The sequence below is a fragment of the Papaver somniferum genome, unplaced genomic scaffold (genome assembly GCF_003573695.1).
Source record: "Papaver somniferum cultivar HN1 unplaced genomic scaffold, ASM357369v1 unplaced-scaffold_117, whole genome shotgun sequence".
Classification (NCBI taxonomy): Eukaryota; Viridiplantae; Streptophyta; class Magnoliopsida; order Ranunculales; family Papaveraceae; genus Papaver; species Papaver somniferum.
This window is the reverse complement of record NW_020620714.1, coordinates 600,717-672,805: the sequence shown is the minus strand read 5'-3', so window position 1 is coordinate 672,805 and position 72,089 is coordinate 600,717. Positions and strand designations below refer to the sequence as shown.

Genomic DNA, 72,089 nt, shown 5'->3' with positions numbered 1-72,089 from the left:
ACTACCTTTGTTTTCCTTTTCAGTTCAGCGCAATTGATTAATCTTGTGTAAAGCTGTTCAATCCTCTTTTGATTTCCCTGCAAGAAAATTATATCGAAGAAGTTAGTTAAAACTCCATGCTCTAGAACCATCTTTTCATAAAGTTCCAACAAGCACCAGTCTTTCAACATATGTGACAGAATTAAATTCAAGAACGTGTGCTGTCCCCAAATTTTGGAGGGAAAATAAGAAAATGGTGGGAAGTGGGGAACTTTTTCCGCTTAACAAAAAGTTTCTCGGAACAGGTCGTTGGATTACAAAGCTTTGTTTTGAGGATCGTACTTGTTAATAATTACTTCACCTATTACAATAAAATAAAATTAGAATTATTCCACTCACACTTATTTGTTATATATTGTTAATTTCGTATAAATTTTGGCATAATCGGATAAATTGTACAAATTAGAGTGGAATTATAGGGAAGTTGTAGGATTATTCAAGGAAATAAGAAATGATATTTAACAAACTTGAGTAAAATTGATGACAATGAAAATTCGTAATTTTTGAACTGAGGCGATTGCATCAAATTGAAGGATTATTATCAAAAAAATTTAACTTCAATTGTAATAGGCTGAAATTATAATTAGGAAATTTTTCGAAGGAAATTCGACAAAATCTGGTTTAATTATGATGAAATTCAAAAAAAACAAATTGCATTAAGTTGAGGAGTGATATCAAGCATTTAAATCGTCGTTAAAAGGACTGACTGAATAATAATGTACTGATTTGAAGTAAAAATCGGGACCCTAAACTACTAATTTGAATCAAAATACGTATCATGAGCTATAATGCATATGTCCAATCATATGCTAAGGAAGCTAGAATTAAAAAGGTTACAACATATGTCCAATCTTATGCAACAAAAAGTCCTTTCTACTTGCATTTCTTCTAATGTTTTTAATAAAAATGATATTGCAAATCTTATGTAATACATTTGCTAGTTAATATATTCTATTTTTTTGATCAAAAAAACAAAAACAAAGAGGTACACGCCTACTCAGAACTCACTAAAGGTTGAGAACATTTGCATTTATCATACTTTTGGATGGGTTCAGGTAGATTTTGAATTTATAACTGATTATATATAAATTGATACTGTAGAAGAAACCAAATAATACATTGCATACATTGTAATAATAAAACAGATTAGTTTAAAAACAACACTTTTTAAAGCAGCTTAGAACCTAACGAAAAGTAAATTGCTTAAAGGAGTGGGCTAGTGTACTAAGAGTCCAATGAGTGTTTTCTGTAGAATTAGTCAGTTGCAGTGCAGTGGCTTTGTGAAACTGGACTGGACGTTTTATCTCTTTGGCGCATGCTCTAATTATTCAATGATTCCATCTTCTGCAACTGCAACACCAAATTGGAATGAATCATGGATTTCGACAACATAAAACAAACAGGTGACAACCAAAAATGGCAATGTTTCAAGTAATCACCATTGCGGTGAGTCCTGCATATGAGCTAAGTCGGATTCTGACAAAATAGTGGGCTCTGCTTTATCATCATCTCTGCTGCTTCATTTCTATTCATTCAACTGCACAACCAAACCAAATCAAACGTAATCCAGAGCTGAGATATGGTAATCCATATTTGCACACACCTACAGGCTGCACTAGAAGATGGCATGGGATCAAAATTCATAAATCTATATCGGCTTGCTTTTATGGCCCTCCTTAGGTATTCAATTACTTATGAGCCAAATAGGAGAAAAAAATCAAACCAAATGCTCACCGAAACTTACACAGATATATGTCATGTTCTGAACAAAAGTACTTACAGTATCTAATTGAAAAATGGATAATTAAATCAACTCGGACGCCTGTGACTGTGATGATGAAATTATCAAGCAAAACCTTGGAAGATGGACAGAAAGATAAAGTATATTTTTCATAATTGAGGAACTAAAAGAATGAATATTTATAGAGTACCTGCTATTTTTCATGCATCTTGAACGTCTTTATATCACCCAATATGCTCCATTCTGCACCATCCCGAAATGAACTCGATACCAAACTCTCAAAGTATTCATCCGATATGTCTTCAATTGATCTTCTGCTTCCCACATTACAAGAATCCAGGAATCCTTCTGCTATCCACAACTGAATCAATCTTACTCTATTTATCTCCCAACCTTTGGGGAATATACTGCAGTAGGAGAAACATTGTTTCAACTCAGACGACAAATTGTCATAGCTCAACTTTAGTATGGGTATGATTTCGCTTTGACCTTCTCTTGTATTCAAAACATCAAGTTCTTGAATTGACAACCAATCGCCTTCTTTATTTTTTAAGCGCATGAGACCTCCCAAGATTTTTGCTGCAAGCGGTACGCCACTACATTTTTTTGCTATTCCTTTTCCAATGCTTGTCATGGTTGGAGTCTTTACTGCTCCACCGGGAGAAAATGCTCTCTTCTCCATGATACACCAGCATTCATCTTCTTGTAACTTTTCCAATATGTAAGGAGGAATACTCCCCTTAACCATATCTGCAACTTGAGTTTTGCGAGTAGTGATTAGTATTTTACTCCCTTGAGCGCCAACAAGCAACGGTCTGCAGAGTCTCTCCCATTGCCCAGCATCGTCGTTCCATAAATCGTCAAATACTAGCAAATATCTCTTCCCATTTAGTTGTTCCTGAACTTTACTTACCAGTACAGCAAAGCTTGACAGGAGAATCAAACTTGTTCTTCGTGGAGGACTCCATAATTTTTGTTAAGAGCTTTTCCACATATAAAATTCTTCGGATACAATTTTAACTCAAAAAGTTTATTTACCATCTCATCATCATAGACGAGCTGAGCTAGAGTTGTCTTGCCTAGAGCTCCCATACCAACTATGGAAACCACAGAGACCTTTTCCGTATTTCTATCTGAACCAGATGGTGTTGTTGATGATGGTATGACTTTGGTTAACATGTTTACTATTTTCTCCTTTTCATCCTCCCTCCCTATAATGTTTGATTCATTAATATAGGGCGTGGTTTCTCGGCTCCGGTGCTCACTGTTTTCACCAGGAAGAGTAACAGTATTGCTAGCAGGTGTAGTTTGCAAATGAAACTTACTCATATTTTCGGTGATTTCAGCTAACCTCTGATTTATATGTTTGATTTTCCTAGACATCTCGAAACGAAAAGCAAGTGGGTTGGTGGATGAAAAGAAATCACGAGCCTTGATCCTCAAGCGATTCCCCCTTTCACACCTCCGCATGGTTTCATAGGAAACTCATCCATCACATCGTCCACATCATAGGCAACATCTTTAAGCCTCCTTAACCAAAGACGTACAGCTGCATCATTGATCTGTTTCCTCTCAGCATCAGCTATTACAAGTAGAATCATCTCTAAAGTGTCTTGAGGCTTTTTCAGATCATCTTTGACACCCCACGCCAGACTAATTTCTCGAGCAACAAGCGGAACCAATTTCTTCAAAATTTCTGTTACACCATTAGGAACAATCCCTTGAAACGCCATAGTGAGTAATTGGTATTCAGTTGAAAGTACTTGATAATGAAAAGAAGATCAAGAAATGAAGAAACTTAATTCAATAGAAGTATGATATGTTGGAATGATGTATAAGACTAAAAGGGTGTACTCTAGAATGGTTTTATCTATGGAAAGGATTGGATTGAAAATCCAATCTACATGAATTGTGTGGTTTTAGTCAATTAGTCGTCCAGTAATGATGCATAAAAATCGTTAGTCGATTATCCATCCACCCCACACACTTTGTCTTAACTATTCAATTGCCAATAATGCATACATACTTGTCAATTCTAGAAGAATTATGTGGGCCTGGACCATATAGTTGCCATTATTTACTACGCAGCAGCAATGCAAAGACAAGTTTTTGGTATCCATCTCCACTCCACTTGCACAATCTGTGGGTTTCAAATCTCAACTAGGCTATTGTCATTTTCTAATCCAAGACAATTCAATGGATGTATGTCTATGGTTAGAGATTCTTATCTTAATATCCACATAAATCTAATCTAAAAATACAAAATAATTTGGGAGATAAAATATCTAGCCTGTGCATTGAGTTCTGATTATCCACATAGCAGCCAACCTGACGTCGGCAGATGTGGAGAGACAATCACTGAATTGAGACATCATCATAAAGCAACTGCCAAAAAGAGGAAGTTTCGTTTTGATTGACGCGGGTGTTACCTGCATCACTCGGTTCGTATCTAAACCGAGTTTCACTTGGTGGTCTACGACTTGCGTTTAATCAAGAGATTTAATAGTAGTAGTAACTAGAGACTTAGAGTGCCATGTGAGATAATGAGAAATCTTCATCAATTCAGCATCTTTTTAAACCCCAACCCCATCTGCCCATTTTATCGATCGAACACTATGTTCTAATGAGATCATGTCCACTTTTGTTGATACAAAAATTGGTAGGGGGACACCATTTTGATCAGCCAGCGGTCTGGAACATCATGCGCCCGAGATGGCGTACGTGCGCAGCACTTAGTCGATGTTTCGAGTGGAGCGACGGCTGCAGTGGCATATGACTTACTTTCGTCGATTTCCGGGGTCGTCAACCTTTGGTTAACTGGAAAATGCCCTATGGAATTAGGCATGTACATTGCTAGTGCACCTTTGACTTGCCAACATAATCAACTCCACCGATATAACTGGGAGTACACTTCAAGCAAGGGAGAACTTCTAGTCACATATTCGACCCACTGCTTCAATGATTAGCGAGAAAGGCTCAAGGATGGACGACCAAGTGTCTTACTCAAGTAGGAAGATTAGTACTCATAAAAACCTCCTTAATACCTACATCAAACCACCTTATGCAAACACAATTATTCCCCATCCATATACCAGCGATTCGCAGCCAAATTTCCTCACTAAAACTCTTAGTTCTCCAAAGTCTTATTCGGGTCAATAGGAAACGAAAACTTTCATCACCATTCTATGTGCGAGCTTATACTATTTAGGCTTTCAAGTCTGTAGATGCTTTCTTTCGTTGGGAAAAATAATGAGGTTTTCCTTGACAGTTTGCTAGAATTGAAACAAGACCTTTTCACATAGAAACAATTATTATTCATGATCATAGTTTTAATTTTCTAAGTCAATTCAGGAGATAAATTATCTTCCACAAAATCATATTGAGTGCCTTTTATAAAACTCATTTCCCCACTTAAACATACAAATTTTCCTTCAGACGATCTTGATTACTTCCTATCCGTTTTCATTCTGCTATAACAATTTAGTTGGCATCTCACTTTCTGTTCAAAAATATGTACATAAGTAGGATACATGTATATCCTCGTTTAATTGGGGGCTCTAGAATTAATTAGGTGTCCTGGATTCTTATTTCCACTCATGGGAAATGAATAAGTGGTGTCTAGATATAATGAAAAGATTAGATTATCATAATCCTTAGAATGTGACACGTGTCATTCTATTAATATTTATTTATTTTTAAATTTATTATTATTATTTAAAATTTTTGAATTAGAAATTTTCGTCGAGATCTTATTTTACTTTCCTATTTATTTATTTTTCAAAAGTGCAGGAGGTATAATCTCCATTTCGTTTTTGAAAGACAACCTTAATTTTATGGAAAAGAAAATCCCGCAATAAAGAGTCGTTATTTTCTTTAATTTTTTTAAAGAACGACTCTTTAGGTTCGTCATTGTTTTGATGACGACTTTAAAAGTCTTTATTCTCTCAATAAGGACCCTAAAGAGTCGTTATTCTCTCAATAACGACCTTAAAGAGTCGTCATTGTCTCAATGACGACTCTAAAGTGTCGTTATTGTAGATCGTCATTGAAACTATAACGACTCTGTAGGGTTGTCATTGAAACAATAACATTGTGACACGTGTCACCCTATTAATATTTATTTTTAATTTTTAAAATTTTAATTTCAATTTTAATTTTTTTATTATAATAAGTTCGTATAATAACATAAGAAGGTGATTAAATAAAAGAATTACAAACAATTGGTGGACAACCTAGCAACAAGCTGGGCTCCAAAACCTTTTTAAATAACAATACCTAGTATATGAAAAATAAAACTACCAAAACCTCTACTAATGTCCTTGCTAACCAAACAATACTTAAGACGCTTGAAAAAACATAAAGTATCATCACCAAGTTCCCCTAAAGTAAAGAAAGCTAAAACACCCAAATCGTAGCCATGAGATATACACTTGTCCAAGTACTTAGAGCGTTTTCGCGAAACAACACTAAAAATAGCTTTGCCTGGAACAAAAGAGCGAGTGACTTCGCATGTGAAAAGAGTAACCCCTGTAACATCCATGCAAACATCTTGACCATTTTTCCAGTTAGAAAAAAAAATATCAACAGGTCGTAAGTCTTTGCCATCATCCGACAGAAACCCGAGGGAAACTTCCTTACGCGCGGTTACACCATCCTTATAACAAATCTCAGCGATTACATCACGTACAAAGTTATGTCGAAATTTAGGTCCAACATCCTTAAAACAATGAAGCGCGTGATTTCCAAAAATATCCATAGGGCTATTGCAACTTGAGCACAAACTATTCTCAACTAAAGAGTCGTTGTCGTCTCAATGATGAAAGTTTCGTTATACAATAACACTTCAATATCATGACGACTCTTCATGTAAATTTGGGCAAAAAAAAATTGCAACCAAAAATTTGAAAGAAAATGGGATTTAACTTTAATTAAGTAAGATTAACATTAACTAAATGAGATTATTACTAATTAGGTAAAAGTAGATTAGCCATTATCTAAACTATCCGGTTAAAAGGTTCCTGAAATTATACTTGGATGATCATTTCTTGTCCTTTAGCGAAGGCCCCCAATTAATTCTTGAGGCCCCGATTAAACTAGGATGTACATCTAATGAATGAATACTCACTAGTTGTGGTCAATATCTGTAAATACAGTGGAAACATCATAAAAGTTCAGTCAATAATTTATTCACAAGCAGAGAATACCCTCCATGTTTCTGTCTTCGAAACTTTAATCAGTTACATTCGTCAGCATATCCTTGCCCAAGATATTTTGTACGCTTGTCTTTCTTTGCCATCATCAAATAGCTGGACTTTTAATTTCACATACTTAAAGTAGAAACCATTGTTGATCCATGCTTTTGTCTGTCTATTATCAGTATTCAGCTGAACAGAACCCCCACTATATTTTCTTTCAAACGTTTATCAGTGACAAAGGACGGAGCCACATGAGGTTGCCTCTTGACATCTTTCACACTTATCCGTCGATCTTTCCCTGGAGCTTCCCACATGTCTTGATCTCATGGGATGAGTAGATATCTCGAAGGCGGAGGAAAATGCTATCGCAGACCTATCTAGTGTATCTCACGAATATGGATCTCATATATTTATGCCTTGCTATGCAAACACGTGCCGATGAGATTTTCAGGAACCCCCTTTGATTCCGCCTTTAGAGCGTACACAATGGACGAGTAAAAAGTGGAGTAAAACCATATTTGACCGAAAAACCAATCACAATGGGCGAGACATCGAATTTTCACAAGTTTCGGAGTAAATTTGAGCTCGACTAAAACTAAATATAGCGGGACGGTAGTTAAAAATTCATCTGGTGACAGGTGGATATGGAAGTTTTGTTTGTAGGGGGCGTAGATAGAAAGTACGCTTCAATGGAATTGAAAGTTCACCGGATGGGGTACAACTTCTATTACCGCCCCACAACTTCTATCAACGCCCCCACACAGGCGTAAATACTATGTTTGTCTATTGGGCGGACTATCAAACCACGTGCGCCTATCCGGCGGACACCAGCACGTACGTTTCCTCTCAGATATAATATATATATTCGTTCCATATCAGGCGCAGGCTTATTTTACGCCACATCAGGCGTTTAATTAGGTGTTCGTTGATGGTATTTCAAAAGTGATTGTAGTTGTAGTGGTAAACAGGGTCTTTTCAGATTTGTGAAGAAAACAGTTTTTAGATTTAAATTTAAACAGACAAATAAATTTTGTTTGAAAACTTTAGGGAAAAACACCAAGACTTGGATTCCACCATTGACCCATTATTTGATAAATTCTAATAATTAATATCCATGCAATTTTTCTTTTAGAGTGATTCTAATATTATGCCTTTTGTAGATTTTTGAAGTAATAATTGTAATCACAAAGTATAAAATATCAAAAGTTTTTAAAACCCAGCTTGCTTCATCAAAATGATTCACAACTATTCAATAAAAACTAATATTTCAAATTCAATTCCATGCAAATAATCAAATAATAATATTGCAAATAAATAATAAAGTTAGAATTATACCATAAATAAGGACCAATGGCTTCCTCCGTTGCCTTGGCTAAGGGGTTTAGCTCCTCATATCAAAAACTTGCTCAAAATTGCTTAATAGGTGTTTTTATTGATGAATATGGTGATAAAGAGAAGTTTGCAACGCTGTATAAACGTTACAGTGTCACTGTTACAAAGATGAGTACTGCCGTTTATAAACGATACATATCTAGCGATGTTGAACTACGACACTCGTTTCTGGTTTTAAGACTGTTGAAGAACGACTGCCTTAGCAGGTCTATTCTTCCTCTTCTTCTTCCTCCTCGAACAGCAGCAGCAGCACTGTAACTCTCTGTAATCGCTTCTCCTCGGCTCTCCTCGACTCTAAACTCTCTCCTAAGGTTTTCCAACCCTTTTTATGACTTGAAACCACTCTTATATATCCCACAGACCCCAAATATCTCGTATAAATTCAAGATTTCTTCTTCGTGCAGTTAAGAGAATATCTCTCTTCAATCCTCCCTGTACGCGTCTTCTGACCTCTTCTGAGTTATCTAAACTCTCCAAACTCAAACTAATACTTGAACATGACCAGGTACATCCATATCCTGGCGTCAAAGTCCTCCAGAAATCTCTCAAAAATCTTCTAAACTCGAAACGGAACACGTCTCTCTGTTGAGACTTTGAAAACCTCTCTCGGCCATTCCAGCGCAATTGGTTGGGTCCAATCGATTGTAACAGACCTGTTGAGTCTTGTAGAGTCCATACGTACCAAATACAGCCATTGAATCTCCTAAAATCACGTAGAAATTCGATCTCCAAATCTGCTCCTCGCTGCATGCATTTTCCCGCCAAAAATGCATTTTTGAAAACGTGAAGAAATGTGACCTTCCCCTATCCAGTCCCGGTCTCCCTTTAGCAGATGCCTGGAAATGGGTCACCCCTTAGTAATTAGGTTACCCCTTATCCAAAGTGAGAGTCTGTATAGTAATTTTCTCCCACGAGCGCAAAAACCACTTTTTTAGCCAATTTCTCCGCAAAAGCTTATTTCTCCAGAAATACCTACAGGGACATAAAAAGCCATAATAAGTACAAAAATGGGTACTAACACAATATACAATTGGGTTATATTAGACACATAAATGCGTCTATCATTCGTGTGTCGGGGGATGGAGATTAAATGTTCCGCTCAGCTTCAGGCGAAAATTAAAATTGTGCCCGACTATAATTTTACTCCTCACCATTGTGTGCAAACCCCCCAAATCCGAATATTTTTAGTATTTGGACGCTCTTAGTGGATTTGGTATGACTTGACTTGTGGATAAGAATGATTTTTCTCTAGTCTTCCTAATAGACTTATAGAGCCAAACAACCTCATATAGGTATATCCTTGAATATTGTGGTTGGGTTATCGCATCGTGGATTAATTGGAGCCTAAAAACCAATTAGGGGTCCTAGATTTTTGTTTCCACCCATGGAAGGTGGATAAGTGGTGTCTGGATATAAAAAAAAAACTAGATTATCCTAACCCTTAAAATGGTGACACGTGTCAATCCTATTAATATTTTTATTTTTTAAATAAATTTTTCTTTTAACTTTTTATGTTTTATATATATTTTAACATTTTTTAATCTTTTTTAAAATAACAATACTTCAGAGTCGTCATTGTCTCAATGATGACTCTAAAGTATCGTTATTGTAGGGTCGTCATTAAAACAATAAGGTTTCTAAAAATAACGACACTACAATGCAACACTTTAGAGTCGTCATTGTCATTGAAGTGCTATTGTAGAGCCGTTATTGTTTCAACGACGATTCTAAAGTGTCGTTATTATAGAGTCGTCATTCAAGCAATAACGACTCTATAATATAATGACGATTTTTCATATAAATCTGAGCAAAAAAGAAAAATTGAAATCAAGATTTTTGAAAAAAACTATTAAACTCTAATTAAGTAATATTAACACTAATTAAATAAAATTATCTCTAATTAAATAAAGGTATATTAGTCATTACCTAAAATATTTGGATAAGGGTTATTGAAATTAGGTTGAGGTAAACTTTTTTGTCCTCTAGTATAAGGCCCCTAATTGTTTTATGGGGCCCAATTAATCGACGTAACGCAAAGACATTTTGATTTTCAAGAAAAGAAAAATGATCATCATAAACAAAAAGATCAAAAATGGTTCTACCTTCTTAATCTACTTATTTATTTTTTGTCAATTATTTATCACCTTACAATGCACCACTCTGTCTAAGATGTGGTCGTTTTGTGTGTGGTTCATCTTTATTTTTTATTATATATTTTTAACTTAAAGACCTGCTAATTCTAAATCTCGTTAAATAATTTATTTTTAGAGAAAAAGTAGAAAGTTAACAAAAAAAATATATTTTATAAGACGTGTTAATATATAAAGATAAGCCACATACGGATAATGCTCAGTTGTACAACAACTGCATGATTTTTACCATTTATCTGTAGGAGATAATTACATTAATGGTAGTGTATTCCAAGGTAATCAATATATTTTGAAGGTAGGCGGTGCGCCCACTTATATATGTTTGAATCTCTTTTAATCCTATTAAACTGAGTTTAGGAATCTACCTTTTACGTATTGAAATTTCCTTACTAAATTGAGTTTAGGAATTCATAGTAATAAATGAATTTGGATTTCCGTAGAATTCTAAACACGATAAGTTATATTTTTCGTTTTTTAGTATTTATATCTTTTTTTCCAATTCGTTCTATTTTCTAGACTAGTTATACACAACCAGATTTATTCACTAAAACTCGTATTTCTCCAAAGTCTTATTTGGGTACTGGGAAGTGAAGGTTTCATCACCATTTGATATGAGAGCTTATATTGTCCAGGCTTTCAAGTCTGTAGATGTTTTCTTTTGTTAGGAAAAATATTGAGGTTTTCCTTGATATTTTGCTAGAACTGAAACAAGATCTTTTCACATAGAAACAATTATTATTCATGATCATAGTTTTAGTTATTTAAATCAATTCAGGAGATAAATTATCTTCCACAAAACCATATTAACTACATTTTTAAAATATCACTCCCCAGTTAAGCATACAAATTAATTTTCCTTCAGACGATTTTGATTACTTCCTTTCCGTTTTCATTCTGCTATAACAATTTAGTTGGCATCTCTCTTTGTGTTCAGAAATATTTACATAAAATATGATACATGTATATCCTCGTTTAATTGGGGGACCCCAAGAATTAATTAGGTGCTCTAGATTCTTATCCCCGCCCATGAGAGATGAATAAGGGGTGTCTTGATATAATGAAAAGACTAAATTACCCTAATCCTTAGGATTGAGACACGTGTCACCCTGTTAATATTTATTTATTTATCTTATTTATTTATTTATTTTTAAATTAATTGTTATTTTTTAAAAAATTTCTTTTAATCGATTGAGTCTCAGTTTGATAATTTGAATTAGAAATTTCCTTCAACATCTCATTTTAATTTCCCATTTTATTTTTCAAAAGTGCGGGAGGTATAGTCTCCATTTCGTTTTTATCCTCTCTCAGGTTTATAAATTTCAATATTCTTAAATTACATCAACGTAATAGGAAAACGCGCAAGAAGCTGTGCCGCAAGCCCTTTTTAAATTTCAAATTCTATCCTCTTAAAGAAAAATTCTTTCGAGCCGGGACTTATGACATTACTCTTTCCCATTGATTTTTTTTTTAATCATACGAGGAAAAATTACAAGAATTAGATGGGAGTATGCCAACAAGCTGAGCCCGAATTCTTTTTTGAATGACAACCCCAATCATATGGAAAAGAAAATCCCCCACTAAAGAGTCGTTATTTTTTTCAATTTTTTTTAAATAACGACTCTTTAGGTTCGTCATTTTTTTAATGACGACTCTAAAGAGTCATTATTCTCTCAATGACGACCCTAAAGAGCCGGCATTCTCTTAGTGACGACCTTAAAGAGTCGTCATTCTAGATTCTTCATTGAAACTATAACGACTCTATAGAGTCGTCATTGAAACAATAGCGATTGTGATACGTGTCACCCTATTAATATTTATTTTTATAACTGTTTAATTTAATTTTTTTTAATTATTTTATTTATTTTTAAAAGAAAAAAGAGAATAATGATTTTTTAGAGTCGTCATTAAGATAATGACGACCCTAAAGAGTCGTTGTTGTCTCAATGATGACTCTAAAGTTTCGTTATTGAAAAGTCATCATTGAAACAATAATGACTATTGTTTTAGAGTCGTCATTAAAACAATAACGATTCTACAATAACACTTCAATACCATGACTACTTTTCATTCAAATTTGGGCAAGAAAAAAGGGAAAAAAAAATTGCAACCAAAAGTTTGGAAAAAACAGGATTTAACTTTAATTAAATAAAATTGATATTAACTAAATGAGATTATTATTAATTAGGTAAGAGTAGATTAGTCATTACCTAAACTATCCGGTTAAAAGGTTCCTGAAATTATACTTGGGTGATCATTTCTTGTCCTTTAGTGAAGGCCCCCAACTAATTCTTGAGGCCCCGATTAAACTAGGATGTACATCTAATGAATGAATACTCACTAGTCGTGGTCATTATCTGTAAATACAGTGGAAACATCATAAAAGATCAGTCAATAATTCATTCACATGTAGAGAATACCCACCATGTTTCTGTCTTCGAAACTTTAATCAGTTACATTCGTCAGCATATCCTTGCCCAGGATATTTTGTACGCTGTCTTTCTCACTGTACTAAGTTCACATTTGATGGAAAAAATTCTTGAAGGGACAAGTTGTTGCCTAGTGGTAAAAAAGTAAATGCAGCTTCTAACAATCAGTACTAGTGCAAAGGTCATAGTATGTTGGTGCTGAAGATGGTTGAAGAAAGTAAATCAAGAATTGACCCTTACTGATATCTCTCTTTATTTTCCACGATCCATCAGTTCATTTATGATTCTTCTTCTCAACCACACAATGGGTAGGGATTCAGGTAGTACTCTGGTCTCAGTTGGGTGAAATATTATTGTTCAAAGGAGGAGTAACTATATACTAGTATCTTTACTTACCAGAATCATGAGCTTCAATAGTAGTAATAACAGGGCCCCGACAAAATATGAGCATCTGAAACCCCAATCCCCTTACTTTAGTTCTGCTGGGCACCGTATGAGACATGTAGATGGACTTGTATAGGTGGGAGCAAAATACCGCACAGCTAATAGTAACGCGATAAGGATCATTCTAGTAGCAGGCGATTACATCGCGCTCGGCTAATCTATATGACGGGTGCGATGACGTCACTCAACCAAACCCAACACGTGAAAATCAACGCCATAATAACACGAAGAATGTCAACAGGGGCTATTGTATCGCCTCTTACATCCCGGAAATAGGGATTAGTTGTCGTCTACTAAGTAACCCGTATAAAAGGGATCATAGACCATTGTAAAGGGAGAGATCTAATTTCAGAGAGTTGTGATATTGTAGAGAGAGAAAGTAATCTTACCAAGTTAGGGTTTTCCCCTCTTAAATTTTGTACTCTATTTTAAATCTAATAAAATCATTCCGCGTAATTCTTATAACATATATGTGAGTTCTTCACTAATCATTAAGGGCGTATGTTATGGTATTTTCTGCAACTACATTTTGACGCATAGAAACAGCCGAATCAGACGGAAAGAGACATTTCTTATTTCATTTATCAAAATTTGGTTTCACAAATTAGAAAGTAGATCTATCAATAAAATCCTTTTTGAGTATTACCATAAGATCTAACAGGAGGATATCGTCATAAAAAACACTTATTAAACCCACATTTCAGTTGGTGGATTTTGCTACTATTTCAGGATACCAAAGAGAAAATCGGAAAAGGAAATCAGAGGACTATCAGAAGAAGGAGGAGCGGTAACAGATGGAAAAAGAACTATGCATGAGATAAGAAAGCTGGAGGAAGCAAATGGAATTATGCAAAGCAACACAGATTATCGAGGCGAAAGAAGGAAACCGTTAGATACAAGATAACATAGTTACTAACACAGATGTGGGTATTTTGACTTTCATACAGGCATCATAGGGTGTATTCACAAACGCGACTATGAAGGGAAGAAAAATCATGTCGGAGGATAAAATCTTACTTTTGAAGGAATGGAAAATGCAGAAGATAACCTTCGAAGTGGAGGATGTACCAGAAGGGAGTTTAAGGCGAACAAATCCATTAGTTGTTACTTTAGCTATACAGAAAACGACAGATGGTCAAACAAAAGGGGTGGAAAATTCAGAAGAATGGACTCTGATAGATACAGGAAGCTTGGTGGATATACTTTTCTATCGCACATTCAAAAGCATGGGGTACAAGGACGCCGAATTAACTCAAACCAAGTACAACATACACGGTTTAAACAGGGCGATCATAAAACCTAAAGGCAAAATAATCATGAGGATAATATTAGGTGGGGTAGGAACGCAGGTAACATTCAGTGTAGTAGACATTGGGTCTTCCTACAACATGATCATGGGACAACAATCGGTACATCAAATACAAGGAGTGGCGCATTTCATCAATGCTTATGCTTCCCAATGCCAAGCGCGATAAGAGAAGTCACGGGATATACTGAAAGCGCGAAAAAGTGCATTCAAATAGATGTGTGGAATCATGAGGAACGGACAAAGAGGAGAAAGGAACGATGGAGGAAAGCGAAATAAATAAGAAAAGATAAAGAATTAAGAATTTATATGATTAAAGAGAGAGAAGGAACAGGAATACCAAATGAGATCCCAGAAAAGGAAGCAGAAACAACGCGTGAAATTAAAGAACCCTCTTCAGTAGGTGAACCAAAAACAAACTTCGCAGCAGCTGAACCAACAAAAGAGATAAACATAGAAGCAGAGGAGGAGCCAAGAATGTTGAAAATTGGAACCAAGATGGGATAGGAGGAAGAAGAAAAGCTAATAAATGCATTATGCAAATATTGTGATGTCTTGGCATGGAGCATGGAAGAGATGCCAGGTATAGACCCCTCAATTGCATGTCATAGGTTAGACATCAATCCAAATATGAGACCATTCAAACAAAGAATAAGGTAGATAACAACTACATATCATCCACAAATAGAGGAAGAGTTGCAGAAAATGTTAGACGCGGGAATAATCAGACCAGCAAAATATCCAGTATGAATAGAAAATATGGTGGTAGTGCCAAAGAAGAATAAGGGAGTACGAATTTGCATCGACTTCAGAGACTTAAACAAAGCGTGCCCAAAGGAAAACTTTTCGCTTCCAGACATACCGCAGATGGCGGAAGCGGCAACATGAAGTGAAAGATTATCATTAATGGATGGGTATTCAGGATACAATCAGATCATGTTGGGAGAAGAAGATCAAGAGCACACAACATTATTCGCACCGCGAGGCTTATATTGTTATACTAGGATGCCATTCGTATTATATAATGCAGGGGAGACGTATCAGCAAGTGGTAGAAAAAATATTCTCAAAATGAGTACATAAAACATTAGAAGTCAATGTGGATGACATGTTGGTGAAAAACAAAAAGGCGGCGGATCATCTTGACAACTTAAGGGAAATATATGAACAAATCCGAAAATTTAAAATGAAGATAAATCCAATAAAATGCATCTTTGAAGTATCGTCAGGAAAGTTTCTCGGCTACATTGTGTCAAACAATGAGATAGAAGTATACCCAGAAAAGGTGCAAGCAGTTCGATACATGCCATCACCTGCAACAATAAAGGATGTACATAAGTTGAATGGACTGCTCGCATCACTAGGGCGATTTATCTCGTGTTCTTCGGATAAGTGCAAGCATTCTTTCAATATATTAAAGAAATGAACCAAATTGAAATGGACAGAGGAATGCGAGCAAGCATTGCAAAGTATAAAAGATTATTTGACAAATTTAAGCATTTTGCAGAAAGCGGAACCATGAGAGCAAGCATTACAAACCAAGGTTGATAAAGAGAAACCATCAAAAATATTTGTTTGCGGAGACCAATTGAAAAGGGTGCGCTTGACTTCTATAATTAGTTGCTTGCTATTTTTGTACTTGTTAGAAAAGTATCAGTTGCTACATACGCTCTTGTAAAATAATCCACCAAATTGCAAAAGGCAACATAGGACAAATCTTGTTCTTCCTAGACTTAGAATTTGCAGACCCCCAATTCCAAATAGAATCTCTCACATATTCGGGAAAAACCCAGTCTATACCAAAACTATCAAAGAAATAATTCCATATTTTAGAAGTAAAGTTGCAATGAAGGAAGAGATGTGAATTGGTTTCTTGATCAGTTCCACAGAAAAAGCAAACTGGAGAGTTCACTTTACCAGCTATGTATAATATATCTCTAATTGGACCCCCCTTGTAACAAAGAGACCACACCAAAAATGAAACCTTCATAGGATCCAATAATTCCACACCTGTCTATGGAGAAAACATAAAAATCCATGCGTTTCAATGGATTCATAGGCATTGGAAACTGCAAAAGGTTTTTATTAGAACCAAGACCTTGTATCATCACCTTCAGAGATATGATCACTTGGCACACTGATGTGATTGTAGATTGTGGTAAATAGAGTATCATTCAAACTCGAACTTGTGAAGGATGTTTTTAGATTTAAATTCAAAACTAAATAGAAACTCAAAAGAATACGATAACAATAATAAAATAACATTGAGGCTAAGATTCCACTATTTTCCAAGTTCAAAGCGATTAAATCCAAAACTTATATTATGCAATTTTTCCGTTTAATTCGATTCTCAACTATTGCAACAAGTAGATTTCCAAAATAACAACTGTAAATCCAGATCATAAAGCATCAAAACCTAATCTAAGCATGCTATATCAAAAGAAATCACAATCGCTTAACGAAAATCATTCAAACACTTATCATTCAAGGCAAAATAATCATATCAATATTTGCAATAAATAAGATAAATAGAAAATACCACTCTTTATTGGAAAAATAGCTTCCTCTATCGCCTCAGCAATGGGGCTTAGCTCCTCATATTAATAACTTGCTCAAGATACATGATTATAGCCAAAAAGTTGATTAAAAGATGAAGAAGTACTAAAACAGAAAGTTTAAGACTCACAGAAAGCGTCACAGATAAACCATACAAAGAAACTGCTTATGTCTCCGTTTTCTAAGACCGTTCTTCCACTGTCGTTGATACTGTTTAGGAACGACTGCCTTTAGGTGTCTGTTCTTCGTGTTCTTCAAGCTTCTTCAATGGCGGCAGCAGCAGCAGAAGAGGTTTCTGGATGTTGATTGTTTACACTTTTCTGAGGCTCTAAACTTCTCCCTAGGGTTTATTTTTCTATGACTTGCGGAAACGTCTTTTATACACAACAGGACCACGAAATCTTCACGAAATATTTTGGTTTATATCTTTTTTTTCTTTGGCAGCAGGTCACGATAATTTCTTCCCAAGTCTTCTTACGCGGCTTCTGTGAGTTCCCAACTTATCCCAAACTCTTAGTTAGATATAATAGAATCTATATGAATGTATATCTGCACTCTAGTCACGCTGGAACTCCAAATTCGACTCAAACATGACCCAATATCCGACTTCTTCCCTGTTTAGCTCTCTTCCCCTTTCACGGCTTATCCAGCCAATTCTGGCCCTTCAAATCACCTCTACCAGCCCTGTTATGAAGTAACAAGTCCAGCCCAACGAAAAACAGAGGTTGAATCTCCATAAAACGCGTCCAAAAATCTAGTTGAAAATCTGCCAGTGATAGCATGCATGAAACCAGTTTCCCGCCAAAATTCTGTTTTGAATTTGTGAAGGAAACTGACCTCCCCCTATCCAGTCTCGGTGTCCCTTTAGCACATGCCTAGAAATGGATTTCCCCTTATCCAAAGCGAGAGTCCGAATAGCAAATGTCCTCTCAGGTGCCTTTAACAACTTTTCGAGCCAATTTCGCCGCAAAAGCTTATTTCTCCAAAATACCTATAAAAACATAAAATAACCAAAATAAGTACAAAATCGAGCACTAAAAATATATACAATTGAGATACATTAGACACATAAATGCGTCTATCACACACCAGTTAGTTGAAGTAATGAATGTTATCACCAAGTTCAGATTCGCTCAAATTTCTTTTGAAGTTCAGATTCCAAGCATCTATAATTGTGACTATCTCCACAATTTCTGGGTACTTACTTCTAGATAACTTGAAAAGATAAGGAAAAAGAAGTTACAACGAAGAATTACCAACCCGAACATCTTTCCAAAGAAGAATGCTCGCCCAATTATTAACAAACATATTTGTATTTCTAACAACCAAATCTTTTGAATTCAGAATACCTTCCAATAAGCTTGTAGCAACTGGTTTAGAAGAAACATTAAGAAAGAAAGAGTTCTTGTTAGCACCAAATTTCAGATGAACAATTCTTCTCAATATAGCCTTATTTTCAGAGACATATCTCCAGATCCATTTAGAGTGCAATGCAGAGTTCATCAACTTAAGTTTCTTGATGCTAATACCTCCTCTAGTTTTAGGCAACACAACCTTTGACCAACAAACCCAACTTTTTTTCTTGATAGAAGTAGGAGAACTCTAAAGGAAATTTCTTATAATTTTCTAAAGTTCCTTAATTACATCAGTAGGAATTTGAAACATAGAGAGGTAGTAAATTGGGAAACTATAAAGTACACTCTGAATCATAATAACTCTACCACCTTTATACAAGTAAAAATTCTTTCAATTGGAAAGATTTTGCTGAAATCTTTGAATAATGTTATCCCAGACAGACTTACACTTGGATTTACTGCCTAAGGGAATAACCAAGTAGATGACAGTGAAATTGAAAACATGGGAGGTGATAGACACATTTTTGTGTCTAATTTGTCCTCAATGTCTGTATTGTTGGAACTCTATTTTTGTACTAATATTGTGTTTTTATGTATTTTTAGGAAATAAACATTTTTGAAAAATCAGCTCGAAAAGTTGCCCGGGGCACCCTTGAATGACATTTGTTATTCGGACTCTCATTTTGGTCAAGGGGCAACCAAATTACTAAAGGGCACCTCAGTTGGGCATTTGCTATTTGCACCTCCATTCTGGATAGGGGGACACCATCTTCTTCCTTTGAATTCTGTTTTTGGGCGGGAAAATGGATCACTAAACTGGCAGCGCTTAGATTCACGAATTGGACGTGATTTCATGAGATTTAATGGCTGATTTTTGGTAGGAAGTTGTGATATGGCCTATCAAACATGTTGGGGGCTTTTGGTTCGATCGAAATTGGCTAGAATCGTCTAGGAAATTCACGAGTTGGGAACAGCGCAGTTCATGTCTGTCACGGGTTTGAGAGAATTTTTGGAGGAATTCGAACGTGTTATGATGATGCATGGAGGAATCTAACACACTTTTGGACCGTTTAGAAGACAATTAAGGTGAGTTTCCATGAAATTAACAGCTGCAGATACGTAATCGAAATAAAAAAGGAAAAAATATATATTATGAACTGTCCGAGTAATGGAAGATTTTTAAGAGTTATTGCAAAGGATTTCGTCTACATGTTGAGTATAAAAAGACTTCTGGGGTAGAGTATAAGGTTTTGGCAAGTCATTGGGAGAGAGTTAGAGCCGAGAGAATCAAAAGAAGAGGTCGACAGGCGAAGAAGTTCTGCTGCTGCTCAGCCAAGAACACGGAAAACATTGTACAGTCCAGGAGAGTCGTTGAAAAGTGTCGCTTAATTGCGACAATTTCCAATTCCTTTCTCGCGACTTAGGAATAGCGCTTACAACACTTCAGTTGTGTCGTTCTTCCGTGACGCTTCCTGCGTGTCGCAAAGGACGGTCTTACATCGATTTTCCTATTATTTCATCATTTGTAATCAACTTTTGAGCATTAATAAAATCTTTTGAGATGTATTACACAATGATGAGATAAACCCAATCCCAGGGGTGACTGAGGAAGCCATTCACACAATATTTATGTGGTAATTGTTATTTATTTAATTTTTGCAATATTTTTATATGATTAATTGCATTGAAAAAAAATGATTTAAATGGTTTTTATTAATGAATTGTATTTTCTATTGATAATGCATGCTTAGTTTTATACTCTTGATGCATTATGCTTGCGACTAACATTTGATATTTTGGAAATCTGCTTTTGGCAATTATTAAGAATCAAATCAATTGTTTAATTTGCATAATTAAAAATTAAATAACATTACATAAATATTGTTGAATGGTGGAATCTTCACCTCTATTTTTCTCCATAAAAATTCACATCACTTTGTTTAATTTTGTTACATTTCTAAGTTTTCTAAAAAAATCTATCTTCACAAGTCTGAAAAGAACCCTGTTTTAAAACCACTATCTACAACAACTTTTGAAAATACATCAAGAGGGAAATTGGAAACATTACATCAAAAGCAACAACACAACTTCCAGCATCATGATGGTCACCAAAACCCACAATAACACTCTTCGTGAAGTTAACTTTAAGCCCATCAATAGTTATGAGATTTTTACAAATATAGGCCTGTGTTTTTTATGGTTTACAAAACTAAGCCACTTTTTTTATTTCTTACAAAACTAGGCTAGTTTTTGTAGATGGAAAGTTAGCTGCAGTTATCTGCCACCTATCCATATTTTCTCAGAGACGATTTAATCCTTCATCTAATTTTCAATCATTCATCTCATCCATTCCTGCACCCTCTTAGCACTGTCAAAACCATTTCATCTTTGTATCCTCCATCCAATTAATCAACTATAATATATCCATCCACGACTACATTTATACATACACAAGCTCAGAATAGTAGCACAAAACTCCCTAACTACATTTCATCTCCTCATTGTCATAGCCATCAATGAGCATCCACCATCTTCCTGTAAACCTTTATATTCATCTAATCGTAGTTGCACAAAGCAATTATGACCACCACTCACCAGACTTGCAAGACTGCAATGTTCTTCTAAACTGCTATAAACCAATGAAACAACGTCGCCAAACCATAGGAGCACCAGTTGTTCTAGTTCACACAATCCAGACAAAGCTCCTCCTCAGTTCAGCTCATTCCTAAATATCATAATCCCTGCATCTCACACAGCCTCCTTCCAAAACTCAAACACCACCCGCAACTCTCATCTTAGATTGAGCTTAACTACTAAATCAACCTACATTTAACTACAATTCCTTGTAAACACAGATTCATTCATCACCAGTATACTGCAACCAACACAATTTTCTCTGCGTCAGCTGAACACTAGTTCACTGCATTACAAACCCTTGTTCTTCTCATGTCTGAACATCAATTGACAAACCAAATCCCATTCAAGATCAAATCGACAACAACAACAAAAATTTCCTAATTGTTTCAACAAATTACACAAACCCTTGATTTCTCTAAAGCAGCAACAACATATAATATTTTCAATTGTATCAACTCCTAAAACCCTTTTTTAATCTTCATCAATTATTCGACTGACTTTTCTTATTCCTTATTTAATCGATCTCCCATCAACACGATCCCAGATTCACAATATCCCTTCACCAGATCAATCGATTCTTCACCATCTTACAAAATCATCCATTTTCGTTGACCGAAACTAAAATCGAAACTGAAGTCTTTTCCAGTAGAAAGTACCGGGTCGACTAGAAAAAAATCTCATAAATATGGGACATAGGTTTTACGCCGTCCTGTCCGCTCCTTGCACAACCCACGCTATGGTGGGAAAATAAATTGATGCCAAAACCCCCAAATTTTATTTGCTTTAGTCGAGATCATTGAATTAATACAGTAATCATCACTGGAATTACCCATTCTAACCACCAATACATGTAACCAACATAAATCACTATCATAGCATAGACATTCATCAAAACACTATCAACTGCATCTGAGAATCGATCGACATCACAATCAAACCCTTGAATCTCCTCTACCAACTCTCAATTAGCAAACCCATCACCAAAACGTTTAATTTCTCATCAATTTCATCTTAAATGTAGATAACCACACAATCCTAATTTCATTGTAACATATCCAACTAGAGTTAGATTGCAAATTCGACCTAAACCCAACTCAAATCCATTATCAACTGCTTGAATTTCATCATCATCTCTCATATCAACTTCAAATCATCCCTTTCTCAGCTCACAACCACAATCAAAACCCCTTTCTCATCTTGCCTTCAACATTCGCCACCATTTTTACAGCTACCACTATCTTTCTATGAAATCATCTCAAACCCTACCTTCTCTACGTTAACAATCCATCAAAAAATTGATTTAGATGAACCGCAGAGAACCGGAGAAAAGAATGAAGAAGAAAATGAGAACTGGTCTCTCTCCCTTCTGCTATTAGATGGCATCTAAGCATCTAGGACGTTCATTTTCTCTGATATCTGGATATCTCATATTACTGGTTCTGAGACAGACACGTGTAGATTTAATTCCTTTGGACGTCCATCGTAGCCGTTCAATTACCTTTAAGATTTCATCGATCTTAGATTAGGCTTTTCGGTCGACACACGTGGGCGAGATTCACTATGCTACTAACACACGTACAAAAAGGGCAGTTTAATAATCTTAACACCTTCAGGAAATCTCTCAATACGAGATTTTTGTGAGATATTGACTAGTCAACATGAGAAATTGACTGAGATAACGGATTTGGAAGGAATCCGTTTGATTGGCCTAGATTTGTAAGAAATATAAAAAGTGGCCTACATTTGAAAACGAGGTACTAAAACAAACCTAGATTTGTATATAATCCTAGTTTCAAAAGCAAAGAGAATATATTTCAGATTAGTTACCTGTTGCACCGAATTATCAAGAAATACAATCAAATCATCTGCAAGTTGCGGATGATTAATAACAGTACCATGTTGAGTAACCTTAAAACCTGAAATTAGATTCTCAGATGTTGCTTTTTTGAGCATTAAATAAAGAACTTCAGCCACCAGAATGAAAAGAAAAGGAGAGATCGCATCGCTTTGTCTAATCCCTTATTAGCCTCTAAATAATTTAGTAGCTTCACCGTTTAGAATAGCAGAAAATCTAGCATTTGACATGCACCACTTGATCCAACATCTCCAGATATTGCCAAAACCAAATCTAGCTAAAGTATCAATGCAATTCCAGTGGACATTATCAAAATCGACTTTACAAACAATGCCAAATATGTCCTCCCTTATTCTGGAATCAATAAGTTCATCAGTAATGAGGACAAAAGCTCCTTGAAAATAGGAAATAATAGAAGGCATGACACTCTTCATCCTTTCTGTAAGAAGCTTATAAATAATTTTGTAGCAACCACCAATTAAGCTTATTGGTCTGAAGTTCTATAAAAAAGTAGCACCACTGCATTTAGGTATCAAGGAAAGATTATTGCATTTAACCCTCCAATATAGAGAACTTGACGATTCAAATTCCTTAATAACTCCCGTCATATCATACCTAATAATATCCCAAGCACTTTAAGGAAATCCATAGTAAATTCATCTGGCCCAGGAGACTTATTTGCGCCAAAATGAAAAACTATACTCTTCACTTCCTCCTCAGTAAAAGGCTTTTCAAGAGAAATGCTATCCATAACAAAAATAGCAGGAACTTCCAGATTACTAAAAGTAGGTCTAGAAAGAAATTGCTCTTCAAATAATGAAGTATAAAAGTTTGTAGCCTCATCAGCAATCTTCTCTTTGTCATAGCATAAAAAAGTTATCAATTCTTATGCAGTTAATGCTATTTAGTTTATACCTGAAAGAAGCAATGTGATGAAGATATCTAGAGTTTTTCTCACCCTCTTTTGACCATTCCTCTTTAGCTCTTAATGCAAGATTTATAGCCATAGCAAGTGAGACTTTAGCATGCTTGACTTTGGCAGATTCTCGAGATAAGATATCAGCATCAGTAAGTATAGGAAACTCCTCCATGCTATCAATTACTTCAAATTTCAGCTTCAAGAGAATTATTTTTTTCTTGCAAACTACCAAAAGTACTTCTTTTCCAAGATTTAATGACGAATTTCAAAGCTTGTAGTTTTTTTGCAAAAACAAAACTAGGCTTGCCTGAAAAATATTTAAGTTTTGCCAGCAAATTTCCAAGTTTCCAAGAAAGTATGGATGAAACAAAATATGATTATCCAAATGAAAAGGAGACTTAAATTTATCACATGAATTTCATCAGAGTATGTTGAGAAATAAACCTACCCAGTCTACTTTGAAGGATCACAGGACAATGCTCCTCCCAATCAGAAGTAAATAAGAACCTATACAATCTTTCAAGCAAAGGTGGATACCGAGAGTTTGTCCAAGTGAGTTTACCTCCAGAGAGCGGCAAGTCAATCAAACGGAATTTGTTAACAAAAAATCTGAAAAGACTTTCTATTAAAAGTACAACCTCCAGGTAAATTTCTATCATCTTGGGAGAGTAAAGCATTAAAATCACAACCCAATAACCCTGGATGATCAAATATAAGCCTTAAATTTTTTTTACTGTTGCCAGAATTGATTGTAATCACCTTGATCACAAGCATCATAAACAGATGTGAAAATCCGTTCAAAGTTATCGGCAACGTTACGGAATTTTATTGAGACAGAAAAAGCACCAATCAGTGGATCAATCATATCCAAAATACCATCTTTCCACATAACAATTATCCCACCTAAAGCACCAATCGAAGGCAGAAAAATATGTCTACAATTGATACTACCCCATAAGGATCTAATGAGAGAATCATCTACCACTTCTCTTTTAGATTCTTGAATAGTGCAGATAGTAGGGTTATTCCTCCAAATTGTATTTCTAACCGCAATAATTCTAAAATCTTAACCCAGACATTAAATATTCCACCTGAGGGTTTTATGATCCAGTCCCCAAACTTCTCTGTTTTTTGTTGTACACTTTTTGAAATGTGTGAAGTTGAGCTCACTTTTAATGAATATTACAGGTTCCCAGCATATTTTAAACACACAACCGCCTAAAACTGATGAAATGTTGGGGTTCAAATGCTGCTATACATGGAAAGGGGCATGGGGTTAGGGTTGAGGAGATCCACCTACACAAATCTTACTATTTATGGTATTAGATCTAATGATTTTGTAACCCGAGATCTTCCAACAAGAAGCTCACTGTTTACATCAGGATATTACTAGTACAACCATTGCCATGGTGGGAAGGCCGATCGAAGTAGAATCATAAGATGGGGTTTATCTGCGACTACTTTCGCCCCGTTTCAGAAAAAATGATACTTCGCTCCGTTTCAGGAAAAGTGATATTTTCGCTCCGTTTTAGAAAAAGTGATACTTTTGTCCCGTTTCAAAAACTGGGCGAAAATATCACTTTTCTTGGAACGGAGTAAATGTATCACTTTTGCTAAAACGAAATGTGAAAGTATCATTTTCCTAGAAACGGAAAATTAGGCGATCCATAAACCGAAATATGATTATATGATTGCATAATGACTTTGTATTCAATTTTCGAAAATTTTGTCCAAAGTGAAAGTATCAATTTTCTTTAAACGGAGGGAGTACATCGTTGTATTAATTACAACGGAAAATTAATTGATGCATAAACCAAAATATAGCTACATGAAATATTAATCCTTTGCCGTGGTTTGTATAATGGATATACACATTTAATTTTCTAGAATTGTGACTAAAATGATGAAAACGTCCGAATTTTTCGTAAAAATTTTAAATTTGATATTGTTGTTTGTACTCATTGGATAAATTATTTTATAATCTTTCTAACGAGATAAAATTTGTAAAATTTCCCACTCGTCCAGTGCCGTTGACTGTTGGATGGGCCGACAATTTAATCAGAAATTATCATTCAGATGGCGTTTACATTATTTAATCTAGCTTCCGGCATGGAACTTCTTTTTTCTTGATCAAACTCAATAATCTTTTTTTTTTCAATGTTTGGTAGTGGTGTAATTGTTTCCTTACCATGAAAGACTGATTCGGAGAGGATCGTGCATTTGGTGAAGGGTCTGGACGGTAAAATCAAAAACATTCTGTAAATTGCATATACATTATTGCAGAAGTATTACGGTGAGAATTAAATCTTCTATTCTTGAATGATGGATGGTTAAAATTCAAATATTGCCAAGAGAAAGGAAGAGAAATAGAGTGCCAATCAACATAAAAAAAAACTATGAAAATGTAGTAGTAGTTTACCGTCATCAGCGAGGGCGTATTTCTGTAACTGAAACTTCATTCAAGCTACACGTCGCTGCTTCACTGTTTGTTTCGTTCTTTGAGAATCCTCGTTCTTCACTGTTGCCAGGATATAAAGTTGGATGGGGCTTTATATGTCTCGTACTATCAGCCAAAAATGCAGGTGCTGAAGGTAAATAAGGATTAAGCTCGGAGTAGTTGTTCAGCATTAGGACAACTGTCGGCATTGACGGCCTATCTGCAAAATTTTCTTGAACACATAACAGTGCAACATGGATGCATCTAACTGCCTCATTTATACAGCATGTGTCTTTCATAGCTGGATCCAATATTTCTATAGCAGATCCATTTTTCCAGTGTTTCCATGCCTGCAACAGTATCTCCTCTGTTTTTATTATTTATCGCATAAAAAGTAGATTGGACGCAGAACAGATATTATTGATACTCACATAGCTTAAAAGGTTCCAAGCAACATCTGTTTTATGAAAATCGCTGTTCCTTTCACCACAAAGTATCTCTAAAACTAAGACACCAAAACTGAAAACATCTGATTTTATAGAGAATTCACCATGCATTATATACTCCGGGGCCATGTAGCCACTGCAAGTCCCCACACCAAAATAAAATAGGAATATCACAATTTGTCTTGATACCATAAAAAAATAGATGTTCATTCATAGTTTATACTTACTGCGTTCCAACTATTCTGGTTGTGCTAGCCTGAGTCTGGTCAAGCACAAAAAGCCTAGCCATGCCGAAATCTGCAATTTTAGGATTCATGTCTATATCTAATAGTATATTGCTAGCTTTGAGATCCCGATGGATGATTTTAAGCCGAGACTCCTCATGGAGATATTGAAGTCCTCTTGCTACCCCACCTATTATCCTGCATCGTCTTTCCCAATCAAGCTGTGTACGTTTAACTGGATCTACACATTCATTCGGCCAAAAAACGCAAACTTTGAGCACCGTTTTAATCTTAAGTAAACGTCTACCTATATCCAATGATGCTGATAGAACAAAAGTAAAACAGACATAGAATAGAGGCCAACCGAATAGGAATTTATCAAGGCTTCCATTTGGCATGAATTCATAGATGAGCAGTTTTTCTTCACCAGTTAGACTGAAACCTATAAGCTTCACAAGATTTCTTTGTTGAAGTTTAGCTACTAAAGTAACTTCATTCTTGAACTCTTGCCCACCTTGTCTGGAAGTTCTGGATAGCCTCTTCACCGCAATTTCTTGACTGTCTGAAAGTGTACCCTGAAGACATCAAACAAAATCAAATAGTAAAAGTTATGAGCAATCTAAATGGTTTACACCTATTATAAATTCAATTACATGCATTTAGATATTTTTAGTACCTTATAAACAGATCCAAACCCACCTTCTCCGAGTTTATTAGCTTCAGCAAAATTATCTGTTGCAGCACTTACTATACTATAGTTGAATTGGAAGGATTCCGTGCTTTGCATCTCATCATTGAAACCTTCATGGGTAAAAATACCAATAAGCAAGATTTTCAATTTCGGGAAAGATAGCAAACCATATGAAGGATAGCTAACTCACCGTCAAAATACTTTGTCGTTTTTTTTCCATGGTAACAGAAGAACCAAAAGACAATCACTGAAATTATTACGATAACTGAAGGAACGACGATGCTAATAGCAAGTATGGGTGATTTCTTCCCATTTGCTGCACGAATATGAACATTTTTCAATTAGGAGCAGAGGGAAAGTATGGGTGGATTTGATAATTTTATGAGAAGCCACATTCCTAGTTACCAGCATAAATTGTAAGAATGACATCTTGGTTGTCTTACAAACCTTTAAGATGCTACGCATCTGAAAATCATAGTGATAAACAAGGAGTTATGAACAAATAGAAAGAAGGAGTTCAATACACTCTTTCGGCTCAACTATCATTGCCAAAATGAAATGAAAAGGAAACCGCATTGTTCAAAGCATAATTTCTTGTACAGGATAACAAAGGACAAGATTATTACTTACAGTTTGATGTAGTTGTATTTGTTGGAGATGGCGGTGGAGGCAATGATGCAAGAGGAGGAGGCGGTGATAGGATAGGAGCAGGAGATGATGCTAATGGTGGTGAAGGAGCATTAATATCCAGCAGGAAGGGATATAACTCATATCTAAAATTACAACTAGGTCTAATGATTCTTCCACCACTTTTTCCATCACAACAATTTGGTAATTCAGATATAGCTCCACGAAGACATGGACTACAATCACTTGAAGATATATCTGCAGTACACTGTACGAAGGCATACACTTTTGTATTATCAGTAACATTTGTTTTTCCATCAGCAAAATTACGACGGTAACTAGACACAGTTTCTCCGACTAATTTTTTCAATAAATCACCTAAAATAGGGGTAAGCTGATCAGGAATAGAAACATTATTAACATTATTCCATAGATAAACTCCCGGTTTGTCCTGCATAATACCAAAGTAATATTGATTTGAATACCTACACATACACTCAGCATACCAGATAATTGCTTGTTTAGAATTCGGGCATCTACCTGTGATCTCTTGAGTAGCCATTTTAACACAACTTGGGCAGGCAGATGTATCTACGTCAGGTCTACACTGGTAAGATCCATAAACGGTATCCGGGCTTTGCCCAACTGAGTAGTTGAAGAATGCATCGTCAATGATTGTAGACTCGTCTATGGACGAAAATATAGGAAGAAGACTATTGAGATTATCTTGAAATGTACTGTTAGCAGTGTAATTATCTCCTAAACAAAAATGATAAACATATTGTTGTGCAGTTGTGTATTGTATGGTGATCAATAAATTAGAAACACAAAACAAGTAGGCGAAGAAGATAAATCCAAAATTAAAACAACCCATCATGTTTATGTTTCAGATGATGAATTCGTTTGTTCTTCTATTGTTGTTTCCTAATAAGCGCCAGCCATTCTTGATGGGTTTTGCAGTCAAGTCTATGAAGGATAGAGAATCATTCTTATCCACAAGTTTCTGGGTGTGCAAAGACTAATGAGTCAAGCAGACATACCTACAGAGACAGATTTGTATGTAAATTGAAAAGACTGTGAAAGGCAGGCTCAATCAAGGGGGTCCCAAATTAATAAAAATCTGTCGCGATTAAAGAAAATTCATAGGAAGAAGAACAATCCAAACTCGTAGGTTTTCGAATCAAGCAATAAATTAGAGATTTATCCACAATAGACATTACAAATTAATAATAAAATAAGTGTTTATGAAATAAAGAAAATCTTTTGTTACCGCAATCGGTGTTCAGTTTCAAAGATCAATCAATGAAATTCATCATCATCACCTTCCATTCCACATGGGTATAGAACCCCTTCATCCAATTCCTTCCTCAATTTTCTTGTACAATCCTAAAATCAATGGGAGCAGCAGGAGAACATTTCCGCCAGATATTCAGACTACTACCCTACTACCGAAGTTGTTTTGTACTACCCCGGGCCCGAAAAACATTTGCCCACTTGGTCAATACCCGTTGACTGTTAAATGGTGATGTACAGTGTCCCGGGAAGACAGTCTGAAGCGGGGTAAACCGGCGTCTTTTTTCCTTTTTTGCGTTTAGTTCATCGGAAATCATTCTCTTCGGGTTTTAGGACGTTAGTTTTCTTTTGGTTGGTTCGTTTATTTTTAAGAACTTGGCTGGTTGGTCCACGAAACCCGATCCGGCTTATCCTATAATCCAGTGCAAAAAATGATTCAACCGGAGATCCAAAAAAGGTTTTAAAAACACAATTTTTACCGCTTTGCCCATCATAAAACGTGTGGTTCACAAAACCACGTCTTCAAACCCTTGTTTATCACAATTTACACTCTCATCTTCTTTATTTCATCCCAACTTAAAACTGCAGAACCTTTTTAGTTTTTTTCTTCAGTTTTCTTTCTCTCTTCTCAATCAAACTCATCAGAAATCGCTGAAGTTACGGAAACATTGAAATCAAAAAATCGAAAATCATCAGTTACAGAAATCGAAATCAAAAAAACATTTGTTTCTGACCTAATTTTCACTACATTCAATCAAAGAGAAAAAATGGTTACGAGTAGAACAATTAAGCGGACAATTAGAGAAGAAATTGTAGAAGAAACCCCTTCACCCGCAAAAAGAAGAAAAAAAAATTGTTGATGATTCACCAACAGAAACATCCCCTGCTGCTAAATCACTGACAAAAAGAAGTATGGGTAAAGTTGTTATTCCGTCACCAACAAAGAAAGCAAATGTTCCTCAGAAAGAAGGTAAGCAGATCATAATAAAGCCTAATTGTAATTGATTTTCGATTTTTATGTTGAATGAAAAAAGGTAAAGCATCTGTACATGTCCATATGTGTTTCATATTGACATGCAATATTATAAAACCTAAAATAAGCACCGCTACATACCAATATGTAGTGTTGTTCAACTAATACATCTGAAATTTAAAAATACTTACATATCAACTAAGAAAGTGTGTACTACATATTAGTATGTTTTCTGACACTTCTATGATCTAACACTACATGTTTAGAATAAATATCTGTAAGACACTATTGAATAAGCATCACTATCAATATGTAGTGTTTTTAGTGTTAAAAAATACTTACATATCAACTACATGTTTCCATGCACTGTGTGAAACCTGCTTTGAGATTGAATAAGCATTAATAATATTATGTAGTGTTATAACCAAAAAAGAAAGCAGCAGCAGCTAAATCACCAACATTTAAAAGGACAAGAAAAGTTATTCCTTCTTCACCAATAGTTAGAAATTCTTAATAACAAAGGGATGCTGCCCCCTCGACCCCCGTAAATGGCGATACATATGGCATTGTTGTGTTTGTTTATGAATATGTAGTGATGCATTGTTTTGTTTCTTTATGAATATGTAGTGATGTATTGATATTGTTTATGGATATTTGTTTTGATACTGTTTTTGGTTTACAACAGCAAAAACAACCAAAAGAAAAGCAGCAGCGGCTACTATTAAAGCAAAAGCAAAAAAGCGACAAAGGCTACTACTCCTTCACCATAAGCAAAGGAGAAGAAAGAACTTTTCCTGAGAGCTGCTACCCTTTCACCAAAAGCAAAGGGGGAGAAAGAAAATGTACCTCTGAAAGAAGGTATGTAGTATAACTACATATTACAACTGCATATTACCGCATAATAATATGTAGTAGATATTATAAGTATCATTTAACGTTCAAATATTGATATGTGGTTATAATACCAGTATGCAGTGGTATCTGATATGTACCACTACATATTGATGTTATAACTACATATAAATATGGTGTATCGATATGTTATGTAATGATTTTAGATTCTTGTTATTATGTAGGTGGTAAAAAGCGCAAGAAAGCAACTGGAAAACCACGAAGTTTATACCGAGACGGTTTCAGGGGCTTTTATGGGCTTGTGAAGAAGATTAGGACAACAGAAAAACTTAAGTTAAGTAACTTGCAGCTGCAGCTGATCACTGAACCATCATATGGTAACCTGTTCCTAATTTTCTGGCACTTAAGTTTTGATTTAGAACATTGGTTGAAGATTGAAGATGCAATCACCAAAATGTGACGCATTTACAAGAGAGGTCCAGAACCAAACAAGATTACATTTTGCTTTGTAAGGCACGACACACCATATGAGTTGGTATCCACACCATAAGAAATGGCACTCGTTTATGGGATGCCAAGAAGGTCAAATAGGGAATATCAAGATTTAAGTCTTACATTTAAAAGTGGATGGCATGAAACTGCACTCTTCAAAAGGACTTTTCTTGATGCATTGCAAAGTGGTGATAAAGTGACTAGGCCAATGATTGTGAAGGCAATCTTGAAAATCCTTAAAAGAACACCAATTAATGAAAAATCTGATAAAGATTCTCTGCAAAGCGTGGGTGATCAATCACATGAAGATTCTCAAAAATCTGAGGAAAACGAGGAAGATGACGAAGATCTTGTGAGGCTTATCTTCCAATTTATGTGCACTTCATTATTTTTCACAATAAAGGATGAAAACTCTTTGACTGAAAAGTACATTGGTTTCGTTCTTGATCTTGAGAATGTCAAGAATATTTCTTGGCCTGACCTTATTCATTCTTATTTAGAGCGAGAGCTGAATGAAAACGAGAAAACCGTAGAACACACTAATGGTTGTGTTGTTTATTTGTTGGTGAGATTTTCGTTACTTTAAACTCTTCTGTTTTGTGTTTTTTCTACATTTTGATAGTATATCTAATATTGCACATCAATACTTACATCCTTGGTTTGCGGAGCATACCCATTTAGTGGAGCCAGAGCCTATATATAGTGATAGAACCTGAAGGAATGTATGTGCCAAAAGTCGCTAGATGGAATAATACAAAGATATGTACTGAGTTCCTAAAGGATATTGATCTTTCTGAGTATGAGGTAAACTTGTAGTACATATTTTGTCGAAAAAAAATACATATTGATAAGTACATAAAAATAATATTGTAGTTATACATATTCATAGGCAGTGATATTTGCATCGTGTTACTTTGTTGTGTCAATATGTAGTTATTAGCATTGAATATGTGGTGATACATATCAAATATATAGGGATAGATACATAAAACAAAGACGGGTATCTAATATGTAGTTGTGATAGAGAAGAAAGATATTTCTGTTGTTAATATCTAATATGTATTTTCTTTTAACATTCTTGATTTGTACAGTTCCATGATGAATTCAAAGAAGAGTACACAAACCATGAAAAATAAATTATAAATTGTATCTCAAGAAGGATTCAAGAGGAAGAAGATGCTTAAGCTTCCATTGAAGAAGATGACAAATCTGAATCGGAAGAAGAGAAATAAGAAGAAAATGGAAGTCCAACAGAAAAAGATAAAGAAGAAGATGACTCAGTATTTGGGGGAGAGTATTGGAAAATAAAATACGATGATTTGAGGAGTATATTATCTTCTAAATGGAGAAAAGTGAACATAATGCAAAAAGAGGGAGCAAAGGTTGACACTTCAAATCTTGTGTTGATGATGCATGAAATTTACTTGAAAGCTTTCCCTTTGCATGGAGAAGCCATCCATGAAGATTGTGTTAGCTTGGGATGTACACCTACTCAAAGAAAAACCAATGAAGATTTGAATGTACACCCAAAAGTTGAAGTTGAAATGCAAGTTTCTCCGAAAGATCAAAAAGAAGTTAATGTCACCTCTGAAGTTGGTTTGTCAACACCGAAAGATCAAACAAATGTTAATTCCACCTCTGAAGTTGGTTTTTCAGCAACACCTGCAGTATTGAAGTTACTTGATGTTGAAGTTCAGCGTTCTGAGGTTAGAAGATGGGCTAAATCTAATTTGGAGCAAAAAGTCAAAGAGCTACAAGCGAAAAATAGCAAAGAAAATACACAAGTAAGAAACATATCACTATGTAGTCTAATTATGATTCTATGTTCACTTTTTACTGTATCAAATTATGTTGTTGCCTTTACATATCAATATGTAGTGGTAGATACTTAAATTCTTGTAGTGGTATCTACCATTACATAGGTTTACCTGCCGTCAATTAGTTAATGTGAGAGATTCCAGATTAAACATCAAAATGATTTAAGATCATTTCCGATAAGAATGTTTATTTGAATGGTATAGGTTAAACATGTAGAATCCTTCACTAAATATAGGTTGTCTATATCTGTCTGGTAAATGCCATCTATATGAAGTAAATAGGGTTACTATCTTATACTAACTTCATTAATTGAGGCCATGGATTATTTTTGCATATAATATTATCCTATTCTCTGTCTACCATTACATATTGCTATATACTATTACATATCAATATGTAGTGGTAGATACTTACATTCTTGTAGTGGTATCTACCACTACATATTGCTATGTAATGTTACATAGCATGTTACACAGCAATACATATGTAAGTAGATTTATGTTGACAATTTCAATTGCTTTTCGCAGACTGATCCACTTGAAGTTAAGTAGGTAGTAGTAAAGGAGTTGCTTACCACTATACAACAAATCAGGATATAGTTGAAGTTATGTCCCAGAAATATGAAGACTATAACACTGCATCGGAGGCGGAAAGTTTTTATCTCATGGATGTACCTTTGTTTACTGAGATGTCGAGTTTGGAACACATAGAACATTACTCTATCAGAGATTATTTGGACATGGCAAACTCCAGCTTTGGATTTTACGTCGAAGAGTATGCAAACCTTCTTCCAGATAGTGGTACTAATCAATCTTTTTGGTATTGACATACGACAATAATTTGATAATTTATTTGGAAGAGATTTGCAACCTGTAGAATTTCCACAAGATACAACTGAGCAACAAGAACGCAGTGAACCAAAATATGCAGGTGAAGTTACAACTAAGCAACAAGAAAACATCTCATCGAAAGGTTCACAGGATACTTTGGATATTTCATCACAAGATGTTTTGGAGGTTCCATCACAAGATGTTTTGGATGTTCCATAACAAAATGTTTTGGAGGTTCCATCACAAGTGAATGATATGTATTGAATATTAATTTGTGCATACTTCGTGTATTGAATGTTAATCAGCAGCTATGTTGTGTTTTTACATTACATATTTTTTTATGTTGATAAGAAAATGCAGGAACCAATTACCCCAATCCAGAAACAACAAAGGGTAGCACTGTACAAAAAGACCGTCACAGAGCCCGCAATGCAACAGTGCACACCTACCAGACCCGTTACTCGTGCCCATCCTAAAAAAAAGAAAGATGATATTTACGAAAGTGGAAGTAAGTTCTCTGCATCATATAAAGAACCTAAGAAGCCGAAAGCTGGAGTACCAGAAGAAATACCACTAAAGAAGAACAAAAAGCTTAAATTGCGCCGCAAGGTGTTCCTGAAACTGAATAAATCGCCATTCTATAATTACTTGAAGGATGATCAAAAGATTATCGCTTCCACATTCTTCGATAATGTAGACTTGATTAGGTGAGTTCTTAATTGACACTATTATTTGGAACATCTGCATAGACAAAAATTGATACATAGAGTAGTAATATTCGTAGAAAGAAATACATACTTCAGGAACATAACCAAATCTACTACATATTGATATGTACATTTTCATATCCCTAATATTGATATTGACATCAAAAAAATAATTGATATCCAAATCTACTACATATTGATATTTACTTTTAATATCCATACATATTGGTATATTATGCTTGGGAACATATCAATATTTCTGTTACAAAAGAATACTAACCTTTACGTCGTTATTGTCCATCTAAATTGCTTGGAAAACGGGAGAAGGTGGTCTTTGTGTTAGTGCATCTACAGTTGAGGAATTGGTACATAACGATGCTTTAGAACAAGATCTTCTCAACTATGCACAATACAAGCTTAAAAACAAGTTTTAGAAAGACCGGACGATGCACAAAATAGACAAAGAATACTTACCTGTATTGCATTTGGATCCGTTTGCTTGGGTAAGTTGTTATCTTACAGTGGATATCTACACAGTACATATTCATATTAAAGTATGTAGGAATAAGTACTTGCAATGATGTTGTGTTTTATGTTGGAATAGATACACTACATATCTATATTGCATAAAACATAATTAGATATAACTATTCAGGTACATCTCAGTACAATGTCCAGTTTCCGGATAAGCTCAAAGGAGGAGCAGAAAATTCTGTTTACCAACCAATATTCGCGATGGATAAAAGTATCAAGAAGATTCTTGTATCAATGTGCCATTGCAATCTTCATTGGACGCTACTTGAGTATGACTGCGGAAAAATGGTGTTCAACCACAACAATTCTTGTAAGAAAGAATGGGGAGGAATATGTTATCCACTACAATTCTTGTAAGAAAAGAGAAATCAAAACACTACTAACTTAAAAAATACATTGTACCGTATCATCCTACCCTAAGACATATCTTTGATATGTACTACTTGAAACACATACCTATCACAAATCATTCTTCAGAAATTTCTTACTGACGGATAAGAGTGCATGTTGCCTTGTTGTGATGAGTTTTCAAATTACAGTTTGAACACTTAACATATTTTCTAGTATTCTCCCATGTACTTTTAATACACTTTCTATTTTTCGTGCCTGGTGGAGCCCTAATTACAGTTGGTGGGTGAACAATATCGTCTACACGATACTCATCAGGCTTGTGAGAAAAATACAGAATCGTAACTACACAATAATATGTACACAATATATTGTTCCTTAAAAAAAATTTCAAAATGTAATGTTTAAAGACACATACCTGTCGTGGTTAGGAACAAGTCTAATATCTATTGAATATAACTCACAATAACATGTAACTTTGAAGTAATCTTCGACGTAATCAAGTATCCTTCCTCCATATCTAGTAATAGCTGCAGTAGCGTGTGAGCATGGAAAACCATACACCCGCCATCGTTGGAAAGTACAAGTTTTGTTTTCTATATCTACCATATGAGACCTGCACACACAAAATACACTATATAATCTAGCAAATATTTACACAGTACATATTCATATGTTATCTGCAGTACACCTAAGATACTAGTTTGGTGGATATCACATCACAGAGCATGCTGCTTAAAAAGAAAAGAAAAAATAACTAAAATTCAGATGATTAGGGGGTAAATTCTAACCTTGGATAATGTACCTCAAAGAGGAAAGCATCTGAATGACTAATATTCTAGGGACGGATAATTTGAATGTGTAGTTCAAGCAAGGCTTGATACACAATAGTTAGGAGTTCTGGGTTCATCAAGACACTCCCTTCGCGACGTTCTGACATCAACTCCATAATACGTAGCCTACACGTCAAGGAAACAACAAGTCTATTATACAACATTATACGTAGATTAACAGAACATACATCCTTGCATTGTTACAAAAGAAACTAATAAACTCTTAACACTACATATAAGCTTGTACTGTTCTAAGGGAACTGATGCAAACCTTATCTTGTCAATGAACGCACATGTAGATAAATTTTTCTTGCGGTTAATCCAATTATTGAATGATTCGGCAACGCTGGATGAAGTCTGACCATACCTACACCCCTTGAAGAACGCACTGGACCACTTTTCCCTTGGAATTTGACGGCAGTAGTCAGCAACCCAAGGAATTCCCAAATTTACCATTTCTTGAAGATCTTCCTCGTATCTTGCAGGAGAAAGCGCATATGTTGCCTTTCAGAAAGAATCAGTCAATTCTTTATACTTTTCGTCAGACTTTGCGATATGTAAGTTTTTGTCCAAGTGAAAATAACAATAGCTTTGATGATAATTAGGGAACACTTTGGGAATATAATTTAACCAACCCTTCACCTCGGTCAGTCATAAAAGTGATAGGGAGATCATCATCCAAAGCTTCCTTCAGATTCTTGAAAAAACATTCTCAATTGTCATTAGTTTCACCCGAAACTAATGCATATTCGAGGGGATAAAAACCTGCAAAAGGAATTATTAGTTATGTTAAGCAAATTCTAAAAGGAAAACAACCAGTACATATCAGCAGGTTGATATGTAGTTTTTTTTCTGCTAAAAGGAAAATAATAACCAACTGCTTGACTAAGTGGAAAGCTAACACTATATATTGACCTTGCTTAGTATGAGGTAAATCATACTCATCAAGGTCACTATGTAGAAGTATAATCATTGTCATTTTTGTAGTAAATGAGTAATATAACTACCAGACACTACTTATCAACATGCAGTCCTTGTTCTATACTAGTATTTTAGGAAGTATTAGCTTGCCAAGACATGTTGTACTAATTATATGTCCTTGTATAGACAATACTAGTTGTACTAGTTATATGTCCTTGTATTATTAATTAAAAAAAAAAACATATGAAAAATAAACAAAACTAGTTACCTTGATTGTCGTTAAGATATGTTGTCGCCATGAGACCTCCTCTAAAAGTCCCAGTAAGAAATGTACAATCACAGAAAATCATCGGAGGATAGAGTTTACATCCCTCTCTACAAGCTCCAAAGAAAACAAAAAGTCTATTGAATCTCGTTATAGCATCACTGAAGTCGAAATCAATATATGACCCGAGGTTTGTTTCCCAAACTACATTAATCCACCAAGAAAGATCAGTGTAATGTTTAAATACACATACCTATCATCGTTAGGAACATGTCTAATATCTATTGAATATAACTCACAATAACATTTAACTTTGAAGTAATCTTCGACGTAATCAAGTATCCTTTCTCCAGATCTAGTAATAACTGCAGTAGTGTGTGAGCATGAAAAACCATAGATGCGCCATCATTGGAAAGTACAAGTTTTTTTCTAGATCTACCATATGAGACCTGCACACACAAAATACATTATATTATCTTCCAAATATCTACACAGTACATATTCATATGTTATCTGCAGTACACCTAAGATACTAGTTTGGTGGATATCACATCACAGAGCATGCTGCTTAAAAAGAAAATAAAAAGTAACTAAAATTCAGATGATTAGGTGGTAAATGCTAACCTTGGAGAATGTACCAAAATAGGTTAGCATCTCAATGGCTAACTTTCCAGGGACGCACAATTTGAATGTGTAGTTCAAGCAAGGCTTGATACACAGTGGTTAGCAGTTCTAGGTTCATCAAGACACTCTCTTCGCGACGTTCTGACATCAACTCCATAATACGTAGCCCAAACGTCAAGGAAACAACAAGTATATTATACAACATTATATGTAGATTAACAGAACATACATGCTTGTATTGTTACAAAAAGAAACTAATAAAATCTTAACACTACATATAAGCTTGTACTGTTCTAAGGGAACTGATCCAAACCTGATCTTGTCAACGAATGCATATGTAGGTAACTTCTTCTTTCGGTTAATCCAATTATAGAATGATTCGGCAACGCTAGATGAAGTATGATCATACCTACAGCCCTTGAAGAACGCACTGGACCACTTTTCCCTTGGAATTTTGCGGCAGTAGTCAGCAACCCAAGGCATTCCCAAATTTACCATTTTTTGAAGAGCTTCCTCGTATCTTGCAGGAGAAAGCGCATATGTTGCCTTCCAGAAAGAATCAATCACTTCTTTATACTTTTCGTCAGACTTTGCGATATGTAAGTTTTTTTCCAAGTGAAAATAAAAATAGCTTTGATGAGAATTAGGGAACACTTTGGGAATATATTGAACCAACCCTTCACCTCGGTCAGTCATAAAAGTGATAGGGAGATCATCATCCAAAGCTTCCTTCAGATTCTTGAAATAACATTCCCAATTGTCATTAGTTTCAACCGAAACTAATGCATATGCGAGGGGATAAAAACCTACAAAAGGAATTATTAGTTATGTTCAGCAACTTTTAAAAGGAAAACAACTAGTACGTATCAACATATTGATATGTAGTCTTTTTTCTGTTAGAAGGAAAATAATAACCAACTACTTGACTAAGTGGAATGCTAACACTACATATTGACCTTGCTGAGTATGAGGTAAATAGTACTCAGCAAGGTCACTATGTAGAAGTATACTCATTGTCAGTATTGTAGTAAATGAGTAATATAACTACCAGACACTACTTATCAACATGTAGTCCTTGTTCTATACTAGTATTGTAGGAAGTATTAGGTTGCCAAGACATGTTGTACTAGTTATATGTCCTTGTATAGACAATACTAGTGGTACTAGTTATATGTCCTTGTAATATTAATGAAAAAAAAACATATGAAAAATAAACAAAACTAGTTACCTTGATTGTCGTTAAGATATGTTGTCGCCATGAGACCTCCTCTAAAGGTCCCAGTAAGAAATGTACAATCACAGAAAATTATCGGATGATAGAGTTACATCCCTCTCTACAAGCTCCAAAGCACACAAAAATTCTATTGAATCTCGTTGTATCATCACTGAAGTCGAAATCAATATATGACCCGGGGTTTGTTTCCCTAACTACATTAACCCACCAAGCAAGATCAGTGTAATGTTTAAAGACACATACCTATCGTGGTTAGGAACGGGTCTAATATCTATTGAATATAACTCACGATAACAAGTCACTTTGAAGTAATCTTCGACGTAATCAAGTATCCTTTCTCCAGATCTAGTAATAACTGTAGTAGTGTGTGAGCATGGAAAACCATACACGCACCATCGTTGGCAAGTACATGTTTTGTTTTCTAGATCTACCATATGAGACCTGCACACACAAAATACACTATATTATCTACCAAATATCTATACAGTACATATTCATATGTTATCTGCAGTACACCTAATTAAGATACTAGTTTGGTGGATATCACATCACAGAGCATGCTGCTTAAAAAGAAAAGAAAAAATAACTAAAATTCAGATGATTAGGTGGTAAATGCTAAGCTTGGAGAATGTACTAAAAGAGGTTAGCATCTCAATGGCTAACTTTCCAGGGACGGACAATTTGAATGTGTAGTTCAAGCAAGGCTTGATACACATTGGTTAGCAGTTCTGGGTTCATCAAGACACTCTCTTCGCGACGTTCTGACATCAACTCCATAATATGTAGCCCAAACGTCAAGGAAACAACAAGTCTATTATGCAACATTATATGTAGCTTAACAGAACATACATGCTTGTATTGCTACAAAATAAACTAATAAAATCTTAACACTACATATAAGCTTGTATTGTTCTAAGGGAACTGATCCAAACCTGATCTTGTCAACGAACGCATATGTAGGTAACTTCTTATTTCGGTGAATCCAATTATTGAATGATTCGGAAACGCTAGATGAAGTCTGATCATACCTACAGCCCTTGAAGAACGCACTGGACCACTTTTCCCTTGGAATTTTGCGGCAGTAGTCAGCAACCCAAGGCATTCCCAAATTTACCATTTCTTGAAAAGCTTCCTCGTATCTTGCAGGAGAAAGCGCATATGTTGCCTTTCAGAAAGAATCAATCACTTCTTTATAATTTTCGTCAGACTTTGCGATATGTAAGTTTTTGTCCAAGTGAAAATAACAATAGCTTTGATGAGAATTAGGGAACACTTTGGGAATATATTCAACCAACCCTTCACCTCGGTCAGTCATAAAAGTGATAGGGAGATCATCATCCAAAGCTTCCTTCAGATTCTTGAAATAACATTCCCATTTGTCATTAGTTTCAAAACTAATGCATATGCGAGGGGATAAAAACCTACAAAAGGAATTATTAGTTATGTTAAGCAACTTTTAAAAGGAAAACAACTAGTACGTATCAACATCTTGATATGTAGTCTTTTTTCTATTAGAAGGAAAATAATAACCAACTGCTTGACTAAGTGGAAACCTAACACTACATATTGACCTTGCTGAGTATGAGGTAAATCATAATCAGCAAGGTCACTATGTAGATGTATACTCATTTTCAGTATTGTAGTAAATGAGTAATATAACTACCAGACACTACTTATCAACATGTAGTCCTTGTTCTATACTAGTATTGTAGGAAGTATTAGGTTGCCAAGACATGTTGTACTAGTTATATGTCCTTGTATAGACAGTACTAGTGGTACTAGTTATATGTCCTTGTATTATTAATGAAAAAAAAACCATATGAAAAATAAACAAAACTAGTTACCTTGATTGTCGTTAAGATATGTTGTCGCTATGAGACCTCCTCTAAAGGTCCCAGTAAGAAATGTACAATCACAGAAAATTATCGGATGATAGAGTTACATCCCTCTCTCCAATCTCCAAAGCAAACAAAAATTCTATTGAATCTCGTTGTAGCATCACTGAAGTCGAAATCAATATATGACCCGGGGTTTGTTTCCCTAACTACATTAACCCACCAAGCAAGATCAGTGTAATTTTTAAAGACACATACCTATCGTGGTTAGGAACAGGTCTAATAGCTATTGAATATAACTCACGATAACAAGTCACTTTGAAGTAATCTTCGATGTAATCAAGTATCCTTTCTCCAGATCTAGTAATAACTGCAGTAGTGTGTGAGCATGGAAAACCATACACCCACCATCGTTGGCAAGTACAAGTTTTGTTTTCTGGATCTACCATATGAGACCTGCACACACACAATACACTATATTATCTACCAAATATCTACACAGTACATATTGATATGTTATCTGCAGTACACCTAAAAGAAAAGAAAAAATAACTAAAATTCAGATGATTAGGGGGTAAATCCTGACCTTGGAGAATGTACCAAAAGAGGTTAGCATCTGAATGGCTAACTTTCCAGGGCTGGACAATTTGAATGTGTAGTTCAAGCAAGGCTTGATACACAATAGTTAGGAGTTCTGGGTTCATCAAGACACTCCCTTCGCGACGTTCTGACATCAACTCCATAATACGTAGCCCAAACGTCAAGGAAACAACAAGTATATTATACAACATTATATGTAGATTAACAGAACATACATGCTTGTACTGTTACAAAAGAAACAAATAAAATCTTAATACTACATATAAGCTTGTACTGTACTAAGGGAACTGATGCAAACCTGATCTTGTCAACGAACGCACATGTAGGTAACTTCTTATTGCGGTTAATCCAATTATTGAATGATTCGGCAACACTGGATGAAGTCTAACCATAACTACAACCCTTGAAGAACGCACTGGACCACTTTTGTCTTGGAATTTTGCGGCAGTAGTCAGCAACCCAAGGCATTCCCAAATTTACCATTTCTTGAAGAGCTTCCTCGTATCTTGCAGGAGAAAGCGCATATGTTTCCATTCAGAAATAATCAGTTACTTATTTATACTTTTCGTCAGACTTTGCGATATATAAGTTTTTGTCCAAGTGAAAATATCAATAGCTTTGATGAGAATTAGGGAACACTTTGGGAATATATTTAACCCACCCTTCACCTCGGTCAGTTATAAAAGTGATAGGGAGATCATCATACAAAGATTCCTTCAGATTCTTGAAAAAACATTTCCAATTGTCATTAGTTTCACCCTAAATTAATTCATATGCAAGGGGATAAAAACCTACAAAAGGAATTATTAATTATGTTAAGGAACTGCTAAAAGGAAAAAAAAAACAGTACATATCAGCATGTTGATATGTAGTCTTTTTTTGCTAAAAGAAAAATAATAACCAACTGCTTGACTAAGTGGAAAGCTAACACTACATATTGACCTTGTTGAGTATGAGGTAAATCATACTCAGCAAGATCACTATGTAAAAGTATACTCATTGTGTAGTAAATTAGTAATATAACTACCATACACTACTTATCAACATGTAGTCCTTGTTCTATACTAGTATTGTAGGAATTATTAGCTTTCCCAGACATGATGTACTAGTTATATATCCTTATATAGACAGTACTAGTTGCACTCGTTATATGTCCTTGTATTATTAATGGAAAAAAAACATATGAAAAATAAAGAAAACTAGTTACCTTGATTGTCGTTAAAACATGTTGTCTCCATGAGACCTCCTCTAAAAGTCCCAGTAAGAAATGTGCAATCACAGAAAATCATCGGAAGATAGAGTTTACATCCCTCTCTACAAGCTCCAAAACAAACAAAAATTATATTGAATCTCGTTGTAGCATCACTGAAGTTGAAATCAATATATGATCCGGGGTTTGTTTCCGTAACTATATTAACCCACCAAGCAAGATCAGTGTAAAACTTGACATCATCACCAAAAATCTGTTTATGCGACAACTCAAGTGCATGATATGCGTGGTGATACTTGTTGTTGATCTCGCAACTAACTTTAACATAATCTACAATATCTTCTAGCTTTATGAGAGGGTTGTGCCTGACACGCTCATGATTTAAATTGTTCATTAGCTTTCTCGACACTTTTGGATTCTTCGACATATAACCACCACCACAGGTGTGCCTCCCTATATATTCCTTTATCTTAAAAACATCAATAGAACTACCAATGACAGTTGCATGAATCCTCCATGAATAACCTTTCACGCTCTATACGGCGGTGAATCTCTCAAGATAATTCTTCAACTTTCTTACCTCATATCAAGTTCTCATGCAGTATTTTTGGCAAGCTATACGTACAACATCAACACCACTATAGAATAATTATTTTGTATCCTCAAAGATGTCCCCCCAACCATCTGAAAAAAACATTTGGAACCTCTTCACCACCTTTCAAATAACTGTTTTTTGCACTGAAAACTAAGTCTGCATATTGTCAACTTCCATACGCCTAGTAGAGATGCGCCAGATGACATAACATCCACATGAAAATCAAAGAAAGCCGATTTCTTTGCATAATGTAATGAAGCGAGGCTCTGGAGCATTACGTCGGCAAGAATATGAACTAGGACTTCATTCTGGACATAGTTAACAACAATAGTCGATGGAGTCAACCAGTTCCACGTATTACAAATGGCAAATTTGAAATCCTCTAAAGTCGAAGACGATGTAACTAAATATCCAAAGTGATATTGTTTGTGGTATACATGAGTGTAGCAAGCAAAATCTGAATCATGAGCAACGTCAGACATGTTGACCCTGTAAAAAATGATCCAAAAATTAACATATACTCAGTTCATATGTTGTGTTAAAAAATACTTACATATCAGCTATCAAGTGTGTACTACATATGAATATCTTGTCTGATACTTCTTTGATAATGATACAACTTATTAGTGTGTAAGTATTTTTGGTGTACTACATATTTCATATCAATACGTACTGACATGTACTGAGTATCTGAATGGATATGCAGTACGTATTGATATGTTTTTCAATTAGGTTTATCTCGTATTGGTATGTAATGTAGGATAAACATGGTAATACATATTTGTATGTTGTATGCTATGTTCTCGTATTGAAAATACTAATCATACTAGTTATATGTATTCCAAAGATTAAGATAAATTTGTTATAACTACATATTACGTATGAAGATAAATCAGTTTACGACGATTTGATTGCCAATTACTACACGATCTGTCTAATAAAAAACAAATCTCAAAAATACAAAAAACAGATTACAAAATTTACTTAAAAAATGAAAGAAAACTGAATTGAACAATGTAAATCATCATAAACTGAATTGATAGAGAAATTTAACAATGTACATCATAGAAAATTATTTAACCTAATTGTTCATCATGATTTCAACAAGAAGAAAAACAACGCAGCAACAAAGAGAGATGGTTTATAGTCGATACCTTGTTCGAATCTGAGATAAACCTAGTTCGAATCTGAGAAAAACCTAATTGAAAGACACTAGTAACAGCAGAGAGCGAGAGAACGCAGCAGCAGAGTAGCGAGAGATTTGGATCTGAGATGAAGAAAAAAACAGGAAAGAAAGCTCGAATTTGATTTTCTGCTTGTATACAGTTGCAGAAGGGTACGTTGGGTATATACAAATTACGGGTTCAAACGACTTGCACGTGTGCTGGACGAGAGCATAAAAACTCTGGTCCAAAAACATGTTTTTGGACTAGTGATGAATTTTTTTTTTGTGTTGGACCACACATTAACAAGTTTCCTATTACTGGATTAACCAGTAATTCCTAGTTTATTTTTTTTTATCATAGACAGATATCCGAGAGTCGATGGTATCATCACCTGGATGTGTAAATTAGGACGGGCCATCATGTTTATGGCACGACACAACACGTTAAAATTCGAGCACAACACGGCACTAGATGTAACCGACCCAACATGTTTGTTTAATGTGATGTGATGTGCAAGGAAAATAGGCACATCAGCACAAAACAACACGCGACACAACACATCACAGGATGCGAAGAAAGCACGCCACATCATGCGTAAAATACTACACTTACATCACATTTGATGCATATTTCACAAAAAATTCATTGTTTTAGTCGATCTCTGACATTTCATTTTCGTTATGCTAATTTATTTATGTAATAATACATGAACTAACTAAAATATCTCAAAAATATTTATTTTGGAAAACATAAAATAAGTGTATTAGCACAGCACAACACGTCTGAATATGTGGTGCATCCCAACATAGCACGCAGCACACTAAGCACGTGACTTTGTGGGCTGGGTTGTGCCGGGCCGGGACGTTTTTGTTGGAAAACAATTAATAAAACATGTTTTTTAAAGTTTTAATAAAAATTATAATTTATCGTTTTCTTTTGTGAATGAAAACTTATTAGTCCCACACCGTGGAGTTTCCACTTTTAGGTTGTTTTAAGAGACTATATAAGATTTTTAGTCCCACATCGGGGAGTTGCTCTTCTTAAGTTGTATTTGTCAATTATATAAAAAAATTCACTACTTTTGTAAAATCAATGGGAAAGGGGTTGCTCTATATTTTAGAGGGACCCCTAAGGGAAAATATTTTATAGCGTTTCTTAAGCGTTCGCGATTTTCCTTAACGGTTTTTTTCGGAGTTGCCAAGCTCAAGTTGAGCATCTACTACATATGCTAGTAGTAGGTGTAGTAGGGTGTTTTATCCTGGAGATATCCATCCTGTGAGAGCTATAGCATCACTCTTGACTGTATCCGGGCGCTAATGTCTTAAGGGCAACGTGTTGAATACGTGACACACTCTGTTTTTCCAAAGTTTTTCCTTGTTGCTGTTGTGGAGATATGGGAAGCTCGTTCGTTTCGTCAATCAATCACTTCCATTATAAAGGAGCTAAGTATCAATAACTTTTGCTTATTTGATTTTTTCTTTATTTTGATTATTGAACCCAACAATCTTAAGACATTAGCGTTTGTAATAATCATGGATGTTAATTGTGGAGTGAAAAATAAAATAAAAAAAACGAATTTTTGGTCAGCTATTTAATTTCGAAGTTATCTCTTAATCTATAAGGAATTTCGACGAACCCTTTGGGCATAATGTAGTAGACACCTTGATATTTACCCACGAAAACTTTCAGAATTTTTGGAGTTTTAAAAGTATTTGTTTTGATATTTTACAAAACAGAGAAACGTTCCTGAAAAATTCTGACGAGCAGAAATTTGTTGTTAACTAAAGTAGTTTTTATGGGGTAACCATGAGTTTTTTGATACGGTGATTCACATGAAGTTTGTAGATCTAGATGTTATCTTCAAAACTCATATTTTATTTTCCGATTCGGAACTAAGGTTTGTGAGATGTGGTGTATTATGTGATTGGGAAATTGTCGTGTCTGTGATCAAAGTATGAACGGATATTATGACATGAAATTGGAAAGGGACATGGATACCAGGAGCCTATGGATGAACACAAGTCTTCCAAAGCTGACAAAGGCGAGAACATCAAACAATTCTAAGCATACTCTTCAGAAGAAAGGTATGTTTCGTAAAACTGAATCCGACATTACTTTACTTAAGGGTGATTGTTATGTTTGTAAAATTCCTGGCCACGCGGCAGTAAATTGTAGACAACATAAAAACCTTAATAAGTAGAAATTTAATGCTAATTTAGTTGAAACAAACTAGAACGAGTTTAGTGGCATGATGTCGGAAGTTATTTTAATAACCAATGTGAGAGACCAGTAGGTGGACTCTGGAGCCACCAAGAATGTTTGTTGAAACAGAGACCTGTTCACCTCCTATCATAGGATAGAGGATGTCGAGAAACTCTTATTGAGTAACTCATCTGCAATAGAGGTTGCATAAAAGGAAAAGGTCGAGCAGAAGCTCATATCTGTAATATTCTCACATTGAATGAATTGTTCATGTTCCGAGCATATGCGAAAATCTTGTATCTTGTTCTGTTGTATATGGAAAAAGATTTAAGATCTTAATTGAATCTGGAAAACTTGTTGTAACTAGGCAGTGATTTTTTAAGCAAGAGTTATAGGACTTTGGGTCTAATAAGCTTAACGGAAAAACTGATGATGTGAACATAGTTGATTCTTGTGCTTTCATTGTGTGATTGATTGTTTTACGTGGTAGACTTGGAACCGTAAACTTATAAGTCAATGCTTAACTAGCTAGCATAGGCTGCGTACCCAAATTTAGTTTGGATTTTGAACACAAAGGTGAAATCTGTGAAGCATCAAAATATGCTATAAAATCTTTTAGCACAAATGTTTAGAGTAATTCTAAGCCTTTAGAATTAATTCAATTAGGCCTAGTTGACATGAGTTCAACCCAAAACCACTGTGGTAAAAGATGGTTTATAACTTTCGTAGATGATTGTACGAGGTACTATCTTGTATACTTGCTTAGGGATAAGGATGACGCCTTAGAAGCCTTAAGATGTATAAACTTGAAGTTGGAAACCAATTAGAAGCCTTGAACATAACAACCGTATCCTTAAGGAGATGATAATTGCCATGTTGATTAGTTCAGGATTACCTGCGGCCTTGTGGGGGAGGCAGTCCTCTTAACTAGTATATCCTGAATAAGTACCCTTTTAAGGATCAGATGAAACTCCATATGATTTATGGAAAGGTAGATGACCTTCTTATGAATGCGTCAAAGTGTGGGGGTGTTTGACTAAGATTGTAATTCCTCTTCCTAAAAGAACTAGATTGAAACCAAAAATGTTGATTGTGTCTTCATATAGGGTATGCTGAGTATACTTCTACATATAGATTTTGGTTTGTGTTCTGATTTTTTCTGACTTTGTGTGAATATTATTACGGAATCTAGGGATGCTGAGTTCTTTGAACATGTTTATTCTAAACCTGTACCTCATTAGAGATGTGTTGTTGATCCCCTAGATTTATTTTCAAATAGTCAGAACTTATTTAAAGGAAGATGAAGTTAAGGTTGAGCCTAAGAGAAGTAAAAAATTAGACTTGAGACTTCTTATGAAACCGACTTCATAACATGCCTAGCTTAGTCTGAGCCCAGACTTGTAAAGAAGCCTTGATATCTACTGAAACCCCATTCTGGTAAGAAGCTTCATTTAGTGAAATGGACTCAGTCCGTCGGAACCAGACTTGGGAGCTTGCTAGTTTACCTCCAGGAGTAAGACCATGGATGTAAATGAGTCTTTAAGAGGAAACATAGGTAGATGGAACTGTGGAAAAATATTAGCTAAGTTGGTAGCTAAAGGCTATAAACTAAAAGAAGGTGTATATTTCCTTGATTCTTATTCATGTGACGAATTACTTCTGTTGAGATGCTAATTGATATTGCTCATAAACAACTTGGAGATACATCAGATGGATGTTAAGACAGCTTTTCTAAAACCGTGAATTAGATAAAGAAATTTACATAGACCAACCTGATGACTTTGTAGTGAAAGGTTATGAAGACAAAGTTAGTAAATTGAACGAATATTTGTATGGTTTTCAAATAAGCACGTAAACAATGACATGGAAAATTTGATCATGTGATAATGTGTAGTGGATTTAAGTTAATGAATCTTACAAGTGTATTTACAAGTAACTTGTTAAGGATGCTTGTGTGACTGTATGCTTGTATGTTGATGATATGCTTATACTTGATATAAACATAAATGTGATTAATTCCACTAAAATCATGCACTGAATGAGAACGTTGACTTGAAAGACTTAGGCCCTTTTGATGTAATCTTAGGGATGAGGATTAGTCTTAGTCATTCTCGTTATGTTGAATTTGTGCTTATGAGATACAATCAGCCCGATTGTAAGCCTGCGTGCACTCCATACGATTCTTATTGTAGACTCGAGAAAAATAAGGGTAATGGAGTATCTTCACTTGAATACTCAAGAGTTATAGGATGTCTGATGAATTTAATGAACTGTAAGAGTCCAGACATTGCCTATATTATGAGTGAGTTAAGTAGATATAGTTATAGTCCAGAGAAAGAGCATTTGGATGCACTTAGTAGAGTATTATGGTACCTAAAATACTCTATCACCTTTTGTTTGATTTATGAAAGGTATCTTATTATCCTTGAGGGACCTTGTGATGAAAACTGGATAGTTGACTCAGAGGATTCTAAGTCTACGAGTGGATATGTTTTCACTCTAGCAGGAGAGTTTATTTTTGGAATATTTCCAAACATACTTATATTGCTCAATTCATTATGGAATCTGAGAGTATTGCATTAGATAAAGCACGAGATGGGGCCGAGTGCCTAAAATGCTTTTTAGAAGACATTTCTCTATGGCATAGGCCTGTGCCAGCTATATCTATATATTGTGTTAGCCAAGCTATAATAGCTAAAGCTAAAAATAACTAATTTCAATCGGCGTTATTTCCATAGATTGGATAAAGTCCAAGGAGAATATCGCACAACCTTTGACGAAAGGTTTATTCAAAGAGATAGTTAAAAATGCATCGAGGGGGATGGGGATTTAAGCTCATAAATTAAACTTGCCATGAAGGATACTCAACCTTGCTGACTGGAGATCCCAAGATCAAGGTTTCGAATGAGATAACTAATTTGTGGTGGGTAAAGGTAAAAACTATAATAGAATTTCATTCTCCTTCCCTTCCATATGGTGTAGACGTGATAGTGTGACTGCATGTGAAGGATGACTTTTAAGAAGTCTTAATGAGTTATATAGTTTCAATTTAAGATTGAAATGGGGTGTAGCAGTAAACACTATTGATTGAACTCACCTATCTGAATGAGGAAGTGGGCCTCTTCCTATGAGAATATGAGCTTTAATTCTCTAGAGCATTCTGAGAAACAGGATATGTCCAGGGCCAAATTGGACAAAACGACACGAGCTTGGCAGCAACATTGGAGATATCATCCGTGGTATTTATCGCAAATTACATCAAACGCTAGCAGTTCAAGACATAGTTCACTGTCTCTAGCAAGTAATTCCGGTAATATCTCACTAAGCAAAGGTTCAAGACCTCATGGACACCTCAGCCTAAAATGGTATTTCCTGCGTTTTTTTGTGATTTTCATTTTGATGGTTTTGGTATTATTGGAACTTAGGACCTAAGGGTCACTAAGGGTTCACTAGTTCATGCTTTTTCACTTTGGTGAAAGAAAACTTTAGTCTCACTTGTAAGGAACTAAAGATGAAAGCTCTCTATACTATATGATCTTTGCAATCCATAGTATGACCCTGGGTCAACACATTGTTGTGTGAGGGAGATGACGTTGGAATGGCTAGTATAACTTCAACATGCACGATCTGTCTGTCTATACAGTCAGTTCGGGTCGTGAGATTGAGTTGTTGATTTACCAAGATCTATCTGTGTTTTCGTGTTTTATTGAGTTTTCATTCATGTGGGGGATTGTTGGAAAAAAATTAATAAAACATGTTTTTTAAAGTTTTAATAAAAATTATAATTTATTGTTTTCTTTTGTGAATGAAAAACTTATTAGTCCCACACCGTGAAGTTTCCACTTTTAGGTTGTTTTAAGAGACTATATAAGATTTTTAGTCCCACATCGGGGAGTTGCTCTTCTTATGTTGTATTTGTCAATTATATAAACAAATTCACTAGTTTTGTAAAATCAATGGGAAAGGGGTTGGTCTATATTTTAGAGGGACCCCTAAGGGAAAATATTTTATAGCGTTTCTTAAGCGTTCACGATTTTCCTTAACGGTTTTTTCGGAGTTGACAAGCTCAAGTTGAGCATCTACTACATATGCTAGTAGTAGGTGTAGTAGGGTGTTTTATCCTGAAGATATCCGTCCTGTGAGGGCTATATCATCACTCTTGAGTGTAGCCGGGCGCTAATGTCTTAAGGGCAACGTGTTGAACACGTGACTCACTCTGTTTTTTCAAAGTTTTTCCTTGTTGCTGTTGTGGAGATATGGGAAGCTCGTTCGTTTCGTCAATCAATCACTTCCATTATAAAGGAGCTAAGTATCAATAATTTTTGCTTATTTGATTTTTTTTTATTTTGATTATTGCACCCAACAGTTTTACACCTCATCACCCAACAATTTATCATTGTTTTACAATGGCACTGCATTTTAATAACAGATGAAGGGTATTTTTTTTTTTTGCATTGGCATGTCAATATCAGTAGGTGAGTTTTTTCTATTGTGCCTCATCTCCGGCCTTTTTGAGCCATTTAACTCGGTAGTTGCGTCAACTGCGCTTCACGAGTACTAACCTGTTGGGTTTGGGGTAGGGCATTATTGCCGATCTTAGCCAATAATTTTTGGAACTTGACTCGAAATTCCTAAATGGTCGGTGCCGATCTTGCTTCTACAATTCTCCTAAGAAATCCAAGTACGGTTGCGGCCACGCCTTGCATACAAGTCCTCTTTTTGTTGAAATTGGAATATTTTTACAACCTTAAATAAAGAAGACATAGTGAATATTGAAAGAAACGACGTAAAAAGGATAGAAATTTGTTCCATTTCAGATTTCAAATAATATATTTGTTTTTGAAAAGTAGGCTTAGGATAGAAATCTATTCCATTCCAGATTTCAAATAATATATTTGTTTTTGAAAAGTAGGCTTGTGTGATTTTACACAAGAAATAAGAAGATCATTTGAAGAAAAAAAAATCATGTTATTTCCTACTTTAACCTTGAAAATAAAATGGTCTTCGTGATATTTTTATAAATAGTCTTCTACTATTGGACAAATAGTCTCCTACTCTTCTTGATATTTAAAAAGAAAAATAAATAGGAGAGACAAATGGTCCCCACTTCATTAAAAGAGAGAGTCCTTAAAAGAGTGAATTCTATGTAGAATTCACTTTTAGACCTTCATTCCTTGGGGTTTCCAAATATGAGTCTAATTAAGACCCTTTTCTTAAAACTCATCTCCCAAAGTAAATGTTGTGTTATGCATTTTAAATCTGGATAAGCATAAAAATATGTTTTTTTAGCATTATTTTATATTAAAAATAAATGAATAAAATTGATGACATGAAATTAGTTAGGGGTCATTTTGAAAGAGAGTTTAGACTTTCTTTAACACCTTCTTATTTAATATTTCATTCCTCATAATTTGTAGGACCTAACTATTGGAGATGTATTTATACTAAATGGGAGTCTAAAACCTAACGTGTCATTCAAAAAAAAATATTCACACCCTTCATTGGAGAAAAACCATTCTTCTTATGATTTTATCGTATATTATTTATACTTGTATTTGTTTTACTAAGGGAATCCTTCTCTTTCTCTTGTCGTATTTTTCGGTATTGTACCTTTATGGTGTGTTCTTGTTACTTTATATTCTCTTATTTTCGATCTTAAACTCATTGTAGCCTCGAATTTCCCTTAATGATAAGGTTCCTTGTTTAGCAAAAAAAAAAAAAAAAAAAAAGATATATTTGACTTTGCATTTAAGGTTCCTTGTTTAGCTACCCTATTTTATTTTATTTTTTGACTTTCCATTTTTTGAGGAAACTACAGCAAAAAAAAATCGGGAAATATTGGGGTATACCTAGATTAATTGGGGTATATCTAATAAGACAAAATATGATCATTAGGAAGTAAAACCCAAAACCCCTTATCCACATATATTGAAAAAATGACTAATTTACCCTTATTTAATTAACACTAATAAATCTGTTTAGGTTAATTAATTTAGTTATTTAGTTAAATTATGTTTTATTTAGATTGAACTCATGCATTATATGGGATGATTTTTGAGAAAAAAATGTTTTGAGATTTTTTTTTGTAATGGAAATGAAACCACACTAGCCAAACTCTTCTAAAAAGGGGACTGCAAAGCTTCTTAGTGGTATCGTTCTCCAAATTATAGAAGAAATCAACACTTTCAGAAATCACGGTATGAAAAATCGGCATGCTCGACCAAACTACAAGATAACGACCTTCTCTAGCCGACAAGGTATTAATTCCATAACCTGTCGACTAATCTTTAGTTGTCAAGGTCGAGAATGCTAAACACTGACGACTAAAAATCTTATACACAGAGAAGGAATTTTAGTTATAATTGGTCGTTATGGTCGAAATTTCTTAACGTGGCGACCAACACTAAGCCGTCAAGGCAGTTTTCCCAACCATGTCGATTAATCAAAAAATTACACAGAGAAAATGTTTTATGGTACATGTTGGTCGGCAAGGTTAAAATTTTCAAAACAGGACGACCGTAATTACTACATATTAGTGGACAAAGTATAAGGATGAATATCTTGACGACTCTGTGGATATATTTTCAGAGATGAAAAGTCGTCACGGTATTCATCCAAGGAAAATGACGACCAAAATAAAACTTCAAAAGTCGTCAAGGTCGATGAAGAAATACCCTGATGACTATATAACTGCAAATCAACAATTTCAGTTTTTTCGCCATATTTTGACCGTCAAACAACAAAATAAAGTATTGGTTGTTAGATTGGGAAGAAGAATGAATTCATTTGAGCATGAAAAAAACAAGGGGCTACTTTTTAATCGACAAATTATTCTTGAGACGAAATGATAGAGAAGAAGAAGAAAACGATGGAAGATTAGAAGTAATGGTTGTTAGTAGGGCTGTCAATGGATCCGGACCCTTCCAAATACCATTAGACCCGGAACCTACTCAAAAAAGTTGGGTCTGGTTCCATAATAAGTGGATCCAGAATTGGACCCGTTAAAAACCCTGGGTACCCGTCGGTTCCGGGTACCCGTTGGGTATTAATTAAATTATAAAGAAAATCTTAAAAAACTTAATATCTTGCTCTTTTTGGCTTGAATCTAAATTATTTTTTATAAAAATTAATTATTATTTCCTTATTAATGTACTAAATAAAGATTTAATGTTATCAAAAATGACAAATGAAAAAAATCAAAGCCAAAACTAACAAATTGCTTATGATTTAGTTAAAGAGATAAATAAAAAAATAAATAACCGGGTACTTGATATCCGTGGGAACTCAACGGGTATTACCCGTTTGGACTCGTTAAGATTCGGGTCTAAACGCATAACTACCCGTCAGGTCCCAAGGTGTTAATGGGTCCAACTTTAAGACCCAGAACGGGATCCAATTCCACCGAGTCCAGTTCTGGTTCCGAGTAATGAGTACCCATTGACAGCCCTACTTGTTAGGTTGGGAAGGGAGTTGATTGGTTTGAGATTGGGAAGAAAAAATATTTGGTAAGGGTATTAAGATAAATTTATCCTATTTGGACACCTCTAACCCTATAATAGAATTCACTTAAAATCGAGTATACCCCAATTAATCCGGATAATATCCTGATCCGGCGGGTAAGAAAAAAGAAAACACGAGAGTAAGAAATAACAGGAAATCGACTCAGCATTGCGCAATTCTAGGTGCAGTACTACTAACACGTCCCCTCCTTATTCAAAGCATTACTGACAACAACACCAAACTTCTTCTAAAATAAAAGAAGAACAACTGAACAAGATTGTATCATCGAGGGTGGACTTCAGAAACTGTAAGTTCATTCACGCTCCATGTCCCTGCTTCAATGTTTGACTCGTCCTTCGCGCTTCTTTGTTCTCCACTGTTGCTGCCTAGATTTGGATGTCTCGTACTATCAGCAAAAAATGCAGGTTCTGAAGGTAAGTCGGTATTGATGTCCGAATAGGTGTTGAGCATTTGGACAACTGTGGGCATTGTGGGTCTATCTGCAACATTTTCTTGAACACATAGCAATGCGACATGGATGCATCTCACCGCTTCATTTCTAGAATATGTGTCTTTCAAAGTTGGATCTAATATTTCAATAGCAGATCCATCATTCCAATGTCTCCATACCTGCATCAATTTCACCTCCGATTTATTATGCATTGCGTAAACAAAAGTAGCTGAACGCAAAAAGGTACTCCCTCCATTTTTAGGTCAAATTAAAAAAGTGACAGTAATACTTTTTTTCCAGAAACCTAGATAGTATTATTAATTGGTACTCACGTAGCTTAGAAGGTCCCGAGCAATTTCTGATTTATGAAAACCGTTGTTCCTCCGTCCACTAAGAATCTCTAAAACTAAAACACCAAAACTAAACACGTCTGATTTCACAGAAAATTTTCCATGCATTACATACTCAGGAGCCATGTAGCCACTGAAATCCAACCACCAAAACCAAATAGGAACATCAGAACAAGTTTTTAATACAGTTATAATCAGTCATATGTTCAACGATTCAAAGTTTATATATGCTTGCTGGGTTCCGACTATTCTTTTTGTACTTGCTTGAGTTTGATCAAGCACAAAAAGCCTAGCCATGCCGAAGTCTGCAATTTTTGGATTCATGTCTTTATCCAGTAATATGTTGCTGGCTTTGAGATCCCGGTGGACAATCTTAAGTCGAGACTCCTCATGAAGATAGACAAGTCCTGCTGCTACCCCTTTAATAATCTTGTACCGTCTTTCCCAATCCAGTTGTGCACATTTTATTGGGTCTACACATTCATACGACCCAAAAAAAACAAAACTTTGAGACAACATTTTAATCTAAAAAAGTATCTACGGATCGAACAACAACGATACACAGAAATAGAGTGAGAGGCAAACCGAATAGGAATTTGTCAAGGCTTGCATTAGGCATGAATTCATAGATGAGTAGCTTTTCTTCACCGGATAGACTGAAACCAACAAGCTTCACAAGATTTCTGTGCTGAAGTTTAGCTACTAATGTAACTTCATTTTTGAACTCTCGGTCACCTTGTCCTGAATGTTCGGATAGCCTCTTCACCGCTATATGTTGCTCGTTTGATAGTGTACCCTGAGGACATCAAACGAAACCAAAAAGTAAAAGTTCTAATTAAACAATCTGAAAAGCAATAAAACAATCACCTATATATGGGGAATTTATAGCTTTCTTTTGCATGCGTTTTATATGTTTCTTACCTTGTATACAGGGCCAAACCCACCTTCTCCGAGTTTATTAGCTTCAGAGAAATTATTTGTTGCAGCACTTATTGTGCTGAAGTTGAATTGCAAAGATTCTGTACTTTGAATCTCCTCATCGACATCTTCATCAGCAAAACAACAGTAAGTATTGTGGGAGCGCAAATTAGTAAGATGTTCTAATTTGGTAAAGTTATCAAACCATGTGAAGAAGCATATACTATATATATATATATCCCTAAGAATCATGTGTTGAGGCTGCTGCGCGCTTACCGTCAAAAAACTCTGTCCGTCTTTTCTTTTTCCTCTGGAAACAGAAGAACCAAATGGAAATGGCACAAAATGCTACAATTACTGCAGGAACAACTATACAAACAACAAGTATGGATGACTTGATACCATTTGCTGCACGAATATAAACATTTTTTAATTAGCTAGGCTCAGACTGAAAGTATGAATACAGTCTGGTTGAATATATTATCACATAACAAAGAAGTGCTACTTACCGTCCGGTGTGGTTGTGTTGGTTGAAGAAGGCGGGGATACGAGAGGCAGTGGTGCAGGAGATGGTGAGGGAGTAGTTATAGATGGAAATAAAGGATATATTTCAAATCTCACATTAAAACTAGGTTTGAGAATTTGTCCACCCCGTGACGCCTCAGTCAAATTCCGTAACTGAGATAGTGATAAAAGAAGACCCTGATTACAATCACTTAATGATATATCTTCAGTACACTGTACATATCCATATATTTTAATCATATCTGTAAAAGGTGTATCACCAGTAGCAAATTTGGTAGAGCCATTAATATTGGACGCAACTTTTCCTGATAAACCATCCATGAAATCACTTAAAATTTGTCTAAACTGATCTGGATTAGAAATATTTCTAGTATTCGCTAAATAAACCGCTGGTCTATCCTGCCTAATATTAAAGTAAGATTGATTCGAATACCTTAACATACATATATCATACCAAAGAATTGCTTGTTTAGAATTTGGACATCTATAATTTTCTTTTATCTCTTTAGTACCGATTTTGATACAACCTTGACACACATCTAGTGGAACATCACCTCTACACTGGAACGATCCATAAACAGTATCCAGATTTCGGCCAACGGTGGCATTATAGTATCCATTTTTTATGCTTGAATTGCCGGCTAAGGACATTGAAGGATGAAGAAGGTTGAGATTTTTTTTGAAATGTACCGTTAGTAGTGTAATTATCACCAGAACAAGAATGGTATCGATATTGGTATGCTTGTGCAGTTGGGTATTGTATGATCAGTAAACTAGAAAGAGAGAACAATAAGTAGATGAGAATGATAAATACATGATTGGAAGTAGAGTGACCCATTTTTTAGTTTCTGATGCTCAATTTATTTTTTATTTTTCGTATTATATTAATAGCCAAGCAGTATCTTCATGAAACGCAGGGGCCGGTTTGGCTTATAAATTCTATGAAAGCTAAAAAATCATTTCTAACCACAAGTTTGAACGTATGATTTAAGTTTAGGAGGCATATTTTTGCAAAAGACTGAGTCAAGCAATTAATTTGGCCATATTCCTAGTACACTGCCCTACCATCTTGAATAAGAGTGCCTCATCATTATTAGTACAGTAACACAAGTAAAGAAAATTCGAAGAGGAAATTTTCAAGGATGAGAATGGAGATTTCTCCGGGCACTTAAATGTTCTTCAAAATTTTAATGCTTTCTATGGCAATTATGCGAAAGGTATATGTGATCATCCAGTTTGGAATTATGCAAATAGGGATTTGAAGACTTGTGTGGACGTGTCCTTTGGGTGTGCTTCTGTTTGGCCAGTATGGAAACAGATTAGGCCGGGATTTGAGTTGGCCTGGTCTGCAGATCAATGTGAAACCCTTTTCCCCCAGTTAATTGTGCTCTTATGAGTATACCATTGGTGGTTTAAGTTGGCAGAATATGTGTCCATTTGTTCTTAAGAATATCTGGATTTAAAGAAACAAGTGTATCTTGGTTTTTCTTTTTTCTTTTTTGATTCGTAAAGAATTATGCCGAAGAGATTCAAACTCAAATTAGGTCATCAAATGAGTATCAAGTAAATTCTAGTCGGGCCAGTTTGGCTTAAATTCTATGATAGTACGAAAACTCAGAAATTTCTAACCACAAGTTTGAACGTATGATTTAAGTTTCAGTGGATCAGTTGTATTTGTGCAAAAGACTCCCAAGTCAAGTAATTAATTTGGACATATTCCTAGTTTTAATTTGTTTGATCAGACAGCTAAGGTCTTGGAGACACGGCTCGCTTTCATGTTCACGTTGCAAGCAGTACGAGAGGGTCCTAAACAAAGGAAATTCGAAGGAATCACGACTCATGAAAAGAGACGCCAGTTATTTCTTATTCTGTTCTTTTCTCTTAGCGTGTACTTTCTCTTCGATCACCTTCCACTACTGCCCTTCCTCTTTCCGGTTCGAGTCCAATTCTGTGCACACCCTTTTAAAGAGTGTGCACATGACAAATACTATATAGTGACAATTCAATTTCATTTAAATCTAATTACGACAATAATATCTAATAGTTTCCTAAATTATAGTATATTCAATATTTACCTTTTTTTTTGCATCTCTGCAATCTGCTAACCAAACCAATGGCAATTATGCTATGAATTAGTGATTCAGTTCCCATAATAGTTCACCACCTAAGCAAATAATGTCTAAATATTAGATGACCTGGCAATGAATTATACATAATTTAAGTAGGAAATAACATTTAGTCTCTGAAGAGGTTGGTACAGTTAACTCAATCAACTGTCTGTTTGGTCCATTTTGAAAATATATATTATAGTTTGGTCCTATGATGACGTCATGTATGATGTAATTATCATTTGGTAGGGACAGAAATACAATTTTGGGACCATATATATAGAAAAAAACCTAGAAAATATCTTATTTTTCAGAGTCACTTTTCTCTCTTCTTTAGTTTCAGATCTAGTTTCTCTTCTTTTCTCTCTTTTTTCCATTTTTTTCTGCTAGTAATGAAGAAGATAATGATGAACCTTTATCTCTTCTCTCCATTTTTTCTCTACTAGTGATGAAGAAGATGAGTGATGATGAATACGATGTAGTTTTGTGTTTTTTTTATGTTTGCTGATGTTTTGATGATGAAGACGGTGATGTTGAAGATTTCTACCGCTATTTATGATGATGAGGATGAACCTTTATCATCTTCACATGCTTGGGTAAGTTTCGGATCTACAAAAGAACCTTGAAATCCTTTGATTTTTTCATCATCACTTTGGATCTTCTGTTCTTGATTTTTGGATCTGCTATTATTGTTGTCCGTGTTGTTGTTGAAGATGAAGACGAAGATGAACTTTGTTGTTGTTTGTGTTGCTTTAAAGATGAAGATGAAACTCTGTTGCTGCTCGTGTTGAAGATGAAGATGAACTTTTGTTGTTGTTGCTGTTGAAGATGAAATAGAACTCTATTGAAGATGAAGAATGATGAAGACGATGAATTTCATCAAACAGAATGAATTCGTGTTTGATGAAGATGAACTTTGATTTTTATGGATTTTTTTTGTGTGTTCATGTAAAGAATGAACTCGGTTTTCATATAGGTTTTATTAGGAGTTCATTTGAAAGAATGAACTAGAGTTTCATATAGGTTTTATTAGGAGTTCATTTGAAAGAATGAACTACAATATGAGTTCATTTTACAAACGAAGTGTTATACGAGTTCATTTTACAAAATGAACTGCTAGAAAATTAACTAGGTTCAATCTACAAACGAAGTGCTATACGAGTTCATTTTACAAAATGAACTGCTAGAAAATAAACTATGTTCATTCTACAAAATGAACTACAATACGAGTTTATTTCTACAAACGAAGAGTTATACGAGTTTATTTCATGAAAAATGAACTAGATTCATTCTACAAAATGAACTGATATATAATTATGGGAATATAACATATACGAAAATTAATGAGAAAACAGTATAGAAAGGTATTTTTGTCCACTTGATATTTTTAAATAATTATGGACCAAACATGAAACGACTTTTCCTGCTTGACCAAATAGACTTGGGACCACCTAAAAAAGGACCAAACGATTATTTTCCCTGAATTTAAAATATATAATTTAACTTTGATTTAAAGAAAAGTTGGAGTTTATTTCGATTTTTGGGAAGAAGTAGAATTTAAATGGATTGCTAGTAGATAATTAGCTTGTTTGGTTTCATTTTTGACTTAAACTTTCTAGGCTACAGATAATAATGCATAGGGTACATATAAAACAAACCAAGATATGTTCTAGCCAAATGGTTTGTAAAATTGTTTTTTCATCTATAATTTGTAATGATCTTTCCCATGCCTTGGTTATTATGATATAATTAACTCTGCTCAATGGCCTTCTTCAGCTCAATAGCCTTCTTCAGGAACGCAAGGGCCAGTTTAGTATTAAATTCTATCATGACATGAAAATAATTCTTATCTACAATTGAAGATTGTGGGTGCATTATGATCGGCTCTCAGTGGACTAGGTCATAGTTGTGGAAGACTCACGAGTCAATTGATTTGGACATATTACTAGGTTACTTCCCTACCATGTTAAATAAGAGGATGTCATTAATGGCAATACAGATTAGACCCAAATAAAAATGTAGGTCTTAAATCATTATTCATTTTGACTTCACGTTGCAAGCACCAAGCAGTAATCAACCGGGACAGAGGGTCGCAATAATTAGATCCCACGAAATAAAGCTCAAAGAAGAAAATCTGTACAATGAGAATGCAGTAATCAACGGGGACAGAGGGTCGCAATAAATAGATCCCATGAAACAAAGCTCAAAGAAGAAAATCTGTACAATGAGAATACAACAAAACTATTTTAACATAATATCAGATAATATAACATTTTCGCTAAAATAATAGAATTTTCCGGTCTCAGCGGGATCTTAATGTTAAAATAATAAATCCGATAAATCTAGAATTCATAGCTTAGTTTGGCTGACTCAGCCTGTCTAAGTGGTGGTAAGAATTTTTCCTTGGAAAAGATAAATGCACAATCGTAGTTTGTTCAACTTAAATGTTATTATTTGTATTTTATTATTTGGTCTCTCATTAATTGCTCATGATGGATGATTTATTAAAATTTTATTCCCCTTAATTAATCTAATAAACACATAATTTCATTAATAACTAATGTTACTAAACTTATATCAATATAAACTATTAATGGTTGTTTCTCACAAGTGATGATTGTGATTGGGATTATAAATACATTTAACGTACAAAATACTTACATATCACTAGTGTCCCATTATTGGTGCCCCACTTAGACAAAAAAAAAAACAAGTAGGAAATACCATATAGTCCTAAATATAACATATTAGACAGGATCTAGTCCAGTTGACTCAGTCAACTGTCTGTTTAGTCCTTTTTTGAAAAATATATTATCGTTTGGTCTTATAAATTATAGTTTGGTCCTAGGATGGATAATATCCACGCGGAATGACGTCATGGATGATGTAATTTTCGTTTTGTAGTGGCAGAAATACCCTTCCGTATATATATAGTTAATTGGTAAGAGAGAAGAAATCATTTCTCAAATCTAATTTCTCTCTGCTGTGTGATTTTTTCTAGGATTTTTTTTTCCTTTGCTGCTTCAATTAAATGACGAAGATGAAGATGTCGTCGGTTAATTTGGAGAGATTACAAAGATGAATTCGAAAATTGATTTGATTACGAAGATTTACAAAGATTGATTTCAAGATTTGATTTTAATTTTTCAGCTGCTGCCAAAGAAGATGAAGATTGAAACGAAGATGATGAAGATTGAAACGAAGATGATGTAGACGGTTTGATGTTGGAATTATTAAAAATCTTAATAATTATTTGGAATAACAGTTCCAAACTAACTGTTTTTATATGATTACTTTTTATTTATTTACTTTTGTGTGTGTAGTGAGTGTTAATCTTTTTTTGATTATGCAAGATTGTTTGTTTTTTTCCATAATTTATTTATGTTGCTGTTGAAGATGATAAAGATGATGACTTCATTTCTGAAATGAAGTCTGTTTTTTTAGGCTTTTATATGGACTTTATTTCTGGAATGAAGTCTGTTTTTTTAGGCTTTTATATGGACTTTATTTCTGGAATGAAGTCTATTCTTTTAGGCTTTTATATGGACTTCATTAGTGGAATGAAGTCTGTTCTTTTAGGCTTTTATATGGACTTCATTTATGGAATAATGTCTGTTTTTTAGGCTTTTATATGGACTTCATTTCTGGAATGATGTCTGTTTTTTTTGGTGATTTCTGAAAGAAAAAACAAGTAGAAATTAACATAAAAAGAATCGGTTTCTCGATGAAGAGACTCAGGAGAGAGAGAAAAAGATATAACCGTTTTTAGGAAATTATTGTGTTTAGGCGGTAATGGTTAGAGGGGGTATTATTGACTGTTTGGTATTTTTTAATAATTATGGACTAAATGGTAAAGGTGATTTCTAAAATGACTAAACTGATGTGGGCCCGAACCTAAGAGGACTAACTCATATTTTCCCAAAAAATAAATCCATAGGTCTGTATGAATCCTAATTCCATAAATGTCATATTAAAAAAATTATAATAAAAAAATTATCCTATTAATAATTATATAAATATATTTCTATCAAATAATGCTTAGATTTGCTAACAATTATATAAGTGGTATGGTGGTTGTGGTGAGTAGTGTAGATGGAAATAACGTTATGGCATTACTGACAAATGGTGGTGGAAGCTTTTTCAGTAGCAAGAATGGTAATGTCAACTATTGGTGAACAACGGTGGTGGCCGGTGAAAAATAAAATGCATTTATATCCTTCAATATAACAACGAGTATTTGATTAGTCTTTTTATATTTCTCCAAATGAGTTAGTTGCACGGTATTAAATCACTATCACTTTTTTGCTTACTCCTAGGTCATGTTTTACACTAGTATAAATATGGACTTTGGTGACAGTTCAAAATTCAAAACAATGACAGTTCACTAATGAACTGTCACCAAAGAATTGATGGGAGATATAAGTAACAGTTTCTTTTTAAAACTCACACTAGTAATGGTACAACCATGACAGTTTTGAAACTGTTACTGAACAATTTTACAGTGGCAGTTCTTATACAAAAATGTCACTATAATTTGATGTACGATAACTGTTAAAAAACTGTTACCATTTTTAAGATATTGTAATAGTTTTTATATAAAACTGTTATCTAATTGGAAATTATTAATAACAGGTTTTGTAAAGACCGCCATAGCAACACGAAGAAGTATCGTACGAGTACTGGTATGCATCATAGGATTAAAAAAAAGGAAAAGAAGTAGGGTCCACAGATGGGCTGTCGAAATACTATGCAAAAGATCTGAAATCGCACTGCACGATCCCATTTTCTCTTTTTCTCCGCTCTTCCTCTCCCTTTCTTCCCCACTATGTTTGCTAACTCCAACCATCGCCATAACCACCTATTCTTTCACCTCCTCGGTACATATTTCTAGAGCACTAAAAAATGGCACCGAGGGGCTGTGGTCAAGGAAATCAGAAATCAAAAATCAAATTCGGGATCTAAGTCATCAAGATTTGAGATTTTAATTAGCAAATTAACCACTTCCTCTGATACTTAAATACTTTAATTTTGGATCTTTCTCTTCTACTTTTTCACCAGTACATCTTTTTTCACAATCCTCAATGTGGGTTTTGCTTTTTCAATTCTTGTTTTTTTCCCGGTGAATTGCTACCTTAATTTAACCTACTCCAGTTTTTAACTAGCTATCAAATCCTCCATCCATGTTTCAATTTATTTCTCAATCCATGTTTCAATTTTTTCCTCATCCTTTGATTCAATTGTGATTTGTGGTCTTTGATTAAGTTTTGTTTTCTTAGTGTAGGTTAAAAGTGACGTCTGTGAATATGGAAAGCAGATTACTTCTGGCTCAGTGAAATCTACAATTGGAAAAGTGGAGGGTACCGTGACCATTATTTTTGGTCTTGTTTGTGACAAGTTTATGAATTCACTGGGTGATCTTCTATATTTATTTGATAACAAGGTACCGTTTTATTCATTTCTTAACTCTCTCTTTTGTGTTGCATTAAAGAGTCATGTTGTTTTTTATTGATCATTGATTGAATTCAAGTAGTCCAAATTGGGTATAAAAATCACAGGAGTTATACTTTGAGGTTCCTCTTAGTGTGCCTGGATGTACTGTTATCTAATTGTAAACTGATAATAACAGTTTCATTGATTAGTTCAAATCTGATTATATATTACAGACATTAGTGATTGAGAATGGTGATTAAAGAATCAGTAATCGGAACGAAAGATCCGAGTATTACACAAGCTGTAGATCCAACCGAAATTGAAAAACCAGGAAGTAAATACTGCTACGTCACATTTTACAATGTATATGGGCGTGTAACCCACATCGCCTTGATAGCCAAAGTCTTTGAAGTGGTACTTATTGTTTCTGATATGATGGGGCCTCTAGCGGAAAAAGAGTATAGAAACTTTGGTCGTTTTTCTTGATTTAGATAAATTTTAGTATTTGGATCTATATATTGTTAGGAGCAGATAAGCGATTACAAAATCATTGGATTATGTATTGCTGAAGGTTTTGTTTATCGCCTTCACTTGATACGGATTTTGTTACTAAATATGATCATAGATAAACTGAATCAAGCTTGAATATTTAGCACTTTCATTTTAAATTACAACATGTTAGTAATTCTGCTTATGGATAAAACAGAATCATGCTTAACTCATATCTATTTCATCATCATTGCAGCGTACTGTACATCTCAGAGAAGTAGAAAAAAATTTCATATATATCTCATCATCTTTGCACCTTTGTGGTGACACCGGGCTTGAAGTGGAGAAGGATAAACACTACAGTAATCTCTATGATTATTTAACTACTAATTTGCTTTCGTGTAATTTTCCCGATGATTTATAAAAATACCTAGATTAAATACCAGTACTGTTAGTATATCTGAGTGAATTTTTGCACTGCCAAACCATCTATTAACTAGCATCTACCCCGGACCAACCATTTACACTAAGCAAACCCATTCTTCCATCACTATTTGGCTAAACTCTCTTTCAACTAAGGATATTTCCCTGTCATGTTTGCAGATTGCTCTCCTAGTATGACAGCATTCTGTAAACCCTTTGCTAACATCCCTCTCTATTGTATTCTTAGATGCCCAGGTTTCCACTTATTTGTTCCCACTTACGCGCCCTGGGTCTTACCTGAGGTCTGCAATACAATTGAATTAGTATGTATGTATTGCATTCAATTGTATTTAAATTTTTTGACATGTTTTTGATTTTATGGTTTTGCAGTTTTCGTCTTCTCCTGGGGTATTTTGATAAGGGAAGAGTATACACTAGTCGTCCTTTACACTACTAGTCGTTTTGCAGTTTTCAGTTTTCATCTTACAATTGCACGAAAATTTTATGCATTTAGCAGTAGGTAAACAGTAATTGTATAGGTACAATGAAAGAACCCAAACCCGTGTATAGAGGAAGCAGAACTGCTGTCATGTTGACAGATTTCCATAAAAGCAATGAAACACTTTGTTCGGAGTGGCATAGCTTTGGTTTCTATGGCTACTTGGCTAGTAAGGTTATGGTACGAGAACTCTTAGGTTAAGGAATTATAGATGTGTAATACAGGAGGTAACTTTTTTTATTCATTTATACTGGTGGTGTAGATAATTTAGGATTTTTAATCAAATGCTTGGTTATATTAGCTTTTGGGACAGTGTGTGGCTACCTGCAAAATTTCTTTCCATTTTATCCTTAAAAGGCCATAAGAAGGCTGATTTTAGACGCATGTGCTTCGCGAATGAGGCCACCTGCAAGTTGTCCAACTAAATTTGTTCCTTACCTGATTGTCTTGCCATAGTTTCTGCTGCCCTTCTAACCTTTTTCCTATTGTCTTAGTCTTTTGACAAAATGTTGTAATGAATGGATCCTGCAGAAATACTTGTAAATGTCACATTAAAGCTTCACGAGGAGCAGTAGTATATTGTTTGATTGAATTTTGCGGCATCAGACCCAGTTCCGTTATAGCAAAATGATCCTGCAATTGATGAACCTCCTACACATTCTCCTAATGGTAAAGTAATAGCAAAATAAATGCAAATGCAAATAGTCGTGGTGCTCGAGGTAAGAATAATATTTGTTCTCTCTTATTTTGTTTCATTTGTTCCATGATTGTCAAATACTTGTATTGGTGTGGACTAAATCAAGTAACACTCAATACTGATGATTTTACCAGTAATTCTTTTCTTGCTTCTGTGATTTTTGGTTCTTCTCTGTTGTAATTTGATTAGTTGAATCCATGGGATCCGTTGTTCATCGAATCAGATTTTTCCTCTCATTTCTATGAGTATGAGTTCTCGAAATCGATATGGGTCAGGGTGATGTTCGGTTTCATTTCCCTGTCTTGGCATGTTTTGGATTGTCGCTACCTATTAATATTTGGAAATGTGATACTTTGCAGGTACCTTGAGTGTTTTGCTTCAGGAGTTTACAATGATGGTTGTGACTTCACAAATTATTCTAACAATGGCGAGAACAATACATTTACACAAGAGGCGGTGGAAGTTACTTTAGCGCATTGAGATTCTTGTCCATGTAATGAAAAGAATGATATAGTTAATTAATTATTTTTTATCTTTTCCTGTATCATTCCATTTTAACCTTGAATTTTAGAAATAATTAATTTTTTATTAAATATAATTGTGATTTTGCTATTAATTATTTCACTTACAGTATGATATACATTTTAACAAACAAATAACGTCACATAATAGGACTAAGGTGACAGTTTTATATGTAAATTTTACCTACTATGACAGTTTCATGAAGAAAATGATGCCTTCTGTAGAAGAAATAGAGTATTTGATGACAGTTTTATATAAAAGATGTTACAGTAGCTTGCAAACAATGGCAGGTTAGTGAGGAAACCGTTACCTTTGTACAAGAAATTGAGTTTCCAGTAACAATTTTATTTAAAATATGCTACCGTAAGTCTATAACAATGACAGGTATATGAGGAAACTGTTATTTTATAGTGATGATTTTGTGACAGTTTCTTATAGACCTTTTGAAACAGAGGCTTTCGTGACAGTGCGGAAAATTTCAAAACTGTCACATAATCGGTGACAGTTTTTAACTGTCATCCAAGCCCATTTTTGTACTAGTGTTATTTACTTTTCTTATTTTTATATGACTTTGGATTTCAATCAGAACAAACGAGTAAAAAAGAAAATTATAGCTATTTCATCGAATATGTTATGATTTATTTTAGATGACCTATCTTATTTATTTTTAGTTAAACTTTGAAAAGTTGAAATCCAGTTGATTTTTTTTATTCTAATCGTTTTTGTTGTTTTTTTACTCATACACTTTAGCATTTGTGATTCTGATTATTTTCTCCTTATTTTTTTTCATCATCATTTTCAGATTACTCCAAAAAAAGTTCCTTAATGCTGGTGGAAATGAATATTGAGAATCATATATCATATATCCTACACCAAATGAGCAACTCATCTTAAGGTTAACCACTATGTATCTTTTTCTTTATATGAATTATAATGTGTTGTATGTTTTTCAAATCGTCCATTTGATTCACTCTCTGTCAATGTTCCTGCGTTCCTAAAGGAGTTGAACGTAGGGAAAGCAACATCGACCACAATAGCGCTGATAAGGGACTCATCATCTTCGTATGATGTTAATTTAAGTTGTTGCGTCCAAAAGATTCTACAACAAAAAAAAAACTTCCAATATTCCTATGTTTAGAAACATATCTTTCTTCATTCGACTCTGTATAATTTAAATGCTTTAATAGTTCAGTTTTATACTCACTCGCTAAATTACATGACTTGGTCAAACAACCACCCTGATATAATATATGACTCATAATTTTTCTTTATATTTAGTCGCATTTCATCAAATAAATCCCAAGCTAATGTTCTTAATCTTAGTCTATATCCTATTACTAATTGTTATTCTCGAATGAGTTACGCTTTATTCGTTATATTCATAAACTTCAATCACAATGCTAAATATTTTATCTCAACTTTGTTGTCATGGATTTTTAAAATTTTAGTATTTTCTAGATAAGTGACAACAATATCGTGGTTTTAAAAAAATACTATTATAAATAGGACATATGTTTCTTTTGCGCACATGTTTACTACTATAAGTTAGTGCAAAAAAGATATTGATAATGTACACATGTTAACCGCTATAATTTTGTCATCAAGACTGCTTTCCTACCTTACTAAGAGGTTTTCTTGGGCTTGTTTACATGATTTTAAATTTTCAGTTAACAAACGCCACAATAATGCCAATTGATGAGTCATAATATTATAGGCAACAAATATTAAGAGCTAAAAATTTGACTGTAAGAATTATTGCATCCAAGAAATTCCGTAAGGCATTTCACACAAAAATATTCCTTATTAAATGTTTTAACATCATTTTCATTCAATGATGGATAACTGAGTCTAGTGCTATCAGGTTAAGTGGTTAACCATTTGACTGACTAGCTATCCATGGTTTCATCATTTTTATGCAGCGAATAACCACAAATTTTAAGGGTCAATATTGTACAATATATAGGAGTTTTGAGGTACTAGAGATTTGTACCTATTGAATTCGTAAGAACATAGAATGTGATATTTATTGTCGAGTCCATACAGTGTTTGAAACATTTTGGACTATTCTTAAAGGGAAAAAAGTCAACAATGATATGGACATTTTTAAAGCCTGCCCAATTATTAAGGACATTTGAACTCAGATGAGTAATTTTTTAATAACTAACAGAGTTCAATGTTTTGGCTTTGCACGGTCACTAAAATAAGGGGAATTCAGAAGTGCAAATACCTTTGTAAACTATAAGGGATATTTTTTTGTGTCCCATTTTATTTTATTTTTATATCTAAAACCCACCATTAAGATTCTAAATGGGGAATTTTTTTGGTGGCCCATTTTATTTTATTTTTATATCTAAAACCCAAAATTAATTTTAATACCTCTAGTGTACAAAAATATCCTTATATCTAAATTATGAGAGTAAATCCTATTTTTATCTCTTAAATAAAGATACAACTGTGAATTTGTGTTAAAGTCACATACCGTGGTCTTTTAGAAGAAAAAAATCCCTAAATCTTTTGTAGGGCTTACAGCCCATAGGTGTGCGGCCCAAAACAGATGTCTTGGGGTTTACCTTTCCATGTATATAAAGGATACTATAGCTATATAATAAGGTTGATGCTAATCAATAGAAACCCTCTGTCTCTTTGTCTTTTATACAATTGGTTGTACCAACTCGATTCAAATGTATGTATTTGGGGTTTAAAAGTACTTGAGCACCATTATTGCATATTTGATATTTTTCCCTAAAATTTGAATGTTCCGTGGAATGTAATCCACTTGCTGGACTATTAATTTGTCAGTAGTTTCAAACAATACGTTCAAATTAAATCACAGTTATTCCAATTTTTGTGGAAGAACTCACAAAAGATGATATGAGTCAGAAAATTTCCATTTCTCTACTTCATACATGATATTAACTAACTAGTATATGTTGCAATATGACAACATGAGAACTATCTTTAAAATATATTCAACCTAAAGTAAGTGGTTGACATGTGTAGTGAGATTCTCTTGGCCTATTGAGATAAAAAAAATTCTCAAATTAAGCTAAATGTAGCAAAATTGAAAATGGAAAGAACCCCGAAGTGATAAGGGACGTAATGACTCATGTAAAGCATGTGAAAAGGATCATATATATCATGAGATGGAAATGTATTTTTTCCCAATAGTAATGACACCAGTACCGGTATCAGCTGAATATGGGATGAAGCTAAGATATTATTCTAGCTCCCATCATAAATGAAATAGTTGGAAATGCACCTGGTCATAGTTGTTGATATATACAATGTAATATGTATCATAGTAGCAACCAATTTTTCACATCAACATTAATGGCAACAAGAACTTTGCCTGGACAATTGACTATTTAATTGAACTAGATCATATGTCTTCCCTTACAGTGAGAATAGATTTGATATCATCTATAAATTATTTCTAATGAATGTGGAAGGAAGCATATTCTTAGAAAATTAATATGTCAATCTAGTGAATTGTAAATCACTGGAACTTGAATTACTGAATCCTTATTAACCCCAACAATAAAATGATTGGGATTGATTCATAAAGACTTTTACATAATCATAAGGCACATTGGTTGTGACACGATGTTCCGTTTTGAAAGCACTAACACGAGCATCACTTCATTTGAGTGTATACGAAAATGAACTACTCCCTCCGTTCTTAAATAATAGGCTGGTTTCATGTGTAATTTGTACATGAAACCAGCCTATTATTTAAGAACGGAGGGAGTAATAGAATGTGAAGTTACGACATCTATCATAATCAGTGATTTCTAAAGTTACTAGATTTGCAATGCCTCTCCCCATTATGTTTTAGAGTAACAAAGCACGTCACTCATCTTACAAAGTCTCTGTTTAGTGAAACATGATTGAGACCTTCCTGTTTTACTTAGATGAAAATGATAAATAACTCATTATCCAAATAAATAAAGTGTTGTTAGTGAAAATATATACACGCAGAATGCGGACCATTCAAAGTAATTTATGGCTCTGGTGGATGATTCGACGCATTGAATCAGTTGTTGTTCCTAACAAACGATCTGTATTTTAAGATTTTATTTTCTCCAATGTCATGTTGGTTAATTAATAAAGTTAATTTCAGTTGAAAATTTAAACAATTAAATTATTTTTTATTAATAATAATAAGAAAAGTTATACAAAGCCTTTAGTTGGTAACCTAGCAACAAGCTGGGCTCCAACACCTCTTTGAATAGCAATGCCTAATCTATGAAAAATAAAATTACCAAAATCACTACTAGCATCGTTATTAACAATACAATTCTTCAGGCGCTTGAAAAAACACAAAGTATCTTCACCAAGTTCCCCAAGAGTGGAAAACGCTAAGACACCCAAACCATATCCAAGTGAAGCACACTTTTACAAATATT

The 72,089-nt window shown here is 34.6% G+C and overlaps 2 protein-coding genes and 1 long non-coding RNA gene across 8 annotated transcripts in view; all 3 read right to left on the bottom strand.

Moving 5' to 3' along the window:
- Nucleotides 1-3,682, bottom strand: part of LOC113330260 — a 4,839-nt gene extending 1,157 nt beyond the window's left edge. The window contains exons 1-2 of the long non-coding RNA XR_003350135.1: nucleotides 1,479-3,682; nucleotides 6-1,389 (exon numbers count right to left, since the gene is read on the bottom strand). This is a non-coding gene — a long non-coding RNA (uncharacterized LOC113330260). The remainder of the gene's footprint in view (nucleotides 1-5; nucleotides 1,390-1,478) is intronic.
- Nucleotides 3,683-25,884: 22,202 nt separating this feature from the next.
- Nucleotides 25,885-29,854, bottom strand: LOC113329897 (putative receptor-like protein kinase At4g00960). 6 transcript variants are annotated; one of them, XM_026576726.1, is made up of 8 exons: nucleotides 28,443-29,681; nucleotides 28,003-28,128; nucleotides 27,798-27,922; nucleotides 27,486-27,696; nucleotides 27,125-27,362; nucleotides 26,883-27,033; nucleotides 26,434-26,801; nucleotides 25,885-26,270 (listed from the first exon to the last, which is right to left on the bottom strand). In XM_026576726.1, the coding sequence occupies exons 1-7, from the start codon at nucleotides 29,314-29,316 to the stop codon at nucleotides 26,439-26,441; spliced, it is 2,088 nt and encodes a 695-aa protein (XP_026432511.1). In that variant the 5' UTR covers nucleotides 29,317-29,681; the 3' UTR covers nucleotides 25,885-26,270; nucleotides 26,434-26,438. The 6 variants fall into 6 exon arrangements, with proteins under 6 accessions (XP_026432511.1, XP_026432510.1, XP_026432509.1 ...); XM_026576725.1 differs by having other exon boundaries at nucleotides 25,989-26,246; XM_026576724.1 differs by lacking the exon at nucleotides 25,885-26,270 and adding an exon at nucleotides 29,710-29,854 and having other exon boundaries at nucleotides 26,272-26,801; nucleotides 28,443-29,479.
- A 25,462-nt stretch (nucleotides 29,855-55,316) lies between these two features.
- LOC113329899 (putative receptor-like protein kinase At4g00960) lies at nucleotides 55,317-58,375 on the bottom strand. Its single transcript, XM_026576729.1, has 7 exons — nucleotides 57,500-58,375; nucleotides 57,267-57,398; nucleotides 56,994-57,118; nucleotides 56,658-56,868; nucleotides 56,308-56,545; nucleotides 56,055-56,205; nucleotides 55,317-55,901 (listed from the first exon to the last, which is right to left on the bottom strand). Exons 1-7 carry the CDS (start codon nucleotides 58,164-58,166, stop codon nucleotides 55,554-55,556), a joined length of 1,872 nt encoding a protein of 623 aa, XP_026432514.1. The 5' UTR covers nucleotides 58,167-58,375; the 3' UTR covers nucleotides 55,317-55,553.
- Nucleotides 58,376-72,089: the final 13,714 nt, after the last annotated feature.

Excerpts from the sequence above, each read along its gene's own strand:
- LOC113329897 (XM_026576724.1), bottom strand. The coding sequence starts at position 29,316 with ATGATGGGTTGTTTTAATTTTGGATTTATCTTCTTCGCCTACTTGTTT. Across the intron at positions 27,923-28,002 it reads AACGACAAAGTATTTTGACG|GTTTCAATGATGAGATGCAA; the intron begins GTGAGTTAGCTA and ends TTACCCATGAAG. Across the intron at positions 27,697-27,797 it reads GGTTTGGATCTGTTTATAAG|GGTACACTTTCAGACAGTCA; the intron begins GTACTAAAAATA and ends TGATGTCTTCAG.
- LOC113329899 (XM_026576729.1), bottom strand. The coding sequence starts at position 58,166 with ATGTCCTTAGCCGGCAATTCAAGCATAAAAAATGGATACTATAATGCC. Across the intron at positions 57,399-57,499 it reads CAACACAACCACACCGGACG|CAAATGGTATCAAGTCATCC; the intron begins GTAAGTAGCACT and ends ATATTCGTGCAG. Across the intron at positions 55,902-56,054 it reads CTCGGGACCTTCTAAGCTAC|GTATGGAGACATTGGAATGA; the intron begins GTGAGTACCAAT and ends AAATTGATGCAG.